This window comes from Haliotis rubra, unplaced genomic scaffold (assembly GCF_003918875.1).
Source record: "Haliotis rubra isolate DU_JTF1 unplaced genomic scaffold, ASM391887v1 Scf1986, whole genome shotgun sequence".
Taxonomy (NCBI): Eukaryota; Metazoa; Mollusca; class Gastropoda; order Lepetellida; family Haliotidae; genus Haliotis; species Haliotis rubra.
Genome location: NW_025765987.1, coordinates 1 through 72,089, shown reverse-complemented (window position 1 = coordinate 72,089; position 72,089 = coordinate 1). Strand labels below are relative to the sequence as shown.

Sequence of the window (72,089 nt, the reverse complement as noted above, 5' to 3'; positions counted from 1 at the left end):
GACAGGAACCTTTTAATTGGCTCATCCTCTACATTTATGACATTCACATTGAGAACACTGCAAGCTCCAGTGAAATTTGTGCCCCTGTCCGAACGGAATTCCTTCACTTTACCTCTGATGGATATGAAGCGCCTCAGCGCGTTGATAAAAGCCGAGGTACTCAGCTCATCTATCACCTCTATGTGGACGGCTCTGATGACAAGGCAAGTGAACAACAAAGCCCAACGCTTGCTATTTGCCTGTCCTCCCCTGGTGCGTCGTGTGGTGCCGGACCATGGGCCGAATGTGTCCACGCCTACATAAGTAAATGGAGGACATGGAGTTAGGCGATCCTTTGGCAAATCTGCCATCTTCTGTTCAGCGCCTCGGCCTCGCAGTTTGCGACACTTCACACACTTGAAAATCACAGAGTTTATTAGGCGCTTGCCGCTGGTGATCCACAGGCCCGCAGCTCTAACGGCTCCCTCCGTGAAGTGACGTCCTTGATGATTCACTTGCTCATGGTACATGAGAACTAGGAGTAGCGCTATGTGATGACGACCAGGTATGATCAGTGGATTTTTTAAGCCAACTTCTAATTCTGCTTTGTTGAGACGGCCACCTATCCTGAGCATTCCGTCTTCGTCAATGAGTGGATTCACTGAATAGAGTGGGCTGTCCTTCAATAAGGACATTTTAGAGCGGATGCGCTGTATGTCTTCAGCATAGTTTTCACACTGAACTTGACGAATGATGAAGTTTTCAGCTGTGATGTAAGCATCTGCACTTGAAAAGGCACTTGGAGAGATGTGATGTCTATCGCGTGCGATACTCTGGAGTCTCACTATAGCACGTACAAGTTTCTTCCAATCCGAAAATCTCTCAAAACGCTGAATGTGAAATTGTGGTTGTGACTTGTCAACCTTTCTGACACATGACCTTACTTCACTTTGTAATTCATAGTCTTGATCCATGTCAGGGCTCATCACTGTCTCTGTGGTGTCTGATTTCCTAGGGAGTTGAGATGGGCCATTTAGCCATTTGCTATCTCCTATTATGCTTGCCGGCATAAATCTTGTTCCACAGTCTGCTGGGTTTGTACCTGTCTCAACATAGTTCCACTGCTGTGGAGAAGAAAACTTTCTGATAGTTGCTACTCTGTTGGCTATGTACACTTGAAATCTTCTAATTTCATTAGAAATGTACCCAAGTACAATGCGACTGTCCGTGAAGTATTGAACAGATGAACATGGCGCTTCTAGACTCTCACATACTATGCTCCCAATTTCTACTGCCAATACAGATGCACATAACTCAAGACGAGGAATTGTATGTCCATGCGCTGGAGCAACTTTTGATTTTCCAAGGAGAAAACCCATTTCTGATCCTTTTTCATTTTGTCCAACAAGATATGCCACAGCTGAAATTGCTTTTCCTGAGGCATCTGCGTACACTTGTACTTGTTTCTCAATTTCTTCAAAGGTTTGTTGTAAAAATGCTCTAGGAATGTTCAGCTGTTCCAGTGCACTTAAAGAGTCTCTCCAGCTTTCCCATTCCTCCTGATATTCACTTGGTAGGGGATCATCCCAATCAACTTCCTGATTTATCAACTCCCTGAGGAGCACCTTTCCTTGAATGATAACTGGTGCAACAAATCCCATGGGATCATACACACTATTGATGGTTGAGAGGACACCCCGCTTTGTGTACGGCTTCTTCTCACCTGACCATCTGAATGTGAACGTGTCGGTCTTGACATCCCACAACATTCCGAGGCTCCTCTGTAGCGGAAGTTTGTCGCCGTCAAAGTTTAAGTCTTTCAAATCCTTGGCCAAGTCATCATTGGGGAAGGATTTCATCACTTCATGATTATTTGAAATGATCTTGTGCAGTCGAATGTTACCGAAGTTTTTCAAATCTTGCTGCGTTCTCTTCACGAGATCGACTACTTCACTTGCAGTGGGTTTTGACAGAAGTCCATTATCAACATAAAAGTCACTTTTGACATAGTTCACCACATCTTCCCCAAACATGTCTCTGGCTTCTTCTGCAGTTTTGTGTAGACCATAGGCTGCTATGGCTGGAGATGGGCTGTTACCGAAGACATGTACCCTCATTCGGTACTCAGTCAGCTCCTTGTTTGGGTTGTTATCTTCATACCAAAAAAATCGTAGATAATTTCTGTGATCCTCTCTGACTTGGAAGCAATAGAACATCTGCTGTATGTCTCCCATTACTCCCACCTGATGTTTTCGAAACCTGAGAAGAATTTCGAGAAGACTGTTTATCATGTCAGGCCCTTGTAACAAAACATTGTTCAATGATACACCTTTGTATGGAGCAGAAGAGTCGAATACCATACGGATCTGATTAGGTTTTCTGGGGTGGTAAACACCAAACAATGGCAAATACCAGCATTCTTCATTTTCTTTCAAGGGTGGGGCTTTTTCCGCATGGTTGTTGTCAAAAATCTTAGCCATGAAGTCCATAACATGCTGTCTCTTAACAGAGTCCTGTTTCATACTTCTATCTAGTGTCCTTGCTCGTTTCATCGCTTGACATCTGTTATTTGGGAGAAGGGGTCTGGTCGACTTGAATGGAACTGGTGCAATCCAGTTACCTTCACTCCCTTTGTACATTTCTTTGTCCATTATTTGAAGAAATTGCTGATCTTCAATAGACAATCCGGGTTTGTCATCATCTTTGCCTAGATGAAACACTGTGTCTCCAATAGAGTTTTCACATTGCTGCATACAACATGGTGCACACAGTTCTTTCACACTGAATAAGTTTGGACATGGTTTGAAGACTGTAGGTCTTCCGCTTGGTAGAAGATTTGTCTTACTGACATTCACAAAGTCTGGTTTGTGTACCTTGCCGATACAACTCTCACCAATAATTACCCAACCCAAAGGTAATTTTTGTGCATATGGTGTATTACCTGGCCCGATGCGGTGGTCATAAACATGGTGCGCTTGGATCATGTCCCGTCCGATGAGCAAAAGAATATCACATGAATTGTCTATTGGAGGAATGAAACTTGCAATATCGTTGAGATGCGAGTAGTGGCTCGCGACTTCAGGAGTGGGTATTTCATCCCTCTGATTGGGTTTAGAATTGCATTCGATAATTGCTGGAAGTTCAAGACTGCTACTACAATCAAGAGGCTCAACAATAAAACCTGATGCTTTCCTTCCAGAAGTCTCCATCACACCTGAGCATGAAGAAAGTGTATATGGTATTTCATCACATTTCACATTGAATGCGTCAAAGAACTCTGTTCGTGCCAAAGTTGAGTTACTCTGGTCATCGAGCAAAGCATACATCTTCACTGTAAAGTCTGGTTGCCCTTTGGGGTGTACATTTACAAGAACCGTCTTGGCACAAGACTTTCCACTGAACCCGTTCCTACATATCTGAGTGCACTTTATAGAAATGGAGTCATTTTGTGTACTTTTCCTGAAAGTCTGTTCATGCTCCCCGCCATTATCTCTTGGCGATGTGGGACTACGATTACCTTTTGGGTAGTTGACAACATGAAGCGCTGTAGCATGTGTACGACTATTGCACTCTCCACACTTCTCTGCTTGGTTGCACATTTTTGCTATGTGCTCAGTAGATGCACAGCATTTGTAGCAAATGCGATTTCTTCTCCAAAACTCTTTCCTTTCCTCATACTCCTTCATTCTGAAAGCCTTGCACTGATTCAGAGAATGTTTTGTTTTGTGTAGCGGACACAAAGTTTGGCTGTCTGCAGATTTGCTCTCTGCCACATCAGTCTTCCTCGAATTGACAGAGGGGCGCGCCTGTTTGAATGTAGATAGAGATTTGTCTTGTGTGTGCGGTACACTTGAGCCAGTTTCATATGCAAAGCTAGGGTCATTTCTCATTTTGCTTGTTCTTCGCAAGAACTCTACAAACACAGAGAATGGAGGGAATGAGACATTATGCTTATCTTTATAATTAGTGGCGTGGCTTGTCCACTTTTCTTGCAATGAATGAGGCAGTTTTTGAACAATAGGGATAACTCCTACTGATGAATCAAAATATGCAAGCAAAATGCTGTATCTCTCACAACTTTTCACCGACTCTATCTCATTTACTAAGTCTGACAGTTCATAAAGTTTCTTATTGTCTCTAATAGTCAACTTAGGAAAGCGTGCTAGCCGAGCTTTCAGAGATGCTTCAACCATTTCAGGAGCACCATATCGCTCATCCAGTCGCTGCCATAGCAGTTCGACAGCTACCTGAGGGTTGTGAGCATTCGCAGTCTTAATACTTAATGAATGTTTTCCTGATTCTGGACCTAACCACTTCACCATCAGGTCGAGCTCCTCACTTGGCGAAACACTCATGTCCTCCATTACGCTTAGGAATCCTGCCTTCCACGTGCGGTATGCCTCTGGCTGGTCGTTAAAGCTGTAGAGCCGTGAGAACAGTAGATCTTTCCTCAACAGGAAACGTGAAATGTCCATTGCTTGATGTGTGGGTGTGTAAACTTCAGCGTTTGGGTTAAGTTGATAAGATTTCACACCTGTGTTTTCATCGCGATCACTCATCTGTTCTGCAGTCTGATGATTGTATTGCTGTTTAGGGTAATTGTACTCTGTCTGACTTAAATTTTTGACATAAGCCTGTGTCCGCTTTCTTGGATCTTCCTCTGGAAGAGAAATTTGTTGTCCAACCGCCTGCAGGGCTTTTACTTCAGCTTCTGCTTCAGCTGCAGCTTTCTGTTGTTGTAGGAAATGGCGGTCTGCTTCAAGTTCAGCCAATCTTCGTTTTGCTCGGGCTGCGGCGACTTGATTTTCTTCATCAATAATAGCACTTTGTCTTAGTAGACTGGCTTCTTTTGCTGCATAATCTATAGCAGCCTTTGTTGCTTCCGCTTTGGCCAACTTCCTTGCCATGTAAGAACTGGCTTGTGAATTTTGTGAACCAGATGCATGTGAAGGCACAGACCTTTCCTTTACTGCATTGTCAATTTGTGTATCAATGTCACGAACAGCACTGTCCATTTGCATTGCAAAACTACTGAATTTATCCTTTAGCATGTCAAAGTCATGTGTACTTTCTTCCGTACCAGTTCTGTTTAGGAAAGCAACAAAATCAATGAAAATGTCTCTTTGTTTGTCAAAATTGCTTCTCAAGTCTTTCTCATATTTTCTTAATGTCTGTAGATCCAATTCACCCTTCCTGATGTTGTCTATTTGCACAGCAACAACATGCCAAGCTGAGTCAAGTTTATCATTAAAATCCTGTCTGTGTGATTCATATAAACTTTGACCTTTATCAGTTAATGTTCTTTTTCGCTTTTGAACGTCACCACTATCAAGAACTTCCTCACTATCAACAACTTGTGATGATGACTCATCCATATTTGAATCCGAAGGCTTACCCTCTGCCATATTCATGTGTCTGTATATCAACACAATTCTTTGTAGATATGTTCATGAATAATGTTCATATCACTATTTCATTTAATAATTTTGGGCCAGTGTGGCGTTCCATACTCAGAAATTGTCTTTCAAAATTATTGTCTGCTTCCAGTAATGGTCCTGTCCAATTACTGACAATTCCCAATGTCTTCAACTCCAGAAGAGGTCGTGGTCAATTTACTGTGCTGTAAGCTTTTTATTCCTCAATCGTGTGGTAAATTGCTACAATAAGAAAACAGATAATTACTTATATTGCCAAAACATATTACAATCTAAAGTTCTAAACACATGGGCCAAAATACACACGTTTTCCTAGCCAAAGTTAGCAGAAAGAGATTTTATGAATGCTTCATTCAGTTTAAAAGGCACATGGCATTAACTCTGAAAGAGTCTGATAGAAATTCGAACCAAATTTACATTAAATAATAGAAATATGGGTTACAATGTACTGCAAAACACTATCAAACATATTGAGTGTGTACTTACACCATGGGGAACTGGAGTTTGGCATGCAATGCCTTAAAACCAAATTACTAAAAAACATCGCGTGTGCGATCCATAACAAACTGAAACCTAAAACCAGGATCTTCCGGTGAGATGCGACACAGAAGATTGCGCAGTGCATACCACTAAAATAAATTGTGCAAAACATACTGCAAATACATAAGTGAGTGAATGAGTTTAGTTTTACGCCACACTCAGCAATATTCCAGCTATATGGCAGCGGTCTGAAAACAACAGTCTGGACCCGACAATCCAGTAATCAACAGCATAAGCATTGATCCATACAATTGGGAACCAATGACATGTGTCAACCCAGCCAGCGAGCCTGACCACCCGATCCCATCAGTCACCTCTACGACAAGCATGGGCCACCGAAAACCAAACCTAACCCTAACACGGGTTACTAAAATACAATACATACAAACTTGTCACATGTGACAGAACAGTCACCCTGCATCATATCACATAAACAGTTACCCTGCCTCATCTCACATAAACAGTTATCTCCTGCCTCATCTCACATAAACAGTTATCTCTTTGCCTCATATCACATAAACAGTTATCCTGCCTCATCTCACATAAACACTTATCCTGCCTCATCTCACATAAACACTTATCCTGCCTCATCTCACATAAACAGTTACCCTGCATCATATCACATAAACAGTTATCTCCTGCCTCATCTCACATAAACAGTTATCTCCTGCCTCATCTCACATAAACAGTTATCCTGCCTCATCTCACATAAACAGTTATCTCCTGCCTCATCTCACATAAACAGTTATCCTGCCTCATCTCACATAAACAGTTACCCTGCATCATATCACATAAACAGTCACCCTGCATCATATCACATAAACAGTTATGTCCTGCCTCATCTCACATAAACAGTTATCTCCTGCCTCATATCATATAAACAGTTATCCTGCCTCATCTCACATACACAGTTATTCTGCCTCATATCACATACACAGTCACCCTGCATCATATCACATAAACAGTCACCCTGCCTCATCTCACATAAACATTTATCCTGCCTCATGTCACATAGACATTTGTCCTGACTGATCTCACATACACAGTTACCCTTCCTCATCTCACATAAACCGATACCCTGCACCATATCACATAAACAGTTGTCCTGCCTCATTTCACATAAACAGTTGTCCTGCCTCAAACCACATACACAGTTACCCGGCCTCATATCACATACACAGTTATCACGCCTCATCTCACATAAACAGTTATCCTGCCTCATATCACATACACAGTTATCATGCATCTTATCACATAAACAGTTATCCTGCCTCATATCACATACATAGTCACCCTGCCTCATCTCACGTACACAGTTATCCTCCCTCATTTCACATACAGAGTTATCCTGCCTCATATCACATACACAGTCACCCTGCCTCATATCACATAAACAGTCACCCTGCCTCATCTCACATAAACATTTATCCTGCCTCATGTCACATAGACATTTGTCCTGCCTGATCTCACATACACAGTTACCCTTCCTCATATCACATAAACAGTTATCCTGCCTCATATCACATACACAGTTATCCTGCCTCATCTGACATACACAGTTATCCTGCCTCATCTGACATACACAGTTATCCTGCCTCATCTCACATACACAGTCAACCTGCCTCATTTCACATCAACAGTCACCCTGCCTCATATCACATAAACAGTTGTCCTGCCTCATCTCACATAAACAGTTACCCTGCATCATATCACATAAACAGTTATCCTTCTGCAACAGTTATCTGGCATCATCACATAAAACAGTTACTCCTTCCTCATTTCACATAAACAGTTATCCTGCATCATCTCACTTAAACAGTCACCCTCTCCTAACATAAACAGTTATCCTGCATCATATCCTGCCTCTTATCTAAACAGTTACTCTGCCTCTATATCCCACATAAACATTTGTCTCATCATAAACAGTTATCCTCATCTCATATACATAAACAGTTATCCTGTTATCCTGCCTCATCTCACATAAACACCTTATTCTGCATCCTATCTCATACATAGGTTATCCTGCCTCATATCACATATCACATACAGGTTATCCTGCCTCATTTCACATATAAACAGTCATCCCTACCTCATATCACATAAACAGTTATCCTGCCTCATATCACATAAACAGTTACTCTGCCTCATCTCACATAAACAGTTACCCTGCATCATATCACATAGATATTATCCTGCCTTATCATCACATAAACAGTTACCCTGCCTCATATCACATAAACAGTTTTCCTGCTCTCATCTCACATACACACAGTTATCCTGCCTCATCTCACATAAACAGTTATCCTGCCTCATATCACATATAAACAGTTATCCTGTCTCATATCACATACACAGTTATCCTGCCTCATCTCACATGACACAGTTATCCTGCCTCATTCCATCTCCACATAGTTATCCAGTTCATCCGGCCTTCACCTCATCTGGTCTGTGGTTATCCACATGATCTCCACAGTGTGCCTCATTTCCATCATGTCTCCTCCACTGGTTATCCATGCAGTTATCCTGCCTCATTGGATTCTGTCCATTCACCTTCAGTTCCTGTGTGGCCTGGTCCTGTTGTCCTCCACTGGTTATCCATATCCTTTTCCGTGGTTATCCACATGTTATCCTGCCTCCATGCCTCATTTCCTGGTCCGTGGTTATCCGGTCCGCCTGCATCCACTGGTCAGTTGTCCGTCGTGTCCTTGGTCCGCAGTTGGATCCGGTTGTCCATCCGCTGGTCCGCGTACGTTCGTCCCTCCATTTCCTTGTCCGCATGCAGTCCGCATATCCGCATTGTCCATATCCGGTTATCCATGTCCGTTGTCACCGTTATCCTTCCTCCGATTATCCTTGTCTCCGCGGGTTTCAGTTGTCTGTCCATATCGATTATCCTGCCTCGGCGTACGGTTATCCTGGGATACCGGGTTATCCTGACGGGTTATCCTGCCACGGTCCGCATTTCCTGTTATCTCGTTATCCTGGTTATCCATACCGGTTATCCATTCCTTCCGTATCCGCAGTTGTATTTCTCGTCGTTATCTTTGTGTGTCCATGTCCATACCGGTTATCCGCATTTCCACTGGTCGTTATCCATCCGTTATCGTATCCGGTTATCCTGTCCGCAGTCGTAGGCTGGTTGTCCGCATATCCGCCGTGATTATCCGCTGGTTATCGTATCCGTACGGGTTATCCAGTTGTCCGCCGTGGTTATCGTGTCTGGTTATCCGCCGTTATCATGTCCGTTATCGCCAGTTATCCTTCCGCGTTTTACCTCGTTCGTATCCACCGGTCCGCTGGTCCGCATGTTCCGGTTGTCATACGGGTTATCCAGTTATCCGCATATCGGTTATCCTGGTCCGGCTGGTCGTTATCGTATCCGTTATCCATGGTTACCGGTTATCGTGCGTGGTTATCGTGTTCGATCGTCGTCGGTCGTATCCATGGTTACCGGTTATCCATCCACCGCGTTCGGTCGTTATGCAGTTATCTCCACCGCATCTCCGTTTCTCCGCTGGTTATCCTGGTTATCGACCAGTTATCCGCATGGCCGTGGTTATTCCGCTGTTGGTTATCGTGGTCCTCGTGGTCTGGTCGTATCCAGTTGTCCGTATCCTGCGTTGTCCTGCCGTACGGTTGTCTTGTCCTGCCTCATATCACATAAACAGTTATCCTGCCTCATACGCACATAAACAGTTGTCCTGCCTCATATCACACGTACACAGTTATCCTTGCCTCATCTCACATAAACAGTTATCCTGCCTCATCTCACATAAACAGTTATCCTGCCTCATCTCACATAAACAGTTATCCTGCCTGATCTGACTCATATCCTGCTCCCTAAACAGTCAACCTCTTTCTGTGTCACCCCTCTCTATATCACATAAACAGTTATCCTGCCCTCATATCACATATCCACAGTTATCCTTCTCATTCATCTTACCATACACAGTTACATAAACTTCCTTTCATCTCATCACATAAACACTCAAATTGCATCATACTCATAAAATAGTTACCCTTCCTATGTCATACACATTATCCTTTGCCTCATCTCACATACAGTTATCCTGCCTACTATCTACATAAACAGTTTACCCTTCCTTTATATCATATAAACAGTTATCCTGCCTCCCCTCATCTCACATAAACAGTTATCCTGCCTTTCATCTCATCCATATCCAGTTACCCTGCCTCCATATCACATAAACAGTTATCCTAAAATTCATCTCACAAACAGTTATCCTGCATCTATCACATGTCAACCTCAATTCATTATCCACATAGCACGCTTTAAGCATTATCTCCATAAACGGTTCCTTCCATCATATCACATACACAGGTTAATTCCATGCACCTCATATCTGTATAAACAGTTACCCTGCCTCACCTCATATAAACAGTTGTCCTTTCTGCCTCCATACTCCACATACACAGCCTTTCCCTATGCACCTCCTTGATATCACATAAATCCTAGTTACCTCCTGCTTTCATATCATCACATACATACAGTTGTCCTGCATCATCTCACACATAAACATCTCCTCCTGCCTTTATATCACATAAACAGTCACCCTCTGCCTCATATCACATACACAGTTATCCTTATCCATCTCATATCACATACAGTTATCCTATTCCTCACATATAGTCACCCTAAACAGTCTATGTCCTCCACTCTATATCGTTATCCCTGCCACATCTTGCCTCATATCACATAAACAGTTGTCCTGCCTCCTATATCACATAAACAGTTATCCTGCCTCATATCACATAAACAGTTATCCTGCCTCATATCACATAAACCATGTTACCCTGCCTCATCTCACATACACAGTTATCCTGCCTCTATGGATATCACATAAACAGTCATCCCTGTTTCATATCACATATGCAGTTATCCTCCTGCCTCATCTCACATACACAGTTGTCCTGCCTCTATATCCTATAAACAGTTATCCTGCCTCCTATCTCACATAAACAGTTATCCTGCCTCCATCTCACTATACACAGTTATCTCTGCCTCATCTCTCACATAAACAGTTATCCTGGTTATCATATCACATAAACAGTTATCCTGCCTCATCTCCGCATACACGGTTATCCTGCCTCATATATCGCCACGGTTATCCTGCATAAACAGTTCATCTCCTGCCTCCTCATCTCACATAAACAGTTATCACTTGCCTCATCTCACATAAACAGTTACCCTGCATCATATCACATCCTCACAGTTATCCCTGCCAGTCATCATCCTGCATAAACAGTTATCTCCTACCCTGCATCATCACGCATAAACAGTTGTTCCCTGCCTCATATCACATAAACAGTTATCCTGCTCTCATCATATCACATAAATGGATTGTCCTGCATCATCCTCACATCCTTAGTTACCCTGCATCACACCTCACATAAACAGTTACCTCATCTCTCACATAAACCAGTTATCTCCTGCCTCCATCTCACATAAACAGTTATCTCCTGCCTCATCTCACACATAACAGTTATCCCTGCCTCATCTCACATAAACAGTTACCCTGCATCATATCACATAAACAGATTTATCCCTGCCTCATCTCTCCACATAAACAGGTTATCCTGCCTCATCTCCGGCTACGGTTATCTCCTGCCTCATCTCCATAACAGTTATCCTCCTGCCTCATATCACATAAAATACCCTTATCCGTCCTGCAGTCATCCCTGCACATACAGGTTATCTCCTGCCTCATCTCACATAAACTGGTTATCCTGCCTCATATCACATAAACAGTTATTATCCTGGTCTCATCTCACATAAACAGTTATCGTCCTGCCATCTCTCACATAAACAGTTATCCTGCCTCATCTCACATAAACAGTTATATCCTGCCTCATCTCATCACATTATCCACAGTTATCCTGCCTCATATCACATAAACAGTTATCCTGCCTCATATCACGCAATGCAGTTATCCTGCCTCATATCACATAAACAGTTATCCTGCCTCATCTCACGCCAAACACTTATCCGCACTCATATCACGTACACGGACACAGTTATCCTGCCTCATCTCACATACACATTTGTCCTGCCTTATATCAATTAAACAGATTTCTGTGCTGCCTCATCTCACATACACAGTTATCCTGCCTAATATCACATAAACAGTTGTCCTGCCTCATATCACATACACAGTTATCCTGCCTCATCTCACATAAACAGTTATCCTGCCTCATATCACATAAAAAGTTATCTTGCATCATCCCACATACACAGTCACCCTGCCTCATATCACATAAACAGTCACCCTGCCTCATCTCACATGCACAGTTATCCTGCCTAATATCACATAAACAGTTGTCCTGCATCATATCACGTACACAGTTATCCTGCATCATCTCACATACACAGTTGTCCTGCCTCATATCACATAAACAGTTATCCTGCCTCATATCACATAAACAGTTATCCTGACTCATCTCACATAAACAGTTATCCTGCCTCATATCACATAAACAGTTATCCTGCCTCATATCACATACAGTTATCCTGCCTCATATCACATACACAGTTATCCTGCCTAATCTCACATAAACAGTTATCCTGCATCATATCACATAAACAGTCGTCCTGCCTCATATCACATAAACAGTTATCCTGCCTAATCTCACATAAACAGTTATCCTGCCTCATATCACATAAAAAAGTTGTCTTGCATCATATCACATACACAGTTATCCTGCCTCATATATCATACACAGTCACCCTGCATCATATCATATAAACAGTTATCCTGCCTCATATCACATAAACAGTCACCCTGCCTCATATCACATAAACATTTATCCCGCCTCATATCACATACACAGTTATGCTGCCTCATCTCGCATAAACAGTTGTGCTACCTCATCTCACATAAACAGTGATCCTGTCTCATATCACATAAGCAGTTATCCTGCCTCATATCATATACACAGTTATCCTGCCTCATATCACATAAAGAGTTACCCTGCATCATATCACATACACAGTTGTCCTGCCTGATATCACACCAACAGTTATCCTGCCTCATATCACATAAACAGTCACCCTGCTTTCATATCACATATACAGTTCTCACCTCATATCACACCAACAGTTATCCTGCTTCATATCACATAAACAGTCACCCTGCTTTCATATCTCATATACAGTTGTCCTGCCTCATATCACATAAACAGTTCTCCTGCCTCATATTACATAAACAGTCACCCTGCCTCATATCACATATACAGTTATCCTGCCTCATCTCACATAAACAGTTATTCTGCCTCATCTCGCATACACAGTTATCCTGCCTCATATCACATAAACAGTTATTCTGCCTCATATCACATACACAGTCACCCTGCCTCATATCACAGAAGGAACCCACACCACTCTTCCTAATTTAGATCAGCCCTCTTGACACAATCTCACGTCAGCTTTCCATTGTCACACCAACCCATTTGCTACTTGCAACATCCTTTTCCTGTAAGTTCACTAAATATATCTGCTGTGCGACTAAACCGACGTCACCCGTATCTCATGACAAGCTAGCCGTCGTGTTGTTTTACTTCCTTGTTAATGTACTCACATTCAACCTTCTGTCCCTGAGCGAGTGGGAATATATCCTGAACCGTGAGACTACAACGTAAGTTGTTCCGTTCATCTACGCAAATGATGCTTTCTTCCACATAGAACAATTTGTTTTCGTAGCAGATCCTTTCATCTATGTAGGATCATTTCTTCTACGTAGATCGTTTTGTTTTTGTAGAAGATCCTTTCATGTACGTAGGAAATAATTTCATATATACAGAAGATAGGTTCTCATTCGCAGAAGAGAGGTGTGTTTTCGTGGAAGATCCTTTGATCTACATATGAGATATTTTCATTATTATGCAAAAGATAATTTCTCCTACAGAGAAGATAAATAGTTTTCGTAGAATATCCTTTCATCTAAGGAGGAGATATTTTCATATACGTAGAAGGTAGTTCTTCTCCATAGAAGACCATGTTCTTTTCGTAGAAGGTCATTTCATCTAGGTAGGAGATATTTTCATCTTTGTGTAGAAGATAATTCTTCTACACAGAAGTTCAAGTTATATTCGTAGAAGATCCTTTCATCTGCGTAGGAAATATTGTCATGTACGGAGAAGATAATTCTTTTCCATTGACGATCATGTCAGCTACGTGGAGATGTTTTCATCTACTCAGTTTATACTTACATTTACGATATGATATTATAATTGACTTCAGGGAAGATATTATTGTCTGCAATCGAATTTTCGACTATACATGAACCGAGACCATGTTGTCGCCAACAGTTCCAGGTCTGTTCTGTGTAACTGACTGACTGACTGACTGAGTTTGGTTTTACGCCGCTTGTAGTAATATTCCAGCAACATCACGGCGGGGAACACCAGAAATGGGTTTCACACATTGTACCCATGTTGGGATTCGAACCCGGGTCTTCAGCGTGACGAGCCAACGCTTTTAACCACTAGGCTACCCCACCGCCCCGTTCTGTGTAACCTTTGGATTCATTTGTTTGACTTTGAAACATAATATGTGTTTATATAGGTATCATCCGAAAAATACCGAGTGTTTTTTAATTATATTGTGTTCAGATTTGAATTTTCAGACCACGCTGATAGTTTAACAATTTAGAATGAATTTAGTAAGTGGTGAAAATGCAGAATAAGATATTTCCTTGCGACTCTACAACAGAAGATGTATGACCATGCGTAACGGATACGACATGACGACCAATAGTTGAAAGACGTTTCAATCAAATCAGATTGAACTGAAAATAGGTCTTCTTCTCCTATTCTACTTACACGTCAATATTCCTGAATGCAATGGCTGTGTTCCTTGAATATAAAGCAGATGTTAAGTTGTATCAAATGATTCTAATCTCCGCCCTATATTTGAACATTAGCGGTATCAATCGGCAACTTTTGGAAAAAAAGGTCTGAAGTACGTACAGTGTTTGCATCTGATGAAAGTCAAACAACGTTGTCTGTTAGCTTTGCATGAAACATTCAGTCAAAAACTCGGAGAAATGTATTTATGATATCATCTTATTATGTTAATGACATTTTAATGACATTCCACTAGGAGATGCGAGTATGTGGTCTAGACTACCAGTATTCTGAAACTTGTGGAAAGCTTGGTGGATGAAGGTTATATCGCAGGCTGTCTATCTCGGAGTGTGGATGGGACTCAAAACAAAATTAGAATGTGAGAAAGTATGGACTCCTGGAAGGGACATCGTCGCGTTGTCGCGATGTCGCGTGTTGCGTTTTGGTTTATTTTGCCTCATTTTACTTGTTTTTGTGAGGGCGACAATGCGACAATGCGACAATGTCCCTTCTCGGATTCCATAAGCAAGCGTTTTCCCAAATGTAATAATTGTTTCATTTGACCACAGTGGTTATCTATGACATGAGGTTTTGTTACGTATTCAGACACATTCAATTTACTTTCAGACCTGCCTGTGACCGTACCAAACTATACCTAGGCTACGACTTACTGCCTTACAGGAAACACACTAAGTCAGATCCCATTATGGAGCTGAGAGAAGGTAAGCCACTCAGCTAAGAAACCATGATCAATGTTCAAAACCTGTCTATCAGTGAAGATACGGGTTAGAACTGATCAGTAACACATGCATGTCGTAAAAGGCGACTAACGGGATCGGGTCGTCAGGCTCGCTGACTTGGTTGACACATGTCATCGTATACCAGTTTCGTAGATCGCTGCTCATGCTGTTGATCACTGGATTGTCTGGTCCAGACTCGATTATTTACAGACCGCCGCCATATAGCTGGAATGTTGTTGAGTGCGGCGTAAAACTAAACTCCCTCACTCACTCAAACACCTGTCACTAGAATAGCAATAATGCATGTCACACTGAAGACAAACATGGTGGTGACACAAAATTCAGGGAGGTCAGGTTACTTGGTTCATTACGTGTCCTCGTACACCTTCGGGTAGGATCGGTACTCTTCATATCAATCACGGGATTGTCTGGTCTAAAATTGATGAGCGGGGCGTTAAAAGGCAAGGCAACATCAACATCGGTATGTGTATCACGATTTATCGAAGCACTTATACTTAACAGTTATCACAATTTATCGAAGCACTTATACATAGCAGTTATCACGATTTATCGAAGCACTAGTACCCAGCAGTTATCACGATTTATCGAAGAACTTATACATAGCAGTTATCACGATTTATCGAATCATATATACCTAGCAGTTATCACGATTTATCGAAGCACTAGTACCTAGCAGTTATCACGATTTATAGAAGCACTTATACATAGTAGTTATCACAATTTATCGAAGCACTTATACATAGCAGTTATCACGATTTATCGAAGCAAATACACCTAGCAGTTATGACGATTTTTCGAAGCACTTATACTTAACAGTTATCACGATTTATCGAAGCACTTATACTTAACAGTTATCACAATTTATCGAAGCACTTATACATAGCAGTTATCACGATTTATCGAAGCACTAGTACCCAGCAGTTATCACGATTTATCGAAGAACTTATACATAGCAGTTATCACGATTTATCGAATCATATATACCTAGCAGTTATCACGATTTATCGAAGCACTAGTACCTAGCAGTTATCACGATTTATAGAAGCACTTATACATAGTAGTTATCACAATTTATCGAAGCACTTATACATAGCAGTTATCACGATTTATCGAAGCAAATACACCTAGCAGTTATGACGATTTTTCGAAGCACTTATACTTAACAGTTATCACGATTTTTTGAAGCACTTAATACAAAGCAGTTATCACGATTTATCGAAGCGATTATACATAGCCGTTATCACGATTTATCGAAGCGATTATACATAGCCGTTATCACGATTTATCGAAGCACTTATACCTAGCAGTTATCACGATTTATCGAAGCACTAGTACCTAGCAGTTATCACGATTTATAGAAGCACTTATACATAGTAGTTATCACAATTTATCGAAGCACTTATATATAGCAGTTATCACGATTTATCGAAGCAAATACACCTAGCAGTTATGACGATTTTTCGAAGCACTTATACTTAACAGTTATCACGATTTAACGAAGCAAATACACCTAGCAGTTATCACGATTTTTCGAAGCACTAGTACCTAGCAGTTATCACGTTTTATAGAAGCACTTATACATAGCCGTTATCACGATTTATCGAAGCGATTATACATAGCAGTTATCACGATTATCGAAGCACTTACACACAGCAGTTATCACGATTTTTCGAAGCACTTATACTTAACAGTTTTCACGATTTATCGAAGCACTTAATACATAGCAGTTATCACGATTTATCGAAGCGATTATACATAGCCGTTATTACGATTTATCGAAGCACTTATACATGTACTTAGCAGTTATCACGATTATCGAAGCACTAACACAAAGCGGTTATCACGATTTATCGAAGCGATTATACGTGTCAGCTCAATATGGAAGGATAACCCCAAGTGATCAGGCAAGTGAGCAAAGGGGTGGTGCTAACAATACCTAAAAACAAAATCAGTGCAAACCGGGATTCGAACTCAGGACATTAAGTTTGGGGCGTGCGCAGTTGAGGGACTAAACTCAGCACAGCGAACTGCGGCGCCTTAGACAAATGAGCCTAACGAGCCTCCTCAATAGAGAAGAGACTAATATGCCAAACAATAGTACTGCAGGAAAATGTGTAGGCACTGTAGCTGAAACAATTACCACTTATCATGGACTAATTGTCTATAAAGATGACATCGCAGTGTCGCTCTGGCATACTTCACCTCTATCCATGACAAGTGGTTTTGGAGGTCCTATAATAACGCCAATCTCGATGGTTTATTGTCACATACAGAAATAGGGATCTATTGTAATGTGGAGTTCACTATTTAAGTGCCAGATATAAGGAGTGACAAGTCTTTATTTTTATTGTATTCTTACGTAAATGAATGCTGATAAATAGACCAGTATCGTCTACACTAGTGAATAAAAGTGTTGTAATTGTATGCAGGAAAGCCATAGAAACGTCGGTAAATGAAAGGTTAAATTCAAACGCTGGCCGTTACAATACCTCATTTTAGAAGGTGACGCCAACATGGGGGATTCATGAGTGAAAATGACCTCAGATCGTAGGTTTAGGAACCTCTTAAGTGACTAATTGAGTATCGTTATACGCAGCTTATAGCAATTTTCCAGCAATTTCAGAGAGGGAGAGACCAGAAATGAGTTTCACACTTTGTACCTATGTGGGGAATCGAACCCGGGTCTTCGGCGTGACGAGCCAACACTTTGACACGAGTCAAAGCTTTAACAACTAGGCTACCCCACCGCCTAAAACATAACACACTGAACCGAAGTGTACAAGGGAAGTAAACATCGGTACTGGAAGATGGCTTCCATGGTAAACTGTCTGTCTTTTCCTTAGGAAGACACTGGATGCCGTGATAAGTAATTCACTCACTCACCGTCTCAGAAATTGCTAAGAAAATTGCAGTTAACAACTTACAAAGGTTCCTATTCCTAATTTCAAAATAATATCAATTCTCTACCTGCCATTCGAAGCTGACTGCTTCATATCATGATATCACTTAGTCTGTTAATAGCCACGTCAAATTCAAAGATTTTTTCTAAGATGGATGATTCACTGACTTTCAGAAAATACATACACATTCAGGGTCGTATTCCGTGAAGGTCCACAAGGCGCACCCATGACCATAAAACAAGAAGTCTACAATCTGATAATCGGCAAGTACGAACTCAGTCTGCGGAACGTCACGTCAAATGAGATAATTGTAGAGTGGCCATACCATTGCATCAGGAGGTACGGCGAGTCACCAAACTACTTCTCAGTGGAATTGGGCAGAGGGAGCAAGGCTGGGGAAGGGATATTCGTGATGGAGACAACTAAAGGAAAAAATATCGTGCGCAAGATCAACGAGATGGTAAAACTAAACACTGATAAAAGTGATCCGAAGACAAAAACAACCCCAACAGGTAAACTATTTTATTGTTGCCTTCCATGATCAAATGACCCCATTTCATGTTTTTCCCCTGGCTCTATCATTATGATACCAACGATCCGTGTTAGCAGCCCTTGTTTGTCACATGAGGGATCGGGTGGTCAGGTCCTAAAACGAAGATCCGGGTTAGAATTGGTCTTCAGCAACTCATACTTGTCGTAAGAGGCAACTAACGGGATCGGGAGGTCAAGCTCCCTGACTTGGTTGACACATGTTTTCGTATCCCAGTTGCCAAGATCGATGGACTTGATGTCAATCACCGGGTTGTCTGGTCCCGATTCGATTATATAGCTGGAAAGTTGCAGCGTTTATTAACTAATAAATAAAGAGCTCAATCATGCCGATACTTTGGCCTGACATTTGACATTCACTTTACCCATGAGTATTTACATCCACTTGAAGCGTTGCTGCACAGCCAGCGCCAAAGTGTCTATAGGTCGTAATAGAACCTAAGAGATTTAAAATCACCGCGTGGTCTACTTCGGGGATGTAACAAACATGGAGATGTACTTTGACAAAGTTTTAAAGAACCCCCTGTTTGGTCAAAAGGCTGATAAGTTGATCGGAGTAATTGTGGCTGAATGCAAAATCGTTGGGCAGTGGTGTATAAATAAGGTCACATATTGGATATTTACATGAAACTAGAATATTGCTTTCTCTGGTTTCTGAATTAACGTGTAAGATGTTGTTTTGGAGGCATATCGCTATACTGCCCTTTTGTCTACGTTAACTTTGTGGCGGTGGGGTAACCTAGTGGCTACAGTGGTCGCTCGTCACGCCGAAGACCCGGGTTCGATTCCCCACATGGGTACAATGTGTGAAGCCTATTTCTGGTGGTATTGCTGGAATATTGTTAAAAGCGGCGTAAAACCCAACTCACACACTCATGTTAACTTTAATATGGTAACAGCAGTGTGTAAGTTCCATGGCATTTATCCTCAACAGTGGCATTACTGATAATCGTCAATTTTGATGTTTATGTATACAGAGAAACCTCATCCAAGGACCATGGACATGGGCTGTCCGTAGCTTCGATGTTAGACCATTATTTGTCAGTTATCTTTACTTACGTTTGAATTCATTGAGTTCTGTTTTTTCTCCAGGAAACGTTTATACTGAACATTGGCCACACACACGGAAAGATGAAACATGGGGAAGAGGAATTTTAGAATTGAAAAGTAAACTTTGCCACCCTCCTGGTGAAAAGACAACAACACCTGGTCCAAAAACTGCTGATGGACCAGCAATAGGGAACATCGGATCGGGATCAGAATTTACGTTCCGAGCCAGATCAGAACCCGGAGCCCCACCTGGATTAGAAATTCCAAGTAGATCTGACACGGGAATCTATCTGTCGCCAACGTTTACAGACACAACCAATGAATACGTCTACGACGACGGGGAAGCGTTGACTACACCAGGATTAGGAGCAAGTGATGTGTTGGGTGAAGAGAAACGCGGGGAATCGACTCGAATCGGTCATGAGGATGTATCGCTTGAAAACAGTACAGAACATCTCAGAGGTCAGGCAAGCGCAAGACAGGTTCCTGGTGGGGTTACTGTGATTGATTTGCCAAAGAAGGAACGCCGAATGCAGTCTCGTCGAGATTACGAGAATGTGAAGTTTTTGCGCAAATGAAACGTGCATGCGTTTCTGGAAATCGTCATTGATAATGTCTTTGTGAAATGAAAGGAAAGGAAAGGACATAGAAGAAGGCATCCGCTCGGTGGGGATTTGTTTTTTTTACACAGAACTCGGATTTTCTGCATGGATTGACAACATTACATCACTTCAAGTACTTCGAGGATTTCATATCGGTCAAAAAGGGGAGTTGCCTATTCTGTTTAACTGATTATTCCACTTCAGCTTATATGCAGTGAACCGTCTTATCTCGTTGATATTTACATCTGTGGACAGAGATACAGTGACACGTAACTATCCAGGACTGTATGACAAGACTTCAATTTTCCTAAAATCCACTTTCCCTTCATGTACGAGCGGTGGGGTGGCCTAGTGGTTAAAGTGTTCGCTCGTCCAACGAAGATCCGGGTTCAATAATCTCCCTACATGGATACAATGTATGAGGCCCATTTCGATTCTAATGCTTTGTGCCATTTTGTGTGCTGCCGATAAGGTCCCTGACTCTGAGGGTGTGGGTTCGAATCCCGTTTGGGACTCAACCCAACAAAAGTACTTGAATCTGTGCTTTACCGAGGTACTGTAATCCCAAATATAACATAAGTTTGAAATGATTTGCTCTGGACATTACATAGTGTTGGTAGACTCAATTGCAAACAGACCCGTGAAGGTCCGGGTTAGAATTGATCTTTAGTAACCCATGCTTGTCGTAAAAGGCGACTATCGGGATCGGTTGGCCTGCTCGCTGACTGGGTTGCCACATGTCATCGTATCCCAATTGCGCAGATGAACGTTCATGCTGTTGATCCCGGGAGTGTTTGGTCCAGATTATTTACAGACCGCCACCATATAGCTGGAATATTGTGAGTGCGGCGTAAAAATAAACTCACTCTCTCAGTTGCAAACATCTTTGTGATGTCCGATCTATGCTGACTTACTCTTGTCGATCATTTCTGTGTTTTTTGTCCACCATACATCAATCCATATACTGAGTTGGGTTGGACATGGCAGGTCTTCAAATTGTTGCATGCAATATGTTTAAGCTGTAAGCTGTGTTCACGTAGTAATGAATTGTAGCATCCGAATATTACACTATAGCTGTTATCCTGAACAATAGCAGTAAAGTAACGTCGGAAGCATTCACAAATGCAGTTTAACGGTTGATGACCATATTGGTTATATTATACAAAATAAGAAAGGACCCAAAATTTGCCCAAAATGCTCATTGTTGAGATCATAATCCTTAGCCTGGACGGGAACAAGGAACACAAATGCAACCATGCACGTGCATCACATGGTCCCAATGAAGCATTTGCATGGATTGGTATAAGAAGTTGGACACTTTGCAACAGTGTCATTGATGATTTTGTCAGTGCGCAATGTGACAACCGTTGAGTGAATTTGATCGAGCAAGGGCGATTGGGTGGCTTCAGGATGGCGTTTCGATTCGTGAGGTTGCTCGACGTCTTCAGAAATCCCCATCTGTGATTCATTGACGTTTGAAAGGGTTCAGATGACAGGGAGGTGCAGGACCGGCCACGTTTAGGAAGGCCCCGTTCCACGTCGCATGCTGATGACCATTATGTCATTATGTCTGCGGCAGAGATTCGTCACAGCAAATTCTCATCGCCTGCAGTTAAGGAATGCCACGAATGTCAACATCAGTGCCCAGACCATTCGTAACCGTTTACGTACCGCTGGCATCCATAACAGACGTCCAGCTGTCAGACAACCGTTACGTCCTAGTCACAGAACAGCACGGGAAGCATGGTGTCGGGCTCATTTGCAATGGAATCGTCAACAGTGGTCATGGGTGTTGTTTTCCGATGACTCCCGATACAATTTGCGGTTTCATGATGGTTGCGCACGGGTGTTCAGAAGTCGAGGAGAACGCTTTCACTATTTTAACGTTAGTGAACGTGACCGGTTTGGTGGACGGTCCGTCATGGTGTGGGGTGCCTTCAGTCTTCATCACAGGCAACCTGACTGATGTACGGTACAGAGATGAGGTTCGTGGTCCACTTGTCATTCCGTCACTTCCGTCATTGGACCGCAAGCGGCGTTCCAGGACGACAACGCCAGGCCACATCGGGCATGTTTGGTTGCAGGCTTCCTCAATCAATTGGTGTTGTGAGGATGCAGTGGCCAGCATATTCTGTAGACCTTGCTTCCACAGAGTATGTCTGGGACATCCTTGGTAGGCGTATCCGTCAGAATCATCCTCCGCCAGTGAACGCTGACCAACTGTTCAGATTTCTGGACCAGGAGTGGCAGGCAATACCACAGGCATCACTGAGGACATTAGTGAGGTCGATGAGGGCTGGATGTGCAGTGTGTCAGAAACAGAGGTGGACACACGCACTACTGACCTGCAATTGACTCTGTGACTTTGCAAACTGACCCTTCTTCATTCGGTTGAAAAGACCAAAGCGCGTTTATGATGCCGACAACATATCTATATGTACTTGGAATGTGTGTGGTTTGTTGTCTAAAATACAATGGCCTGACTTTATAACATTTTGTTCAATGTACGATATTTTCTGTTTTCTTAAAATCATGTGCACTGAAAGTTCAACTGCACTAGAGGGCGCATTTAACGGGTTTTCATTTCACTATTGTAACGCAAAGCGACAGTACACTAGAGGTAGACCGTCTGGTGGTATATGTGTGATGATTCGACGAGGCATTGAAAATACTCTAGAAAGAGTATATGCACACTGGGATAATATCATTGTATGTATACGTTAGCACCCTCCTCAAGGGTGATATGGATTTCAACGCTCGAGCCGTCAGGCGAGAGCGTTGAATCCATATCACCCGCAGAGGGCGGGTGCTAACCTGCTTATACCACGTGGGCGCCGAATGGACTCGTACATTGCTTGTTGCTCGTGCGTTTCCTGCACCGCCCAGGTCGTTATCCACATATCAACCTCTGCCCGTGCAGACAGAAGGTTGATACGCAGAAAATCAACCTGCCGGAACAATGGACATAACACACCTCAGTGGTATAATGAAGGTAGTTAACCACCAGGTTTCCCAGACTGTTGAAAACGTATTTCTTGTGTTAACATACATTCATCCTGAAAAGTCTCCTGAGTACGACAAATCTGAAGACAATGGTATTGAACGTCTACAAAACAAACTGTTACATATTAAGTATGACTATGGGGATTCCATTAACTTTGTTTTATGCGGCGACCTTAATGCGAGAACTGGGTCAGATCCTGACTTCATTAGTGACGATAATCCTGAATACCTTCCAGTTGGTGACACATATAACACGGACATTTTTGACCAACCTCGAAACTCAGAAGATGATGTTACAAATAAATATGGCAGATGGTTGCTCGAACTGTGTAAATCGTTTGGTATACACATTGTAAATGGTCGTTGTAACCCAACTGCATCTCGTTTGTATACATACATTTCCAATATGGGTACAAGTGTTGTGGACTATTGTATTGTGTCAAGTGAGATGTTCGCCTACTTTCAAGACTTCCAAATACCAGAGCGTACAGAATCGGACCATATGCCAATTGTTGTCGTTTTATGTAGTCTATTTTTAGGTCTAGGTTCTGATGTTTCTGCGTGTACAGATTCTCCTGTTTTACCCCGTGTACCTAGATACAGACTCCCTGATGCCTTAGTCGCAGAATATAACAACTGTCTTACCCATACCATCGAGTCAAGCATATTTGAAGATTTCGTTACATTACTAGATATCGATGTTAACTTGGCTGCTAGAAAACTGGGCGATTTTCTGATAAATTGTTCACCAACAAGGTTACTGTTTAACCCAAGCTCAAATAGACGAAGGGAACAACCGCCGTGGTTTGATCAAGATTGTCGTATCCTGAAAAGCGCTAAGCAAAAAGCATTATCTACCTATCGTAAATTTAAGTGTCAGTCAAATTTAAAAAAATACCTATCAGTAAAGTGTGATTTTAAAAGGTGCTGCCAACTTAAAAAAGATTATTACGATAAGAAATTTGCAGATGACATAAGCATTGCAGCAAGGTATGGGGATTGTAAATCCTTCTGGAAGACTTTGAATTCCCTGATATGTGGTAAGAATGTACAAAGTGGTATTTCTCCAGATATCTGGTTGTCATATTTTACATCACTACTCAGCCCTGAACCAGGCAGTGAAAAGACTGTTTTTGATGAAACCGTATCCGAATTCGTACATTCTCATTCCTGTGAACATTGTAACACTTTGCCTTTTAGTGATGAACTCTTATCAGGTCAAATCACAGAAAAAGAAATTATAGATAGTATTGGTATGCTGAAACGAAACAAGGCTCCGGGCGAAGATGGCATTCCACCAGAATTTCTTAAGTTAGCTGACACTATACTGACTGACTGAGTTTGGTTTTACGCCGCTTTTAGCAATATTCCAGCAACATCACGGCGGGGGACACCAGAAATGGGCTTCACACATTGTACCCATGTGGGGATTCGAACCCGGGTTTTCGGCGTGACGAGCCAACGCTTTAACCACTAGGCTACCCCACCGCCCAGCTGACACTATAACTGTTGTTAAATACTTACAATTATTGTATAATGAGATATCAGATACAGGTCACTTTCCCGAAGTGTGGAACATTGGAATGATTGTCCCTTTGTTTAAGTCTGGGAACAGATCAAATCCGAATAATTACAGAGGAATATCGTTGTTAAATGTTATTGGTAAAGTGTTTACGTCTGTTTTAGAAAAACGAATAAGAATTTGGTTGGATGTTAATAATTTGATTTCGGAGTCTCAAGCAGGTTTCCGTCCGGATTATTCTACGGTAGACAATATTTTTATCCTACAGTCGTTGTGCAGCAAATATCTATGTAAGAAGGGGGGTAGATTTTACATGGCATTCGTCGATTTTAAGAAAGCTTTTGATTACATTAATAGGAAAAAATGCTATATATGTTAGCTACAAAAGGTTGTCATTGCAAAATGTATACAATATTGAAGAGTATGTATTCATCAGTTAAAGCTTGTATAAAATCTGAAGAGGGCATCACACAACACTTTGAAACTTCATGTGGTGTTCGCCAAGGTTGTGTCTTAAGCCCTGTGCTATTCATATTCTTTATAAATGAACTTGTAACTGATATGTATAACAAATGTGATCATGGAATATTTATAAGCCAAACTATTGAAGACATAATGATGCTATTGTTTGCAGATGATGTTACAATGTTTTCATTTACAGTAGTAGGTTTGCAAAGACAACTGAATGTACTAGAAGGTTTGTGTAGAAAATGGAGTCTTGAGGTGAATACAGAAAAGACAAATATAATAGTTTTTAGAAACGGTGGTATACTGCGAAGAAATGAGAAATGGTACTTTGGTGATAAACAGCTAAAAAGTGTTACTTACTATAAGTACTTAGGGTTAATATTCTCCTCAAGGCTCTTATGGTCAAACGCTTGTAAGACTCTTGCTGCACAGGCAACTAAAGCAATGTTCTCTGTATTCCATTTATTTAGGAAGAATAGCTTTATCTTTATCGCCTGCCAAATATTTGATACGAAAATTGCTCCTGTTTTATTATACGCAAGTGAAATTTGGGGCAATAATTATCATCATGAAATAGAGCAAGTGCAAACTACATATTTTAAACGATATTTAAGGGTGGGAAAGTTTGCATCCAATAAGGCCATACTTGGTGAAACTGGTAGGTATGACATGTTTATATTAACTCAAATACGATGTATTAAGTATTGGATTAAGTTGTTGCAAATGAATGTAAATCGTTACCCATATCAATGTTATGTATTACTTAAAAATTTAGATGAAAATGGAAAATGTAATTGGGTGTCCAACATAAGAACAATCCTGTTTAGAACAGGTTTCTCATTTGTGTGGATATTACAAAATGTTGGTGATGCAAATGTGTCTATAGTGAAGTTTAGAGAAAGATTGATTGACATATACAAACAAACTTGACATGATTCTATTTGTAACTCGCACTATTTAACGAACTACTGTAAGCTGAAAGCAGTTCTGGAGCCTGAATGTTATATTTTACAACTGAATGATAAGTCTCTTCTAAGAGCAGTTTGTAAATTTAGAATATCCCTACATAATTTTAGAATTGTTACTTACAGGAGAAATAAAGACAGTGGGAAAAGTAGTTGTATCTGTAAAAATTGTAATCTTGGAGCGATTGAAGATGAATACCATGTTTTTATGCAATGTACAAAATATAATGAAATTCGGAAAAAGTACTTGCCACAGCTGAATGCCATGCCTCAATGTGAACAAAGCATGATAAATGTATTACACTCCAAAGATTCTAATATTATTAAATCAGTTGCTCTGTTTTTTAAACATCTGTTTAAACATTATATATGAAACTATCACGTGGCATTGTAAAATATTGTAAGTTTCAATTGTATTATAGGCCGTTAGGCCCACATTACTGAATAAATATGTCTGTCTGTCTGTCTGTCTGTCTGAATTTTGTTGTGCTATACATCTCATGATGTTCTCAAAATACTGTCATATTCATGAAATAAAAGATAAAGTATCGTCGAACAATAGTTGTTCTTTGATTTCAATAGGCTTTATTAACTTATCAAAAAGTAAATTACAGCGACCAGGATGGCAGGGCCAGCCTTCAATCCTCATTTGTGCTAGGTGTTGATCAGCAAGTAGTTAACCGGAAATCAGTCCGGAAAACATCATGATGTGAAACCCACCAACAATCAATGTGTTCTAACAATATGAAATGGTTAACATTCATATTCTAAAATGAACGAACTTTACAAATTAATACAAATCACCACAAAGACATTACCATGGTTCATACAGATTTTCAGTCACCAAATGTAAGGCCTTTTCAAGTCTATTTCACAAAGATTTTAGGCCCGAATAATGAAAAATGCAATATACTTTGTTTAATGGCCAAAACGAGAACAGACCACTGCAATGCGTGCTATTAAAACGGACCATGAATGCCCGATATTATTGATTTCAAAATGTGAGGAGAAATACAAATACTTAGTACATAGATATGCAGTTCCACTTTCTCCGGATGCTATCACATGCTATGTCTGGAAAAATCATCTGGAACTCTATGTTTGAGTTTTCATTTGATCTGAAAGAGCAGTGATTAATAACATTTTGAATGGCGAAATTACCTCAGCTCTCAATGCCGAATTCCCGGCAGTGTAAGTTAAGCTCAGAAGGCTTTTCAATGTCTGATGTATGAGTTTCCGCTCCTGTACTAGGGGGTGGAACAAATAAATGATCAAGTTTCATATCAGTTTCAGTTTTAACCGAAACAGAATAGTACGTAGGTATTCCAGTATTTACAGTTAGTACTTGTGGTGCTCAAGAGCAGATTTAAGGCTCTCCAGAGATTCACATGTCACAACAGAGTCCGGTAGTGGTTCCAGTCGGACACAGTTCTTACAAAGAATGATTCCCTCAACGTTGGTGTGTTACACGATGGTAGGTGGAAACCTGGATTTGGGGCTCTTGCTGATGTTTCTTCTTAGGAAACCTAAGGTGGAGTGGGCTTACTTGATGATGTTGTTTATGTGTGGTCCCCATTTCACATCTTCTGATATTTCCACTCCGAGGTATGTGTTTTGAGGCATTTGCTTTAGGATGGTTATATTCCGCTTGTAGTAGAAATGGTCGTTCTTGCCTTCTATGCGGATGACATAGCATTTAGTGGCGTTGAATCTCATACCCCGTTTGTCTGCCCAACTCTCTAGTTCATGGAGGTCGTTCTGGAGGATGTGGTGGTCTTCTGATTCTACACGGACTGTTGTGATGTCTCCCCTTCTAGGACTACTTGCGTGGATGTTCATGTTAAGAATTCCTTGCGCCTCCCTCTATCCCGTATGATTCCAGTTTCAGGAGTAATATGCTGTGTGGCACAGTGCCAAATGCTTTGGAGAAGTCAAGTATGCACAGTCAATTTGGATTTTCGGGTCATAAGCTTGCAAGAAGTCATGGACGGTTATGGGTGAGTGAGTGAGTGAGTGAGTTACTATTTGACGTCACATCGGCAATATCTCAGCCATATCGTGACGAAAACAATTTATACAATAAAAAGTGAAAACATTTTGAAGATTAAAATCTGTCGCCGATGGACAGTAAAAATACTAGAGAATCACAGATATGAATATAAAACTAGCGAGCAAAGCTAAAACATTCCAATTAAAGAAGACAGTACAGTATAAAACACGGGCTATAGATTGCCAACTACTGAAGGTAGATCACTATACTAGGAACCATGGGGACTTACATTACTTTTGCTACCTGCATGGACCCTAGCTGGATTTACACCATCCCTTCAGCCGCTGGCGATTGTAGGAAACTTTAGCCGGCAGTTAAAAGAACAAAGATACTACGTTTAAAATATGGTAAATTTACACCCCTTTACGTTAACCCCCTTTGAGGGTACAGCCACTAACAATCTAAGTTACTAATCTAAATTACCAATATTTAAAACATATCTTTTTACAAAACACATTAATCAGAATTCATCAAATAAATCAATTTCTTTAAAAAAAAATCAATAACTAAATGAAAATTAACATTTGTTAAAAAGATCCTTCACTCTTCTTAAATTGAAATATTTACCCCCTAATGATGGAGGACGGTTATGGAGAGCTGCGTATCACACGAGTATCCACTCCCAAAGCCATTTCCATATGTCGTCAATGGTGTATTCTGCTTCATTGTTTGTCATTGCGGTGATGTCGTAGAGATGGTGTTGCAGTAACCTTTCAACCCAGTTAGCTTGTGAGAACTTGTATAAGTCTGTCACAACCCATTCGATCGATATGGATGGTTTCACCGATGATGGGCTAGATAAAAATACGAGGAGATTATCTTCACGTGTTGGACTGTCGTGAACTTGAGTAAGACAGGTTGAGGTGACGCCAATCAGGGCTTGTTGTACTTTTCTCTCTGGCGCACACGGGTTGACTGTTAAGCTGTTCCAGTTGATATGGTCTGCTAGTATGGTCTGTTTGGGTATGCTGTGTCGTTTAGTTTCTCAAGGGATTTCTCTAGTTCTTGGATGTCTTTCGGGTTTCTATGGGTAGTTGTATATTTCTGCAGAGGTCTATCTTTACCCATTCTGTCTCACAGTTGCCAATGAGGTGGTAAGTCGTATTTTGATGACTTGCTTCTTGACTTATATTCATTTAGTCATAACAGTTACGCTGAAAACCGAAATAAAGGATTTTTAAAAAGGTTAAACATAATGCATTTTTATTACATAATGCCATTCAAACATGAATATATATCACATCTGCACCATCCATTTATGAAAAAAATTGTAAACATTATAAATATACGTCAAAACTAAAACCACTTTAGCCCCGCCCACTCGTATGCATATTTTTACTTTTAGCGGTTGTCCGTATGTGAGTGTGACGTCATACCAGAGAGTCCGCTCAGTGTGTTGACATTTCTATTGTGTACGCCATCGAGTAAAAGTGATACGAAGCGCAATATTTTGACTGGGCCTTTTGTTGTTGTCATTACGTATTGGAAACTGACAACTGCACTTCGAATTTTGAAGATTATCCTATTGCGTAAACAACACGGATGTACACTTCCTGATAAATTCCATTTGACAAGAAGAAAGACATGAATTGTTTACTGTCGTCGTGCGGACATGATTGTGAACCCGTCCACGCACGGTAATTTGTGTTCGTTACACTTTTCGAAGAAGTGCTAAAAGAGATCTGGAACCCTTGGCCAAATATGGATATGAAGAGGCAAAACTTAAACTTTATAAGGATGTTATTTATCGGGCATTCCTTTCGACATTCCAAACAAAAACAGTGGCCGAAATGTCAACTTGGGACTGAAAACGCTAGAGTTGTATTCCGGTTGCGGGTGAGTTTTAATATGTAGTTGTTTTGGAGCAACATAAACACTTCATTAGCTTGCTTTATAAAGCAATAGTTGATGTAAAAAATATGTCATCATTTGCGCTCTTGTCCTATTTTCGATCAGAGATATATTTACACAGCCACTGTTACTGTTGCTCAGTAGGGCCAAGTCATCTATTTTCCTAGACGGGTGTGTTGTGCTGTGTGTGTGTGTGTGTGTGTGTGTGTGAGGGATTGGGAGGGGGTGGGCATGGACAAATGTGGTGAGAGTGAGCACATAATTATTAAAAATTAATTTAAAAAATTAGTCATAATAGATAAGTATCCAGGGACTGGTCCCCTACCATGTTAAAATGGTATGTGAAATGGGGGTGGGATGCCATATTGACATCGTTTATGTTACTTACCTAGCTTATATAGTTACATATGTATCCGTGAGAAGGAAATGTGACACATCTGATACAAATCTAGGTAACTTTTCTCATTTCAACAACAACGGTTGTGTACTTCCGCCTGAGAAGGAAATGTGACAAATCTATATAGTTAACTCAAACTCAAACTCTTTTCTCATTTCAATAACAAAGTATTCATGTCTTCTCCTTCGTTAATTAGAGTAGAGCGGATTAGCTAAGTATTTAATTTTGATCATTTTAGAGCTATTGAAACAAGAATACCTTCTTAAAACAATTGCCCACTAGAAAGTGTAGAAAAACAGCTATAAAGTTAAATTTTTCCCTTAGACGCAATGCATTTTTCAAAGTAAATGTCTTCCTGTACCTATAACTAATCAATAAACCTTAAATACTTTTATAGTTCCTGATAGAAAGCAGTTATTAGAATGTATTTTGTGAAAAAAGCAAAAACTAATTTTCCCATATTTTTCCCACCCTGACCCCCTTTTGGGGGTCACTGCGGGAAAAATCCCCCGCACCCAGCCTGCAAACACCTGGAATTTGAATGTACATATGATAAGCTTTCAAAAAAATATAGTCTTCAAAATTCCTCCGGGGGTGGTGGTGGTGTTGGGGTTTGGGGAAGGTCACCTATATCAGCCCATGGACTATTAGAACGTAATTTGTGAAACATTGTTACCAAAAACAAAAACAATGCTCTTTGGCGTCAGACTGCTGCTGGGTTATCAGGTGTGCCAAGAGCTCCTCTAAGTGTTCTGTCGTCTTTATGCGCATTGACATTGGGTAAGCCAAGTGCGGTGGAGAGTTATTGTGCTAACCATGGACTGCGGCGGCACACTTTATAGCAAGCGGCAGTCTAAACCACTTTCATTCTAAATATATTCTAGATTTCAGTTTCAACGTAACTTTCAAGACTAAATGAATTATAAATGGGAACTACTACTCACATATAATTTTTATATAGTGTAATTTGTAATTCAGTAATTTGCATCGTTACACAGATATGTTTATTAGTATATTTTATTTTTCGAAGAGGTAGGAATGCATGACACTGGACACGTTTACAAGCCATTTTCCTGCCGCTTCATGTACTTATTGTATTATGACTATTTCGAGGGGGTTAGGATTTAGGGTTAGGGTTCTTTTAAGGGACCTAATCCAGTAAAGTAGGTATATGTCCGGTGTAATGCATGTGTACCATTTGTTGTTTTTCCTTTCGCATTTTTAATGCTTCTTTTTCAGACAAAAACGTCGAAATTACACGATGAAATGGTTTAATGTACAAATTCTGGTCAAATGGAAACTGGCCTGGAACTTGCCCTAAGCCACGTTCACATACTAGATTTGTTCAGAAATGATTCGAAGTCTAAGTCATCCTCGTGCCGTCAGATGCTCATGTCTCCCTCATTCCTGAGTGCGATCTACATTATCATTACAGTGTTCCCTACAACACTTTTCTGTCACAAAATCACCCGATGATTTTATCAAAGTACGTCACTCATGCGCCGCGATTTCGACGTCTGACGTCAACAACCGTTGTCAGTTCGCGCCATATCGGCTCATTCCACGCCACACGGTATCTTGTTGATTACGGAATGGGACGAGTGTGCCAAATGATCACTATTATGGTGATCTACCTTCGGCTACTGGCGATCTATAGCCCGTTTTTCATATTATATTGTCTCAATTTGAAATCCAGTTTTAGGGATAGATACTAGTTTTATTTCTTGTGTCTGTGATATTCTAGATGGTTTTACTGTCCTTCGTTGACAGACTTTTAGTGATTTACATGTATTTATGATGAAGTTAAAAACTTGTTTTAGTCACGATATGGCTGAAATATTGCCCATGTGACTTTAATTTTTAACTCACTCACTCACTCTTATAGGCTACCCAGTTCAGCTGCAAATGGGAAGTGTGGCAGATTTCCTTTGACATCTTTTTACTGTATAAAACGCATTAAATGTTGGTTGCGTCTTTACTGTATGTCAAGACATAGTTATCCATACTTTCGTGACCAAATGATGAAAACATTAAAGATTCCCTCGCATATCCAATGTCTGTTATGTCTACATTTGGAAGTGGTTTAGTATAGATATGACATGAAGGTGAGCAACAATCGTTTCTCATTATTTTTAAGAGTGAGTGAGTGAGTTTAATTTTACGCGGCACTCAGCAGTATTCCAGTTATATGGCGGCGGTCTGTAAATAAACGAGTCTGGACCAGACAATCCAGTGATCAACAGCATGAGCATCGATCTACGCAATTGGGAACCGATGACATGTGTCAACCAAGACAGGATTGGCATACTTAAAGTTGCTATTTTCAAATTATTGTTACATTATGAAAAATATATCAATTGTATCACAATAGCTTAATTTAGGGGTCACTGTTTAATTTTTGAAGTCGTTTGGAATTCAAAATTGAAGAATAGGAAAATGTCAAATATATGATAACGAATCAAAATGAGTGTTCAAGATAGACACAGCGAGAAAAAATATAAGTGACGCACCCATGAAATATCATCTTCATCTGCTCCCACATTCGTGTATTGTTCAATTTAAGTCCCCATGGTCCCTGGTATGGTGATCTACCTTCAGTTGTTGGCGATCTATAGCCCATTTTTATACTGTATTGTCCTAATTTAAAATCCAATTTTAGAGAGAGAGGCTACTTTTATTTCTTGATACTGTGATATTCTAGTCGGTTTCACTGTCCTTCGATGACAGGTTTTTATAATTTACATGTATTTATGATGAATTTTAAACTTGTTTTAGTCACGATATGGCTGAAATATTGCCGATGTGACTTTAAATTTTAACTCACTCATTCACTCATGTATTGATCTGTGCGCATCATTTAATTGTATTTTGTTGCTCTACTACTTTTTACCTATTTCATATTTTTTTCCTTTTTTTTACCTTAGTTGTGCGTGCGACGCTAAATAAAGCAAATAACTAACTAAGGGTTGAGAACAAACGATGGTCTTCAGAGAGTAGAATACGTGAAGTCACAGAAGGGTACTCCTCAGGTATTCCTTCAAGGCCACATATACACCAAGAAGAGGGGAGTCAGGGGAGAGTTTGTTCACTGGCGATGTGGAAGAGGAAGAGGGTCTACATGGAAACTGAGAACAGGCTGATGCGTCTTCAAGAGAGACTGTTTAATTTGATTGTAAAGGAAGAAAATATGAAATAGGTAAAGAGTAATAGTGATTTGGAATTTAATATATATGTAGTGTAATATATGGTAAAATGGTAAAAAGTGGAATTATTGTATTATTGTTTTTGTTCCTAGATTGTTTGGTATAATTTTGTATGAATAAGATATTTAGTGAGTGGTTTCATTAATTTGGGGTTTGTTAGAATGTGCTTGAGATCAGAAGAGTTAGCATTATTGAATTTGGCAAGTGATACATTTGACGTTTGAACATTGTGAAAAGCCTTTTTGAGAACCCAGTGATTGAGAAAGCCAGTCAACATTACCATTCTGATCAAATTATTTCTGTACAAATGTGAAAACCATCTCGTTAGTGTATGGAACAGGTTCATTATATCAGTGGGTAAGACTTGGTTGTAATCACAATCGCGCCTGATTGATTTGTGTGACAACTGGGACGTCTGACTTTTGGGACGTCTAACTTTTGGGAGTAAACGATGCGCGTGGGAGGACACCTTTATAACAATTGCAACATTGGTCTAACGGCCTATAATTACCTGATACACGGTTTATCTGTCCTTTATCTAAGTCTGTTTTGTGCTGAAGCACTTTAAGCTTGCCTGATATAGTAGTATAAAAAGTCATACCGTAACGTTGTATCATAATGTAATTACTTAAGCTGTCATCAGTAAAGTGCCGTGTATATGTACTGTTTCTAAGAAAACTTGGGCGATGGGGGTAGCCAAATGGTTAAAGCGTCCACTCGTTATGCTGAAGGCCCGGGTTTGATTCCCCACCTGGCTGTACAACGTGTGAAGCCAATTTTTGCCCGTCTTGATATTGCTGGAATACTGCTTAAAGCGCGTAAAACTCACTCACTCACTCACTCAGAAAACTAAAACACCTTGGTTAGTCTTGGAGACGAAAGAGAGTGAGTGAGTGAGTTGATATTTAACGTCACATCGGCAATATCTCAGACATGTTTGACATTGAAATGTAATATGTGTATATTATATAAACCTGTCGTCAAAGGACAGTAAAACAACTAGAATATCACAATTAGGGTTGGATATTGCGAAATTGTCGTATTGCGATATATTGTGATATGTGTTGGCGTATTACAATATGTACTGCAATATATTGTGAAAGTGTAACACATGGTTTAAGGTAATGAAATTTCCTTTGTTTTGAAACAATGCCACTGGCCAATGTCAGGACTTAGATGTGATTGTACAAGAGATCAATTGAAAAGGTTTTCAAAGTAAAGACTTCGGTTTGGAACTATAGAAAAAGCGTCTGTAGGGGCGTCTGCCATTTTGGTTTGTTCACCCCCACAACGAGTGCCGGTACCAATTCTATTTGGTTTTATTCATATGGTTCATAAGTCAGGCAAATTAAATTATACGACCAATAAACATTCTCAAAACTATTAATGTATAATAATACACAGGAGGTACAAATGTTATTAGCATTTTTCACTACATCACGAAAATTACCGATCATGGTCACGTAAATTGCCGATCGTATCGGATGAATCGGTCGCAAAAAGTGTACCGCAATATATCGTACTGTGAAGTTAGAATTGCAATATACCGGTTATCCGGTACTATCGCCCATCCCTAATCACAGTTAGAATTAAAACTAGTGTGGAAAGCTAAAATTAATAGCACTATATGGACAATACAACATAAACACAGGCTATAGATCGCCAACAACTGAAGGCAGATCACCATACAAGGGTCCATCGGAAAATAACAAAAATACTACGCTTTAAAATGGAGACGAAAGACTCAGGGCGGCAGGGCAGTGGTAATGTAAGAACAAAAACTCGAAACGTTTCATTATACAGCAACATAGTCGGTCGCACGGTGTAGTGCTTTAGATCTCGCACAAACAGACCGATCAATACAGCATGGCATAAAGCATTGTCACCTCCAAGATTTTATCATGACAGTAACATATGTTGAATTGGTTTGACACCGTGATTTGAGAATCGGATACGTGTGTGAATCAGTTTGATGCAACATTTGTGTGTGTGTGTGTGCGCGCGCGCGCGTGTGTGTGTGTGTGTGTTTGTTTGTCCTCCGTGTTGTTGCATCATGCAAATGAAAAATCACACTTGGAGTGAAGAATTATATTGAAAATGGGTATTTCTAGGTAGTTAATATCGGCAAATACCATTATGACGCATCCGCCCATTTCAACTGGGGTGAACAACGTGGGGTGCATGCAGCACGCTTTTATGACCACAACCCCGTGCCTGACCACAAACCCGTCTGCAGAATTTGCTTGAGATTAGAATTAAACACGTTACCAATCCTTGAGAGATAAACAATTATCCCTAAACAAATGTTGAACATGAACGTGCAATTTTCATAAGCGAAGCTGGCCAGCCTATCGTGACTGTTGCACATGCCATGAGATGCACAAATGCGAACAATTCAGAACCCAGTGACAGGCGTGCATCAAACGGGTACGACATCTGATCGAACACGTCATTTGTATACGAGGTACTGAACAAGCTACAATACATGCCAATGCTGACTGTGAATTGCGCACGTTAATGCCTTATCCTCTTTTAGTGTACCCTCATTCATTCCCAAACGAGATTTTTCCACTAACAACTCATTTTGTTCTGTATGGGTATGTTTGGGAAGTAAATTAACACATTTGAAGTTTCTTTTTTTTGTTTAGTATACTTTGTTGTTTCGGTTTCCAAATTGAAACAACGTATATATATAAATCCTTAGGATTTAAGATTACAACTTACGACGCATAAGAATTCACTGTAAAACAACAAAGAAATATACCAAAACGAACTGCATTCTACAATTAACGATCTTTACAATTCAATTGCGAGAGACAATAGACTCGCGATTAGGTGCCCTGATGGGGCACTACCTCAAGGGGTACTAGAATCTGTACTTTACTAGTAAAATTATGTCCAAATATCCGCGTGCACACCTATTGGGTTTCATCATTAAGTTTCTCTCTATATCAACAGTAGACATTCACACTGATTGACAATTTTCCTAACTTGAGGTATCATTATGATTAACATTTGTCATTTTACGCGTTATACTGATATGTTATCATAATGAGGACTTGTTCACGAAAGAAATATCCATGGTTGTATTATTCAATAATATATATATTTTCTGTATACTTTTGTTTGCGGCATCGCAATACAGCATGTTCTGGCTCAGATCTTTTCTACTTCACTTCAAATTATAGACCCATTTCACTAACCAGCTGTGTTTGCGAAACCATGGGGAGTGAGTGAGTTAACATTTTACATCACAAGAGCAATATCACACAGCAGCTTTGGCTAGATGAGCGAGAGATCAACGACAACAAGCCATTGGACGTCTAGGCGCTGGCCAATGTGCTCGAGTAATTGATAATGACTTCAATTGCAGCGTACGAACGATAGAACGCCTTAGTCAGCTACGCAACGCCACCAACAGCACTGATGACCGTCCACGTAGTGGTCGACCCCGTGTAACAACACGTCGACAGAACCGCCATATTGTCCATCATCAGCTCTCGTTAACCTAGCCATAGCCGCTTTATTCAGAAAACAAGTGAACGATTGCCATTCGGTATCTTCCCATAAGACAAACCTCCCAAAAGACAGATTGCTTAAAACAACACATTTTATGGTTGGTTGAATAAGGCTTAATTAAGCTGTACCCTTGATAATAATGGTATGTGCCTGGATAAAAAAAGACAACATTAGGTATTAACTATAGTTTTATCAATTGATGTAATGAAATATGATTTTTTAAAATTGAGATATATTGCATTTACACATTTAATTACTTGTGAATATTATCAAAAACAATAATTTATATACATGTACCTATCAAGCATATGAGACCAGGCACCATATTATTTTACATCATATGTTTGTCAGTTCACAGTTAACACTTATTAGAAAGTCACTTCAACATCATCAGTGGCACTGGTGGGGAACTTGGTTACAGTGAGAGTGTAATCTTTGTGATTTTTGCGACAGAAACTTTATGATTTGTGACACAGTCTTTGTGATTTGTCACAGAGTCTTTGCAATGATATATGTTATGATAAGATAAATGGTAATTATAGCTTTAGTTTGTGGTATTAAAGACTATAATATTCACAATGTATTCATTTGTAAACTAGGAGAAATAGGAATGTGTTGTTAGTGACTCTGGGTGAGCTCATTAATTACATAGGGGTGGATATCATGGCTCAGCTAATTAGTGTACTCATTGAGTCTGTCTTATGTGAGGTCTGTCTTTTGGGAGTGAATCTGCCATTCAAGCCGGCAATTTATGCCTGAATGCATGCATGATGCACGTGCATCTCGATTTCAATGTTGTGTTTTTGCGAACCCTTCCCTTTCCACAAAGAAACACATTTCTAACCTCAATCTCAAACAATACTTTATTTGGCAAAACAGGCTATCCGACCACGATTCATGTTTACTTCAAACTTGACTTCCGGTATATATTTAAAAAAGAAGAAGTTCAAATACTCCATTGATACTTCAATGTCATTTCCAATATTACGACGTTTCCTTTGCCTTTCAGTATAATGTAACCACCAATATTCTGTGTATTCACACACACACACACACACACACACACACACAGAGCAGAGAGAGAGAGAGAGAGAGAGAGAGAGAGAGAGAGAGAGAGAGAGAGAGAGAGAGAGAGAGAGAGAGAGAGAGAGAGAGACACAGAGAGAGACACACACACACACATACATACATAGCGCCAATATCTGTAAACCGCTCAATGGCGCTGTACAGCCACCTCGAGTGACCTGTCACCATATGTGACACTGGTCATTTGATCGGAGGGAACTTGCAGGAGTATATCGGTGGAACAGATCACGGGGGTACTGAGGAGCTAGACCGTGGATACTTTTGAAAACAAGGAGTAGAGTTTTATATACACTTCAAAAACAAGAAAGAAACTTGACATGTTGTTTTGGAGTTTACTAACTGAGTGCATATAACTGATTCAAACATGACATCATTGCTCAGTTACAGTAAAATCATCACTTTACAAATTTCCAAAACACGATTATCCAGAAAGTGGTTGGTAAAACCCCAGAGGGCTATTAAAGCCAATTGGTCAGAGTAAAATGTCAGTATCTGGTGTGACCACCATGAGCATCGATAACAGCTTGGCAGCGGTGACTCATAGAAGAAAGGAGATGCCGAATGCTGTCTTGAGGAATGTTTTGATACACTTGCTGAAGTGCTGCGTGCAGTTCTTGTAGTGTCTTAGGTGGCGGATTACGTTGGCGCAAGCGTCGATCAAGAGTATCCCATAGATGTTCAATGGGGGACAAATCCGGTGATCGAGAAGGCCAAGGTAACAACTGAACATTCCTTTGCTTGGAGGAAGACCCGTCGTACACTCGAGTATTGTCATGCTCCAAAGATCACGTTGATGTAGGGAACGACGTGGTGTTGAACTGATGTTCTTGCAAAAAGTCTGGCTTCCCATGGCCAATTGCGCACTGTCTGGACGGAGATTCGGCGCAGACCAGGGATTTAGAATGTTGTGGATGATGCGGCCGTGGTGTTTGAACGAAAATGCCTCAACCGGATGTAGCGATCCTGGGCGGGGTGGTAACTTCAGGTTGACCTGACCTGGATCTGTCATTAACACTCACAGTATTTTTGTATCGGGTCGATAGGTTTGAGATGGTCTGTCTGGACACGCTGAAGTGCCTTGCCCCATCATGCTGCCATGTTCGTCCTTGTAAATGATGACATTGTGTCGTTGAGCTTCTGTCGGTCTTTTCATTCTCTTGTCATCTATAGTGGCTTAAAGCAATGCATGTGGAGTACCGTTGGTGTGACTTTTTATAGCCTACATTCATAGGCTTCAGCTCAGGGTGATACACGTGATGCTTGTGCATTTAATTTAGGGTGCGTTTTAGCGATTCACTACAGACGTGAGTGTAACGTTACGGTTTTGTTAAACGTTTCTTTTTTCAAACGTTTTGTCGTCGGCAACCATTCCCCCAAATGCTGGGATTCAGCATGGATTGGTTTGTGTCAAATGTTTTCCTAAAATTCAAATTTGACCTATGTCAAGTTTCTTTTTTTGAAGAGTATATTTTTCCAGTAGTGGACGGGAAGCCAATAAAGTGAGTGAAGAACGGAGTAAAGTGATCCCATTTCTTTGACTGAGAGATCATACTGGCTGCAGTCTGCACCTTCTGAAGCTTGTGTATTTGGGAGACCCACAAGGAGCGCATTACAGCAGTCGAGACGAGATGTTACATATGCCTGAATTGAGATATTGCAGTCTGGACGTCCAGGTGTCGTCGCATCATGCCAATGTTGCGAATGTGGTAGTATGCCTTTCTACAGATGTTATTGATGTGTGGCTCCATGGACAGTGAGGAATCAAAAATGACTCCCAAGTTACGCACCTCAGGCTTTGGCTGAATCTCACACTGACCGATGCTGAATTTAGGCAGAGAGATACTACTACTACTAATAATAATTGATTTATAGAGCACCTATTTCCAAAAGATATTGCTCAATGGCGCTATGAAGAGAAAAGATTGTAGACAATGTCTATGGAAAAGAGAGTTTGAACAGATGAGTTTTGAGGGCAGTTTTGAAAGCATCAGCAGATTCTATTTCTTTTAGGGTGAGTGGCAGAATGTTCCAGAGATAGGGGGCTGCAGCAGAGAACGCTCTTGATCCCATGGCTGTTTTGACGTGATGCTGTGTAAGCAGTAGGGAGTTTGACGAGCGGAGCAATCGGCTTGGAACATGGAGATGAATGAGGCTTTTAAGATATTGAGAAAACATGTTTTCATAGATGCAGCTGTGTGTAAGAAGAAGAAGTTTGTATTGAATTCTGCTTGATACAGGAAGCCAGTGAAGAGTTTGGAGGATAGGTGTCACAGTTTCGTAGCGTGGTGCACGGGCAACAACACGGGCGGCTGAATTCTGAATCCGTTGGAGTTGTGAAAGGAGCTGTTGAGGAATGTTGTAATAGAGGGAGTTGCAGTAATCAAGTTTAGAGAGAACAAGGCTGGTCGTTAGAAGCTGGGCGGTGTTGAAGTCTAAGAGGGTTCGGATCTTGTTAATATTGAAGATATGGTAGAAGCATCCTTTGCTGAGTGATTTGATTTGCTTTTCTAATGACATTGTTGATTGAAAGATGACACCAAGATTTTTTGCAGAGTCGGACTGCATGATAACATCTTGTCAAATTTCAAGAGATAAACTGTCAGGCACTTTGGAAAGTTGATGCCTGGATCCGATGGTTAAGAACTCAGTCTTTGTGTCATTCAATTTCAGAAAGTTCAAGGTCATCCAGTCTCTTATTTCAGCAATACATTGTTGAATCTTCAGTGCACAACCTTGAGCAAGGTTAGGCTCCGCTGACAGATATAACTGATTGTCATCAGCATAAAGATGAAATTTCAGTGAGAAATGGTTTGGAGACGCTTAGGGTGGAAAACTATACGTTGTGTTTTATCATCATTCAGTTTCAGGTGAGGTGAAATTGGGTTTAACGTCGTGCTTGAGAATATTTCGCTCATATGACGACGTGCATGCGTGTGTATGTGTATGTGCGGCTGCTTGTACTAGCCCAGACTTTAGCTGGTTTTATAGTGCTAGCCCACTGAGATACCATGCCGCAGTGAAGCATGAATACCCCACTCAGACACATTATACTGACTCCGAGCCGACCAGTCCTTGTTGTACCCATTAATGCCGAGCGCCAGGCAGGGACCAACAAGTACCATATTTTAACGTTTTGGGGGATGACGCGGTCGGGGATCGAACCCGCAACCTTCCTCTCTCCGGGCGGACGCTCTAACCACTACACCACGGAGGCGGTCTCAGTTTCAGGTAGTGTGACGACATTCAGTTTTTGATGCAGCTGACACACTCTTCAATGGTGAGAAATGAAGACTCGGCTAATGAAGAAAGTAAGGGTTTGCAAATCTGAGTGTCGTCAGCATATAAATGCAGTCGCAAGTTGAAAGATCTGACGATATCACCTAGAGGAGATGTGTAATGGTGAAAAGCAGAGGTCCAAGAACCGATCCTTGAGACATTTGTTAAAATGCTGTCATAATAAGCAACATGCAGTGTTAATCGTTTTCGATTTAGTAAAGGAATAAAACACTGTCTTCAGGTCATAAAGAATATTTCTTGTTAACATCCACTTTTACTTCAAATCACAGAATTATGTAATCATCTCGCTATTAGCCAATACGACGTCGTCTGTGTTGTCATTATCATTATTATGATCACAAGGATTAGTTGACTGACTACAAATGTTGGTTTCAATTTGCATGACGTATAAACGTATAACTGACTGACTGACTGACTGAGTTTGGTTTTACGCCGCTTTTAGCAATATTCCAGCAACATCACGGTGGGGGACACCAGAAATGGGCTTCACACATTGTACCCATGTGGGGATTCGAACCCGGGTCTTCGGCGTGACGAGCCAACGCTTTAACCACTAGGCTACCCCACCGCCCCTATAAACGTATAACAAAAAGTGTCAATCTGTCAATAGAAATAACACAAGAGTCGTAATATATACATATATTGTTGCAATGACTGAACACATGTCGCAGAAGTGTTACCCTTGTCCCGGACATGATGCCTACTGGCAAGGTGTCAAATCCGTATTCACACATACTTTTCATTAGAGCTCACAATATCATACAGTTATCTGTTACAACATGAAGGTGTGGAACGCTCTTCTGCTGCTGGTCATAGTGTGGATATTCCCAAATGAAGGTAAATAAAATATAACAAAACGTTTTAGAAATCGTAATAACGAATTGAGGTTAGGATAAACCTTTCATTATGAACTTTATTAACAATATTTGACATACCAAACATGTATGTATCCTTGCGTATACGGCCACTCGTATATTGTAGATAGAACAGGCATCCTAATTGCTGTTTATTTGCGATTGGAACCCAAGGAACACTGGTTCAATCACTAAGCTCAGAAGTTCGATCATGGTAACAACATTCAAGCCCTCGGTAGAGCTTTCAAAACGTTTTATGGTAGACGTGTGGAGGACATTTCCATATTTGATTCCTCGGTGAGAAGAATTATGTCCGCTCCAGTTCTGTTAATTTGACTTTCCCGAAAATGTTCAGGGGAACAACTGACTAGACTTTGCATATGTTTATGATTGGTCCATCGGTGGGGAAAATGCGTTTGCCTTATCGCGAGCACCAGGGCCATTTTTCTCGAAACGTTCGTAGCCCTAAGAATTCTTAACTTTGATCTTAGCCAATGTGTTAATAATTTGATTCCTCGGTAGGTGGGAAGGGTATGTCCGCTCCAGACATTCGTAGGGCTACGAACATTTCGAGAATAGCCTGCCTGGTATCATCACCAGTCAAAATAGGGAATTGCATCGGACAACATTTTGTCACTGATGCATTTTGAAATTTCCTCCACATATCAACTATAAAACTTATTGAAAGCTTTACTGAGGCCCTGAATGTTGTAACCTTGATCAAACAAGAGTCGCATGACGCTCTGTGAAATTGGTTTGTATTACAAGGCGGTATGCACATTAAATGAAACACCGAACATCGATGTACCGGAAACCTCTTGGCCAACTAACCTTGATTTTGCCAACCCAAACAGAAATTCTGATTCATATACATACAGAAACAGATCCGCAAGGAGGGGAGCACAATTGGTGCACATGCCCTACCATCAATCACTGGATTGTCTGGTCCAGACGCAACTTTTAGAAACAACATCGTACAGCTATAATCCTGCCAGAACAAATACATACTCAAGATATAATAGAGTGAGTGAGTGAGTGAGTTAGTTAGTTTTACGCCGCCTTTAGCAATATTCCAGCAATATCACGGCGGAGGACACCAGATATGAGCTTCACACATTGTACCCATGTGGGGAATCGAAGCGGGGTCTTTGGTGTGACGAGCGAACGCTTTAACCATTAGGCTACCCCACCGCCCCAGATACAGTAGATTTCTTAGGAATGTGGAAAGAGTGTTGTGGCTTCTAAAACATTAAGTAGGCAATGTGTTGTTCCTCTGATCTTTGTTTGACTTACACTATTTATCTTACAGCATTAAGGTGTCCTTTGGGCTTTATACGCCACAAGCATTCCTGTTACTGGTTCTCAAGTATGAAAGGATCCTTTGGAGAGGCAAATGTAAGCATGTTTATAAAATACGTGATTGGTAAATACATGAATGACTTTTCTTCAGGATTTCTTGGAATGCGATTGAAAGTTTCCAGATATACTAGGTCTTGCAAACTGACATTAAATGTCAATGATAAGCAAAATAATATAAATATTACTTTAAAAAGATGTGACAGATGGGATGCTGCCTGAAATTTGAGGGACACCCTGATCTTGATTGAAATAATCAGACAGGGTGAAGCCCTGTCGTACTTAAAACTGTCAATTGTTTATAAACTGAGATAAACTGCCCTTCACGCAAATATCTGAATATGCCACGTTTCCACGTTGTAGTCGAAACATGGTCACGAAGTGGTCAATGGTTATTCTGTTTGTTTTTATCGGATACCACATCGGATGTTGCCAATGATGTTACCGGTATCCAAATTCCAGACTGATCGGTAGTTTACCGTGTGACCCATGGTTTTACAAAGTGTTAGTGAGTGAGTTTAGTTTTACGCCGCTTTTAGCAATATTTCAGCAACATCACGGTGGGTGACACCAGAAATGGCCTTCACACATTGTACCCATATGGGGAATCGAACCTGGATCTTCGGCGTAAAGAGCGGACGCTTAACCACTAGACTACCCCACTGCCCCGGTTTTACACAGACTTATATACTTAAAGATTAGTTATGTAAACTAGTGCTCAAAACAAAGTATACAGTTTGTTTGACCAACCTTGAAAAGAAAAACAAAAGCGTATATAAAAGGGCATCTGTTACGTTTCAATCGAATATTCAAATCTACAGCAAATGTACACAATTTCATTTCATACAAAGTCGAAAGTACCATTTAACTGACACCGAAAGACACGTGGTATCATAGGGCGGTTTTGTCTGCAATATGTCATCAAATGTTGAATCAATAGTGAGTGTGACCACCCCTGGCTTCAATACACGCCAACACACGTTGACACATTGATGACGTAAGACGATAAAGTAGTTAGGCGTGATCCGTGATTCCAGTAGATAACATTGTTTCAGTTGTTGAGCGGTGGCGCTGGTAGTCTTCTGATTTGACAATCCAGGTAGTCCCATAAGTGTTCTATCAGGTTCATGTCGGGATATAAGGCTGGCCACGGCAAAACAACGATGTCAGCGCTATGCAGAAAGTCGTTTGTCAGTCTTGCTGTATGAGTGAGTGAGTGAGTGAGTTTAGTTTTACGGCTCTTTTTTAGCAATATTCCAGCAATGTCACGGCGGGAGACACAAGAAATGGGCTTCACACATTGTACCCATGTGGGGAATCGAACCCAGGTCTTTAGCGTGACAAGCGAACGCTTTAACCACTAGGCTACCCCACCGCCCCCTTGCTGTATGAGGCCTCGTATTATTGTGTATTGTGTAGGAGGTATAATTAAGTATGTACAAACAATGCAGTGAGATCAAAGAGCAGAATACAATGAAAGGATATGTTTTACAATAAGGGCAAGGGTGTGTTTACATAGCAGAGTGGTTAAAGCAGATTCGGTTTGAGTGTCTATGATTTCTGGGTGATGGACCAGTGCCTGAGATCAACAGAGATCAAGGGGGTTTACCTCCCCAGCGCCTGGTCCATCACCCAGAAATCATAGTGCAGTCTAATTCACAGCAGAATTCAACTGTCGGCGTGCACCACGGTGAGCAGGGGTTCAAGTGATATTAACACAGGGTCGTCTCGCACGTAAACCATTCCCATACAGTGTCTTTAGACTGTGTTAAAATGTTTACACTGTGGGAAGTGAGGAGGTCAGATCTCAAATGTGAAGCATTTCTGTTATTGTATCCGAGGGTTCGAAATCTCTCCACAGAAAGCATATGGCGACACACATGCCAACTGCACGTAACTGCCATGCTGTCGGGGATAATCCCACCTTAACACACGAGATGTTGGAGTTAGCTCACCTGTGTACTCTCGTTCGAGCCAGTTTTCACGAATAGCATACGCATGGTTTGAAACCATGACTCGTACGATATCATTGGAGAAACTAATGATATATTTGCTGCAGGCTGTTTGTCGTTACCTGAAGAGTCACCTGGCAGAGATAAATAATCGAGATGAAGATGAATTCGTCAGAGGGCACATCATGCGCCATGCGAAGTGTAAGTAGCAACTGTTTGCAATAACTAGTGCCAGAAACACATCATCATGGATTCTAATCCCGATTTCTGTGATAAATAGCACAATCGCCAACGGTTGAAGTGATTGTGTAAATCCCTATGGTCCTTGCTGATCTACCTCAGTAGTTCAGACGATCTGTTTATTGTGGTGTTCATAGTATTACTTGTTTGAGTCACTAAAATACTGCCAATGTGGCTAAAAATCTTAACTCACCTCACTCCGCCAACAAGCTGACATGAGGTATAACTGAAAAGCTGTTCAAATCACTCAGTCACGCACACACGACAAGTTTGGGCTGGTAAACGTATCACTGTGAGCCCTCATTAACAATGTAAATTTGGCATTTATTTGCAGCACCTTATTACCTCCTGGGTGGTAGCGACCTGCGGTTGGAGGGCCGGTTTACGTGGCAGGGTCAAGTAACTCCGATGGTCTACCAGAACTGGAACCCTGGTCAGCCATCCAACTATGGTGGCCAAGAGAATTGTATGGGCATAGACAAAACTATGGGCTACAGATGGAATGATTGGCCGTGTCAGGATCAACACAACTTTGTCTGTGAAATATAGGTTGGGCTATATTTACGCGGTCAAATGAAGGATACATGCCGAAAATATTCATTGCTTGGTTTTAAGTATTGTATTTAACAATTTATAAAAAACATGATCAGCATCAAAGATTTGGTTTGGTGCTCAATCCCGTGCACATGCAATGTGATTTGACGTTGCTTTGTTTGGTTATTTTATGCTAAAATAGCCAGTGAAGATGGCGACTGACTTATAGTCTGTATGTCGTTCCTCTTCAACCCTCACGTTAAAGTCTATCAAAATTCAAAATACATTACGTACAAATACACTTCCCAGTTTCGAATACTGCGGGGAATTTCCTGTTTCTTGATACCATCCACAATTATCAAAGCTACTGTGCTGACAATGACCTTTCAAAATTGGCTACATCGTAAATGTTGCCATTTTTGACACATTACGAAATCACGATTCACAGCGTTATTTGGTGTATGTTTTGAAATGTAAAACTCTGATATTTACTTAGAGTACTGAATTTCAAAAATACCATATTAATGATCACTGATATGAGTTTTTCATCAAATGATAATTCTGCACCAATGATAATTCTGAAATGTAGCCTAAAACTGTCTAAGGCTTGTGATCCAGCGAACTTGAGGTGCCAGGATCGAGCCCTCTTGTGACCGTGTGCAAAAACCTTTGAGTCAACTTTGTGTGCAGACTCTTTCACTGTTGTCACAACCCCTAGTGTGCAGTACACAACCCTGTGCACTTAAAAGAACCCACAAATCCATTGGTAAATGACCAGATGGTGGCCACTTGAACACGTGCAAACACCAAGTTGCGGGAACAGCACAGTACGTTAAACTTGGACAAAGTACTGTGACTATGTGTCCCAGTCCACCCAGCTGCGAATGGGTACCTCGTAAGGATGGAGAGGCCAGATTCACTTGGTGCGCCTTGTGGCTGCAATAGTTTGTATGATTTCAGGGAGTTGAGATTGTTAATACAATGTGCCGTTGAGATTGACATCCAATGATCGAGGGAAAAACCAGCGCCTTGAACATGTACTAGTCACGTGATTATATATATATATATATATATAGATATTACATAGATAAATAAAAACAATATATATGTAATGACGTCATACTGTAACCGCTACAATCTTCCTGAAGAGTAAAGAACGAAACATGTTTGAGAAAAAGGCATTCTGTTTTTATTTATCTATGTAATATTTATGACTGAACACCTGTACTATTTTGGACATTTTGTGCGTATATATATATCATATATATATATATATATATATATATATATATATATATATATATATATATATATATCATCAACGTGACTAGTACATGTTCAAGGCGCTGGTTTTTCCCTCGATCATTGGATGTCAATCTCAACGGCACATATATCTTATAACAATAATTAGAACTGGGACTGGTCCAAATTTTCTTCTCGGGTACCCCACCCCTATTACCCAACCCTGATAGCCGTTATGTGAATTCCTTACATTAAATTTGTAAGAAATGGCAATATATTCTTCAGCTTGGAGGCTAAAATTTCGAGTTCTACATTCGCATCTTAACCATGCATTATATTCAAAATAGGTGACTGTATTATGTCTAAACCTTCAAAGACCTTTTAATCATTAAAGAATAACATATTACATTGTTTAATCTATTAGTCACATGATCATAACGGGTCCGGATATTGAGACGGGTACCCGGGTCCAACTCATTACCCATGGCCACCCGTCCCTGATATCCGGGTTCCGGTCCCAGCCCTAGTGTTGTATGATGAACAAGATACATTTTCTGTAATCATCTGCCCTCCATTGTCACACTAGTAAGTGAGTGAGTGAGTGAGTTTAGTTTTACGCCGCACTCAGCAATATTCCAGCTATATGGCGGTCTGTAAATAATCGAGTCTGGACCAGACAATCCAGTGATCAACAGCATGAGCATCGATCTGCGCAATTGGTAACCGATGACATGTGTCAACCAAGTCAGCGAGCCTGACCACCCGATCCCGTTATAGTCGCCTTTTACGACAAGCATAGTCGCCTTTTATGACAAGAATGGGTTGCTGAAGACCTATTGTACCCCGGATCTTCACGTGTCCACACTTGTAAGAGTTAATTATTACTGCTGGTGTTCTAGTCACTGTTGCTGTCACTATGCGCATGCATGTTTGTTCCAATGTGACTATTTGTGCGCATGATCAAGATACTGTTCTGTCCATAAGATGAAGGCTGCATATTTCCCAAAGCGACATTGAAAGAACTGGCTTGACATCGGGTGTAACGGTTCATGGGATGTCGCATTAGCAAGATTTTGAAAGGTGTCATGTGGCCGTGAAAATATGGTCATGGTCTCCCGGAAATGACTGGTGTCTGCGTAATCATCCAATGTAGGCTGTCGACATAACGTTTACGAGATATCGCGTTAACAAAGGTTTGAAAAGTGGTCAAGGTGTCATGGTGAAATTGAAGATAAGGTCAAGGTCACCCAAATTGACTGATGTCTGCGTCATTCCCCAATGTAGACTGTACCTAATTACGACATTGGGTACAACAGTGCATGATATATCGCGTTAACAAAGTTTGAAAAGTGGTCAAATGTCGTGGTGACCTTGGAAATAAGGTCAAGGTCACCCAAAATCGACTGGTATCTGCGTAATCCCCTAATGTAGGCCGTCACCAAATTTGAAGACATTTAGTCCAGTCATCCTGGTTAGATTTTGACCTTACCAACCACAAATTGCAACAGAAATGATTTCAACTGTTTAAGACCCTGAAGCATTCCTATATAACATATAAAAAGTCTACGAAAATATCAGTGGTGGAACAAGGTCAAATTCGACTCTCAAGGTCATAGGGGTCATCTTCGCTTTCGAAATCTTAGATGAAAATGCAAACTTTTTTGTAATCTACTCAATTGTGTCATGTTATATATCAAATTAAAGCTCAGAATACAGGCCTTTCAGAAATATATGGTTTAATAGGGATGAGTCTCATCATATGTGTTCTTTTTAAAAAAAACACATTCCGAAACATATGAAAATCGTATCCCGACATCCACATGTATATGTATGCTACGATTACGCCAAACATTTCATTTTTCAATTGTGTGACAATTTTTAACATGAAGAAATATTGTGATGGATATGTATCACCCAATAGTCATTCAAAATAATAATGAAATAGAATGAACGATCAATGTTTTATATCAACACATTTTCATCAGGTACAATGATGAAAAACAAATCATTTTGTTGATTGAAAGTTATGTAAGAGAGTTGTGTATTACTCAACTTCATAAATGGTATTTCATTATGAATTACTAACATTCATTAGCTAATCTTGTTTGACAGAATTGCAATGTCCTTTTCCAAAATATTTTACAACAGTTCTCTGATTGCATCATTCATCACTGAGGTCAAGCCTTTGAGCACTCAGACATGCACAACCACGGCACACACTGCACAAGTGAGTGCATCTCAATCTATGTCTCTTACATGTGCATCTTTACATATCCATCACAATATTTCTTCATGTTAAAAATTGTCACACAATTAAAAAATGAAATGTTTGGCATAATCGTAGCATACATATACATGTGGATGTCCGGGTACGATTTTCATATTTTTCGGAATGTTCTTTTAAAAAAATAGAACAGTATGATGAGAAAAGCCTGTAATCTGAGCTTTAATTTGATATGTAACATGACACAATTGAGTAGATTACAAAAAAGCTTGCATTTCCGTCTAAGATTTCGAAAGCGAAGATGACCCCTATGACCTTGAGGGTCGAATTTGACCTTGTTCCACCACTGATATTTTCGTAGACTTTTTCTATGTTATATAGGAATGCTTCAGGGTCTGCTGAATACAGCATTGCGGCGGGGGATATATAGACTTGTAATTGTTAATAGTGATTTTGTACAGATAATGCATTGACTACGCATAGAGAACAGACACTGCATGACTCTTCAAACTGTACTCGTCAAGAACAGCTGTTCATACTCGCCTCAGGGTGAAGTAGGTGTTTCCCAACTTTAGTAAGTTCTTGAATTGGCACAGGAACCTAGAATAAACCTTCATTGACACCCTTGCTGTGACCCATATGTTTGTAGAAATATTCTGTTTCAGTGGTAGGAACTTCTCAGTTAGGCACATATTGTAACTTATTCTGTGCCTTTGTTTTGATGATGTAGACAACTCGGGATGCTTCACACCAGCTGCATCACACATGCTCCTAATGGCATCCCTACCAAGAACATGAAAAGCTGACTTTTGTGTGTCAGGAAACATACAGATTTCCGTCCAGAATCCCGTCTTTTTCTCCCGTTTTTGTCATTGAGAATGAACAAGGTTTGATAAGCTGCAGTCATTTAGCTATTTATCATACGTGTCCAACTGTTCAGACAAGGGACGGTAGGGTAGACTGGCGGCTTAGCGTTTCTGGTGTCCTCAGCCGTGATATAGCGGGAATGAATATTCAGCCGATCACCACCACGTCGAACAGTATACAGAGTGATTCCACGGCATACAGCATCAACGAGTTTGACATAGTCAATTTCATACTCTAACATCAATCTCTTTAATTCTCTAATTCAGATCCACAAAATGAATGAACGCCCCAACTTCACTTGCCTTGCCATCTTCATCATCACCAAATTTCGCAACATTAGAAAGCAGATTAAAGAGTTTTTTCAAGCCATATTTAAAACGCTGTTCAGTTGTTGTGGCCTTCTCTGTTGCTTGTTCTAAAATAATGAAATTTCGTCGACGAAACATGTCTTCAGCTGTCATGCATTAGTGTGATTTGTCCCTGAATTCGAAAGGTAAATTACCTCTTGATAACACCCACATTCTTGGCAGATTTTCTTGTTTTCATGGTTTTTTCGAATGTTCTTAAATTCTGCTGCCTATAGCTACTGTTGTAGTCTCAGTTGTCATCTGATGGAAATGAAGCAACACGGACCCTGCTCAGTAGTAGTTTTCTCTTCAAATTCTAACTGCAATGCATCAGTTGGTACTGAACTAGGGACAAATGATGATGATGATGGGATATTTATATAGCGCACACATCCACACAACTAGTACGTACATGCTCAAATACGCTGTCCTTTATACCTGTGGTGCAAGCGGCAACTATATAACCTCTTTCTTTACTTTAGGGCTCAAACACTGGCTTGTTTTCTTGTGCCACATCTTAAATTGTTTCACAATAGTTCAGAGGTCGTTTATAGTAATTATGTAAATAAATGGAAGCATGAAGTATCGCAAGCAGGCAGTAACACTGGAAGTAGTTGAAACAAACTGAGAACCTATTCTACTTTTACATGTGAATTTGGTTTTGAATTTTAAAGGTAAATAGTCTCGTCCATATAAAAGGACACTTAGCGTTGAGAGTTGGTTGAAATCTCAAATTTGATGACTGGTTCATTACCACCGTTCATTCATTTTCCTATTCAGGTTTTTATTGCAGATAAAAACAAAGAAAAACATGTGGTTCCGTTTCCTTGTTTTTATTTAAGAACTGCGCAAAATGCACTTTCAAATTTCACACATAGCAATAGGCCCTCTGACATTATTACTCATTTAAAATTTCAAACTCTGAGTTTGTCCATGTTAAGCATTTTGATAACATTCCAGGGCCTGTTCTACTCTTTGCATTATATTTTAATGTCATATATATGTCATGTGATATGGTAAAATAATCTTTCTTATCTGAATATGTAACGGTTTTCAGTTTAGTGATATTACTCTTATCTAACTGCAAGCTGTAACATGCTATATATTTTAATGATTCGTATTAATAAAAGGTGTAATATATTAAATTTAATCGATTTTGTGATCGTTTTGTCGTGAAATGGAATGTGTAGTCACCGGTACATTTTCTCTGAGACTCCAAATTGCTTTCAACGTTCCAAATTGGAATATTTATCACTCTCACTGACTTTTCACATTGATAACCACAATGCCACTGTAGTACTGCCTATTGTAACGGCAGGTGCACGTCTCGTGGCACACACCTAGTTAGTACTGAATATTGTAACGGCAGGTGCACGTCTCGTGGCAAACACCTAGTTAGTATTGAATATTGTAACGGCAGGTCATGTCTCGTGGCACACACCTAGTTAGTACTGACTATTAACGGCAGGTGCACGTCTCGCGGCAAACACCTAGTTAGTACTGACTATTGTAACGGCTGGTGCACGTCTCGTGGCAAACACCTAGTTAGTACTGTCTATTGTAACGGCTGGTGCACGTCTCGTGGCAAACATCTAGTTAGTACTGACTATTAACGGCAGGTGCACGTCTCGTGGCAAACACCTAGTTAGTACTGACTATTGTAACAGCAGGTGCACGTCTCGTGGCAAATACCTAGTGAGTACTGCCTATTGTAACGGCAGGTGCACGTCTCGTGGCAAATACCTAGTTAGTACTGACTATTGTAACGGCAGGTGCACGTCTCGTGGCAAACACCTAGTTAGTACTGACTATTGTAACGGCAGGTGCACGTCTCGTGGCAAACACCTAGTTAGTACTGACTATTGTAACGGCAGGTGCACGTCTCGTGGCAAACACCTAGTTAGTACTGAATATTGTAACGGCAGGTGCACGTCCTCGTGGCAAACACCTAGTTAGTACTGAAAATTGTAACGGCAGGTGCACGTCTCATGGCAAACACCTAGTTAGTACTGACTATTGTAACGGCAGGTGCACGTCTCGTGGCAAATACCTAGTTAGTACTGACTATTGTAACGGCTGGTGCACGTCTCGTGGCAAACACCTAGTTAGTACTGACTATTGTAACGGCAGGTGCACGTCTCGTGGCAAACACCTAGTTAGTACTGACTATTGTAACGGCAGGTACACGTCTCGTGGCAAACACCTAGTTAGTACTGACTATTAACGGCAGGTGCACGTCTCGTTTCAAACACCTAGTTAGTACTGACTATTGTAACGGCAGGTGCACGTCTCGTGGCAAATACCTAGTGAGTACTGCCTATTGTAACGGCAGGTGCACGTCTCGTGGCAAATACCTAGTTAGTACTGACTATTGTAACGGCAGGTGCACGTCTCGTGGCAAACACCTAGTTAGTACTGCCTATTGTAACGGCAGGTACACGTCTCGTGGCAAACACCTAGTTAGTACTGACTATTAACGGTAGGTGCACGTCTCGTGGCAAACACCTAGTTAGTACTGACTATTGTAACGGCAGGTGCACGTCTCGTGGCAAACACCTAGTTAGTACTGACTATTGTAACGGCAGGTACACGTCTCGTGGCAAACACCTAGTTAGTACTGACTATTAACGGCAGGTGCACGTCTCGTGGCAAACACCTAGTTAATACTGACTATTGTAACGGCAGGTACACGTCTCGTGGCAAACACCTAGTTAGTACTGCCTATTGTAACGGCAGGTGCACGTCTGGTGGCACACACCTAGTTAGTACTAACTATTGTAACGGCAGGTGCACGTCTCGTGGCAAACACCTAGTTAGTACTGACTATTGTAACGGCAGGTGCACGTCTCGTGGCAAACACCTAGTTAGTACTGAACTATTGTAACGGCAGGTGCACGTCTCGTGGCAAACACCTAGTTAGTACTGACTATTGTAACGGCAGGTGCACGTCCCGTGGCAAACACCTAGTTAGTAATGACTATTAACGGCAGGTGCACGTCCTCGTGGCAAACACCCTAGTTAGTACTGACTATTGTAACGGCAGGTGCACGTCCCGTGGCAAACACACCTAGTTAGTACTGACTATTGTAACGGCAGGTGCACGTCTCGTGGCAAACACCCAGTTAGTACTATATTGTAACGGCAGGTGCACGTCCGTGGCAAACACCTAGTTAGTACTGACTATTGTAACGGCAGGTGCACGTCTCGTGGCAAACACCTAGTTAGTACTGACTATTGTAACGGCAGGTGCACGTCTCGTGGCAAACACCCAGTTAGTACTTGACTATTGTAACGGCAGGTGCACGTCTCGTGGCAAACACCTAGTTAGTACTGACTATTAACGGCAGGTGCACGTCCCGTGGCAAAACACCCAGTTAGTACTGACTATTGTAACGGCAGGTGCACGTCCTCGTGGCAAACACCTAGTTAGTACTGACTATTGTAACGGCAGGTGCACGTCTCGTGGCAAACACCCAGTTAGTACTTGACTATTGTAACGGCAGGTGCACGTCCTCGTGGCAAACACCTAGTTAGTACTGACTATTGTAACGGCAGGTGCACGTCTCGTGGCAAACACCTAGTTAGTACTGACTATTGTAACGGCAGGTGCACGTCTCGTGGCAAACACCTAGTTAGTACTGACTATTGTAACGGCAGGTGCACGTCTCGTGGCAAACACCTAGTTAGTACTGACTATTGTAACGGCAGGTGCACGTCTCGTGGCAAACACCTAGTTAGTACTGACTATTGTAACGGCAGGTGCACGTCTCGTGGCAAACACCCAGTTAGTACTGACTATTGTAACGGCAGGTGCACGTCTCGTGGCAAACACCTAGTTAGTACTGACTATTGTAACGGTAGGTGCACGTCCGTGGCAAACACGTAGTTAGTACTGACTATTGTAACGGCAGGTGCACGTCCGTGGCAAACACCTAGTTAGTACCGACTATTGTAACGGCAGGTGCACGTCTCGTGGCAAACACCTAGTTAGTACTGACTATTGTAACGGCAGGTGCACGTCCTCGTGGCAAACACCTAGTTAGTACTGACTCATTGTAACGGCAGGTGCACGTCCTGTGGCAAACACCCAGTTAGTACCTCGACTATTGTAACGGCAGGTGCACGTCTCGTGGCAAACACCCAGTTAGTACTGACTATTGTAACGGCAGGTGCACGTCTCGTGGCAAACACCCAGTTAGTACTGACTATTGTAACGGCAGGTGCACGTCTCGTGGCAAAACACCTAGTTAGTACTCGACTATTGTAACGGCAGGTGCACGTCCCCGTGGCAAACACCTAGTTAGTACCGACTATTGTAACGGCAGGTACACGTCCCCGTGGCAAACACCCAGTTAGTACTGACTATTAACGGCAGGTGCACGTCCTCGTGGCAAACACCTAGTTAGTACTGACTATTGTAACGGCAGGTGCACGTCCTCGTGGCAAACACCCAGTTAGTACTGACTATTGTAACGGCAGGTGCACGTCCCGTGGCAAACACCTAGTTAGTACCGACTATTGTAACGGCTGCAGGTGCACGTCTCGTGGCAAACACCTAGTTAGTACTGACTATTGTAACGGCAGGTGCACGTCTGGTGGCAAACACCCAGTTAGTAATGACTATGTAACGGCAGGTGCACGTCTCGTGGCAAACACCTAGTTAGTAACTGACTATTGTAACGGCAGGTACACGTCTCGTGGCAAAACACCTAGTTAGTACTGACTATTAACGGCAGGTGCACGTCCTGTGGCAAACACCCAGTTAGTACCGACCATTGTAACGGCAGGTGCACGTCTCGTGGCAAACACCTAGTTAGTACTGACTATTGTAACGGCAGGTGCACGTCCGTGGCAAACACCTAGTTAGTACTGACTATTGTAACGGCAGGTGCACGTCTCGTGGCAAACACCTAGTTAGTACTGACTATTGTAACGGCAGGTGCACGTCTCGTGGCAAACACCCAGTTAGTACTGACTATTAACGGCAGGTGCACGTCTCGTGGCAAACACCCAGTTAGTACTCGACTATTGTAACGGCAGGTGCACGTCCGTGGCAAACACCTAGTTAGTAATTGACTATTGTAACGGCAGGTGCACGTCCCGTGGCAAACACCCAGTTAGTACTGACTATTGTAACGGCAGGTGCACGTCTCGTGGCAAACACCCAGTTAGTACGTCCGTGGCGACTATTGTAACGGCAGGTGCACGTCCGTGGCAAAACACCTAGTTAGTACCGACTATTGTAACGGCAGGTGCACGTCTCGTGGCAAACACCCAGTTAGTACTGACTATTGTAACGGCAGGTGCACGTCCCGTGGCAAACACCCAGTTAGTACTGACTATTGTAACGGCAGGTGCACGTCTCGTGGCAAACACCTAGTTAGTACTGACTATTGTAACGGCAGGTGCACGTCTCGTGGCAAAACACCCAGTTAGTACCGACTATTGTAACGGCAGGTGCACGTCTCGTGGCAAACACCCAGTTAGTACTGACTATTAACGGTAGGTGCACGTCCCGTGGCAAACACCCAGTTAGTACTGACTATTGTAACGGCAGGTGCACGTCTCGTGGCAAACACCTAGTTAGTACCTGACTATTGTAACGGCAGGTGCACGTCTCGTGGCAAACACCTAGTTAGTACCTGACTATTGTAACGGCAGGTGCACGTCTCGTGGCAAACACCCAGTTAGTACTTGACTATTGTAACGGCAGGTGCACGTCTCGTGGCAAACACCCAGTTAGTACTGACTATTGTAACGGCAGGTGCACGTCCGTGGCAAACACCCAGTTAGTACTCGACTATTGTAACGGCAGGTGCACGTCTCGTGGCAAACACCTAGTTAGTAATTGACTATTGTAACGGCAGGTGCACGTCTCGTGGCAAACACCTAGTTAGTACTGACTATTGTAACGGCAGGTGCACGTCTCGTGGCAAACACCTAGTTAGTACTGACTATTGTAACGGCAGGTGCACGTCCGTGGCAAACACCTAGTTAGTACTGACTATTGTAACGGCAGGTGCACGTCTCGTGGCAAACACCCAGTTAGTACTGACCATTGTAACGGCAGGTGCACGTCCCGTGGCAAAACACCTAGTTAGTACTGACTATTGTAACGGCAGGTGCACGTCCCGTGGCAAACACCTAGTTAGTACTGACTATTGTAACGGCAGGTGCACGTCTCGTGGCAAACACCTAGTTAGTACTGACTATTGTAACGGCAGGTGCACGTCTCGTGGCAACACCTAGTTAGTACTTGACTATTGTAACGGCAGTGCACGTCTCGTGGCAAACACCCAGTTAGTACTGACTATTGTAACGGCAGGTGCACGTCTCGTGGCTAACACCTAGTTAGTACTGACTATTGTAACGGCAGGTACACGTCTCGTGGCAAATACCTAGTTAGTACTGACTATTAACGGCAGGTGCACGTCCCGTGGCAAACACCCAGTTAGTACTGACTATTGTAACGGCAGGTGGACTTCTCGTGGCAAACACCTAGTTAGTACTGACTATTGTAACGGCAGGTGCACGTCTCGTGGCAAACACCTAGTTAGTATACTTGACTATTGTAACGGCAGGTGCACGTCTCGTGGTTAACACCTAGTTCCCGTACTGACTATCGTAAGGGCATCGTGGCATCGTTGATGAAGCAGTACAACCTGCTCTCGAACAACCCGCCAGATGCACTGAGACCCCGTATACTGATTGTGAGCCTGTTATGAGGCAATATTTTAAATACAGCTGGCAATCGAAATGGGATACACAAAACCACAAACAAACTACATGATATACAGCCGATCATGAGTGATAACAGTCTTTGATATCGATTGGCTTTCAATTAGTAATTGAGACAAGCTGGTTCTCGGCGCGAATAGCTTGAAAGTTGCTGATGCAGCATAAAGCAATATTCATTCATTCATTCATTCATTTACACAAAGGCTTGAAATATATAAGACAAATTTGATCTAACGATATCATGAAAAGGTTAATTGATATGGCAAAACTCACCTTCAGATGTCACGAAGCATATGACAATGTCTTGTCTGTTCACCATGAAACGTGTGGATACAACATTGATAAGACAATCATATTTTAATGTTTCAACTTTAACAGCTTTTCACACTGGTTCATAACCACAAGATTTGATCATTTTTCAAATATATTGATCTTTATCACAAGATATAACTTTAGACTAATTGTTAGTTTTTAACATTACTTGTATTTTTCCATCACAAGGGATAAGTATTTCATTGGCAGAACAATGAAGGATCTTTCTAGTGTGAATTATCATTTAATCATTGCATTTTAAAAAGAAATGGAGTTATTAGATTTTTTATTAAAGTTGTGTAAATGGAAAAATGATTTATGATTAGTAGTTTGAATTAAGAACTGAGATTGTTGGTGGCTGTATCCTCGAAGGGGGTTAACGTATTGTAAAATTATTGACCTCCTGAGAAGGTACGTAAGTCCCAAAACTTTCAAAGTAAATTCAAACTTACTACTATTTTAACTGCAGTATATATGCCATTTTAAGTTATGGCTAGAAAGTAAAAAATTGCTAACATCTGAAGGGATGGTGTAAATCCAGCTGGGGTCCATGCGGGAAGAACGGTCCCGGGGTTTTAAATTTCTCTCTGCTATAACCTAGTTGTTTTAATGCCCTTCGGTGACAGGTGTTTATAATTTACTTTTAATTATGATATATATATAACTTGACTTAGTCACGATATGGCTGAAGTATTGCCTACGTGACTGAAAAAAATCCTAACTCACTCACTCACTGTTCAATTACTTGTGACATATGACTAATATTTTTTACAGTCTTTGATATCGATTGGCTTTCAATTAGTAATTGAGACAAGCTGGTTCTCGGCGCGAATAGCTTGAAATTTGCTGATGCAGCATAAAGCAATATTCATTCATTCATTCATTCATTTACACAAAGGCTTGAAATATATAAGACAAATTTGATCTAACGATATCATGAAAGGTTAATTGATATGGCAAAACTCACCTTCAGATGTCACAAGCATATGACAATGTCTTGTTAATCTCACAGAGTAATATGTCCCACGGTAGATCCTTACACCGTTGTCAAGCTGAATGTGACTACAACAAGGTTATGAGAAGTATGTAGTGACAAGCAGCAGATGAACACTACATGTAATTTTTACATAAAAGAGGTCCGGATGTATCTTATTCAAGTCTCTCTCTCTGTCTCTCTCTCTCTGTCTCTCTGTGCATGTATGTATGTGGAGGTGTCTGTAGGGGAGGTGGGGGTAGTGTCAGTAGGGGAGAGGGGTGGCAGGCTGGTGTGATGGCAGTTGAGCGATTGGGGTGGGTGGGGTGATCTTGAATGTGAAATAATGTAAGAAATTGCTCATATTAGGGTTTTAGTCAGTGTGGGATGCTAATTTGTGATCAGGCATAGACTGAGCTGGGACAAATGTGTAGCGCAAATCGTTACTGTTAACGTTTTGGTCGAGATACTGACAACGTTATCAAGATGTTAGTAGCTACACCGAAACGTCTTGTGCAAATCTATAGATATCATGTCATGAAGTGTTGAAGCATAACATACAGCAGTGAAACACCCTATGCTTCCCATATTACCCAACTATTTCCAAAAAATAATTATCGTATTTCCTAGTTTCATGGGCATCTGATCATGTGATTCCATAGATATAGGATTTGTGTTCGTGCAATACGCAACTTAACACCCCTTTTCGTAAATGGACCTCCCTATTGCTATACCTCTATATATGGGAAGTTCAACTGTGATGAATGAGTAAGGCGTTGGCTCCACATTAACGTACAGCGATGGAACGTCCTACGCTTGCCATTTTAGCAGTTATGCTTGTGTTGGGCCTTGCAAGATGCAAAGACTACTCTCGTTTCCTTTGTCGACATCGTTGAACCAACAGGTGTGGCTGATGTTAAGACCACCATGGCCACTGTTAACAGCATCTTGCAAGAAACAGCCGGTGTTGATTTCATCTTCAAGGTTAGATCCACTTTCATACAGTTGCTCAAAATGTACTGTCTGGATTCATGAGTATTCAAATAATTAATTGGCTGACACATTATCAAATGAAGTATAACGGAAAACAAACAATGATTAAGAGGTACACTGTGTAAATTGATGTGCATTTGTGTCTTTTTGCAGGTATTTGGTGAACCAAGAGTATTAGCAAGTAAGTATGCACTAGACAGTCTACCTTTATAATTGCTTCTGTTGATTTGTCGCGGGTCCAATCCATAGTTGCAGCAGAGTTCCTTTTGGATATAAGAGGGTGATAATGACTGTTACCACATAGAGTGTTTTATAGATCCTGAAACACATTTCGAATTCATTGATTGTCACACAGGCAAACAATGGTAAATATTGAATGAATATATGAGTGACATAGTAGGTTCAGAAAACCCAAAGGGCAGAAAACCCTCGCATGAGCTAGGACAATGCACCTAGTTTGCAATCAGCATTTAGTTTCTTTCAGTTGACACACTTAGTGTTCATGCTTTGTTTTCATTTTGTTTTTTTTTTTAATTTGTTTAACGCTACAAATATTGTTCATAACAGGAAAAGAAATTTAAAAATAGATTACATTTTTAATATGTCTGCAGGTAATTGGTGTAATAAAATGACCTTCGCTTGCTACACTAAGGTCGACCACTTACATGTAGGTTGACAGTCCCATGGCCAGGAAAGTACATATTTTGAATCGCCGTATATATACAGGAAACTTGGGATATCGGACAACCGCATATGATTCAATAGGTGCTTTTTCTGTCAGTACTGAAGGTCAGTATACGGAAGCATTGTACAAAGTACAATATTTTATCAATACCTTTGAAAGCTGTTTATATTGACGTTCATGGTTGTATCAACACAACGATTTGTGGACACGTGCAAATTATTCTTTGTGAAATTACACAAATGCGTAGTAAATGAAGTAATTGGTTCCTGTTGGAGAGATACAAAAGAAAGTTCATGATCCCATAGTTTCTCTTTTGCTATTGAAGGCTGACCCAAGACTTACCATATTATAGTTACATGACTAGGGACTCTCTAATCTGACTTCACTGTGAAATCTCTTTTCCTGGTGAAAACTTGCAGCTGATCTGGGGTGAACAAAACCCTTATTGTAAGTGCCCTGCCTCCAGCGAACCTAACTGGAGACCACATTTACTTATGGGATGTAATTTACAGAATGGAAGGTAAAACTATTTTGAGTTTCTTCGCCATATAAGTTCTAAAGGAATAATGATGTCATGATGTATGCGAAAACAACACTTCACTCTAAAGTAATTATACAACCAATATTACTTGTGTCATCGTATGTACTTGTGCATATCAGATCTAACCAGTGAAGAATACAAAGAGGAAATACGAGACAATCTGGAGGAAAGCTTCAAGTACAGACTAGACAATCACCACAGTCTCATTTACAGAGTTCTCGGAGGGCTTCCTATTCAGGTATATTGTGGACTCGATAAATGTCTGTTTTAAACAGAAGATAATCTAAAGCAACACTCATGGGTTTATTCTGCAGTTAACTATCTTCGATATATTGAAAACATCTTATGTGTCCAGTATTTAATTAGTGTCATTTTAATGAACGCATTAATAATGACATAATGATTTTTGTCCACACTGACGCAAACATATTTAAACCATCTGATCGTGTTTATAAAATGAACGAAAAACTCAACATGGTTGTTTTTATGTCTGTAGATGATGTGTTTTGTACCAATGGAACCAGAGGAAGCTGAACTGGTTGTCTGGCACTTCAACCGCCGGAAGCTGATTTACACAGGAAAGGTGGTGCTGGTTCAGAACCTAGACGTCTATCTTAAAGGCTGTCAGTAATAATCAGTACTTTTAACTATAAAGAAGTCAATATATGAAAGTTTTAGTTTGGCATTGAATAAAACTTATATCAATTGAATGGTTGAACGACTCCAGCTAACATTGTATGTGTTGCAGTTGTGAATAAAGACAGAAAGGTACCCCTTGAGTATAAATTTTGTCAACATCTTTGTTGTTTTCATTCGTGTGCTTAATATTTATACATACGGATTCAAGTCAACAGGTGATCTACATTCCATCATGCATGAATGCCGCATGAGATGAGAACCTGTATATAAACGAATCTTGACCACACAATCAAGTGAGTGATAATGTGAGCTTTCCAAATACTTGCGGATACCTTGAGGACATGGATGTGTCCGAAATACATCCATTCATGTCGCTTACCAAAATTGTGTTGGGTAGATCCAAAAATTAATCTTCCCAAAAGATAGGTTATTCCAAAAATATTGAACTGTGCCATTGTATAAAACTAATTACTAATTTCAATGACTTACAGTTTTGGTCAGGATTTTACACCCTCAGCATTCTGTGTGTTGGAAACATTTAAATCCGTTGTGGTGGGACTTCCCTTGAACGTTGCTGTTATATTTTGATCTCTATATATTCCGAGTGTGGCGTAAAACTAAACTCACTCACTCTATTACCAACCGAAGAAACCCTGTATTGTTATGGTGGATTTTAAATGGCCATAACCTACTCCCTGTGGTGATACTACTACAAACACTGAGGGTAAATTGCTGGAATCCTTCATCACCAAGAAGAAATATGTACAAACCTGAACGTTTTATTGATGTTCCTGTCTTCTACAATTCCTCACATATTAATAGCATGGTTCAACGATCCATGAGCTCCATACTGGTCTTGGACTAGCTCCCGTTAATATACATTATCAACCCTTGAAGCACTTACGAAAATCCTGTTTAGAGATCCTTTAAACATTTTTGAAGACATTTGGACGTCGGGGAAATCCCCCTCTTCATGTTGTGATGCAAAACTGTCCCAGTACCTAAATCTGAACTTCACCAATACTGGTACTTCAAATAATCAACTCAATCCATCACTACGGCCTAAGGCTTTGCCTTGAGCCTTCAAAAACCTCACGATTTCATCGTTTATATGTAGCGGCTGATGAGCCATTGCTAAAACAACGCAGTTTTAAATCTTCTTTACAGTATATTTCTAAAAATACGTCCCTATTAAGTCCAACCCTGCATATGACTGTGTTTTAATCCTCTTATTAACCCTACAAGGCACCCGTGAAGAGCCACTTCTATCGTGGTGGGTGCTGGGTAACACTAAGAGCTCTTTTAACCCCCGTGTGGACCTGGGGCATATTTGGTTCACCAACCTGTTTGCCGTGGGTTGCGCCCCTGTGTCGGTGGAGGACGGGAGCCTGGTGGTTGAGGGCACTGGGAGCCTGGAACCGTGTTCCTTTGCCCAACACACCACTTCTGCCCCTTTACTTCACCTACACGGGTGGTAGAACTGGCCCGGTGCTATCAATTGGTTGGTCACGCCATGCCCTGAGCATGGACATGTTCATGTTGACATTATTTTGCTTACATTGCATGTTGACACTGAATATTGTGCCTATTCTATTGTCAGTATAATAATTGCCTGGAGTCCTATGCCAGAAGGCGGTGGCTCATGGGCCAATCTGGTGATATTGACCCCTGAATTCTCTGTTTCTTGAGAAATGTGTCAAGGGCCGAATCAGCCTGGCACATGTTGTTTTGGATATCATAGCTATTCATGTCTTTATTTACTGGAGTATGACATCTCTATAGCCCGGGTGTTACAGCCTGGCTTCCGCTGTAACGTCTTTGAGTGAGTGAGTGAATGAGTGAGTGAGTGAGTATGGCTTTACGCAATATTCCAGCGATACCACGGCAGGGGACACCAGAAATGGGTTTCACATATAGTAGTTCCACACATGGGGCTAGGGGACCAGGTCCCCCCAAAGGGCTGAATTTAAAATTGAGCCCTTTGGGAAGTCCATAATCCCATAGCCCCATTGCATATACTACTACTGAGGTGGATGCAAAATTTGATGAAAATCGGTCAAATAGTTTCTGGAAATATTGACTCTTAAGTGAGCATAGGGTCGGTCGGAAAAAGGCAAAATGTCCAACTTTTAAGTCTTAATTAATCTAATGAAGTCATCGAGAGTGTTCCCAATGCCGTTTTGCTATAGGGTTATAAGAATCTCATTTTCGCTAGGGCTACCCATTTTTCAGCAACCATTTTTCGACGCCACCAAGGTTGCTCGAACTTCCAATTAGACATATGGAGTTGCTACAGCATACAGGATACACTCCGACAACAACAACTTTGGGAAAACAAATCTCAGCAACTTAACAAAAAATGGGTATTCGGTGCAGCAAATCGATCACACACCACCTCCTACTGGAAAACACACACGACAACAACCTCGTGTCCTATATCTCGACGAAATCTATGGGAAACCCATCTCCAACCACTCTCTGGTCTTCCAGCCTTTGTCAACGACCTCTTCGTGTTTGTCTATCTATCTCGCAAATACATCATGCAGCACAAGGAAAGCGTCCAGTGTACGGGAGAACACGGCCACGCGAAAAAAATCGTCGGACTACTCCACTTGATACTATGCACCACCTACAAAGAGCGAACCGAAGCAACCAAAATGTATGCGACACTTCTCCACACGGTGCAAAAGACGAGTGCAGGAGCTATTGCCAGCACGATCCAAAAGATCGAAAGCACACCATCCTGGACAACACCCACTCGGTCGGCAACCATGTTAGAACGTGGGTAGAGACAACAAAGTCCAGCAAAACGATGCACACCAAGCTGTACAACAAGTCGTTTGCAACTTCGAAGCTGGAGAAATCCGAGAACCGATTGGCGGCCATCTTGCTGACTACGTGGATTGTCCAAACGAGCATTTCCGCAAAACCTTTCTCCACCCAGACGTACAAACAACGAGGTTGCACTCACATAGAAGTGTCCCTGTACTCCTGCCAAGACACCGACATGTCCACCAACAGAGCAGAAAACGTTTTGCAAGATGTGTTGGAGCGGGTTTTGCCAGCAGGTGACGGTCTATTCGTAGTACAACCAGCAGTAGCGCAGTGGTTTCTGCCTCGCAGAAAAGATAGACCGCTGTTTGGTCCTAGCCGACTGTCCACAGCATACGATCTTCATCGCGTGGTATGCACATTCGAAAATGGGTCACGTCCGGAGTACACATTCGTCCAACCAACACAGATTCCTGGGAAAAACATCGACTGGGCCATAGGAGACTTCTGGCTTTGAAGGGTTCCAATATTCCACGTGGACATCCTATCGGTAGAAGGAGATACGGTGGAACAGGCCCACTTCTGATGCTATGCCAAAGGCGAAGACACCAAGACGGTGCTAGCTGCCAGCAAGAAGCCAACAGCTCTACATCAATCCGGCATGGATCCAGACATATTTCTCCTGACAACTCCACACATCGAATGGCAATGGAGACAGAAAAAATGACAAAAGCTGGGCAGAGAAAGATCCGACCAACCTTTTCAAGAAATGCCGAACATAGATGCCTATCGCAAAATTTCTACTCTGTCTACACAAACACGAGGAAGGAAATAGCTGGAGATACTGGAGTCCGAGAAGGCAGAAAATTGGCAAAGAAGAGCCGAAAAGTCACTACAAAAGGAAATACAAATCCGGGAAGAACGAGCAGAACTACGCAAAAAGGAGATCGAAGCTCTGCAAGGCAGTTTCGCAGAAGTCACAGCATACATCCAAAAACGAAGACAATCCCAACTGCTTGTGGAAAATGCTCTCCGCAATATGGATACAAACAAAGTAGGGTCAATAGCCAGCCGATACGGCATTCTCGGCTTCTGAACCGCCAACCATTCCACACGCATCGTCCTCCAATCGCCAACAGGCGAAATGAGCACTGTTTGAACTATGGCGGGGCTAGAAAGAGTACTACAACAACACGACTCCTACTTCGAGAGAACGAAGACAGACTGTTTCTGAGGACAAATGTATTGGTTGGTAGAAAAGGATTTCTCTCGAGATGAAGTGTACGAACACACCTTGCAAATCGAGATCGAATCCTCCGAAAGATCGTTCTTCGACAAAACCGGCAATGAGATTCGTTGGAAGAAAATACAGGTAGTGGCATCTCCTATGGGAAAGGAGTATCTTGACGAGCACAGGAAGATAGAGGAAATAGAGAACATGTCGGAATATGAAGAAAACTACAAAACGCTACGAAATCCATCGCCCAGGTATCGCCGCCAAAAACGCCTGCCATCCAGAAATGTGTAGACTTTCCGGAAGGGATCTATGCCATCCACAGGTTTGCAAAACAGATGTATCATGGGACCAAGCGAGTTATCTGACAGACAGAATCTATAGCTTGATAAACGGTTACAGGCCGGGAGAGCCACATTTTCGAAACAGATAGCCTTACTTGATGTGGATCTCCCGGCAATAGTTACGGTTGCATGAACATGAAATGTGCCTCCCGGCTATGCTGTCAAACAGGCTTAGTGATTCAAACACGTTACCGTATTTAACAAAACAAGACATGTTTTCTCATAATTATATTTAGATCACAACAGGTTTTGTTTCTATTATTAGCACAATATAATATACTAATAGGTATATTACATATAATAATAATATCATATATTGATAATATATATGAATCTGTAAAACAAACCGGATGTATTTGTAAACCCCTTTCATTATACTCAATCCTGGATCATATCAAAATCTGAATCAATCCTGAAAAACCAGTTTTACAATCGTGGACCAGTGAAATGAATAATTCATCTAAAGGACAATATTATAAAAAAATTATAAACTCACCTTCACTCGACAAATTGAATACTGCTATCTGAAAATAAATTGCCAATAGAAAGTAGGAGATGGACGAATCTCGCAAGAAAAGAAGAGTATGTAACCCTTGTTACTCGCAGTTAACTGGGGATGAATTCCATTATATCTGTAGATGTTCACATTTTAGCCAACAACGCAACCACTCACCTATGAATATAGCTCTTGTTCCTTCCCTAATCTCTCTACACATATAAAAAAATTGATGTCAAGTACTAAAATTTCAACAATCAAACACCTATCTAAATTCATCAAATGTATATGTTCTAGTTTTCAGTAATCATTGCGTATATTCCCTGTTACCTTCTTGCATACTTTGTATATTCTGCATTCTATTTTATGTACTCATGTACTCACCGGAGGTGGTTCCATTTTGAGTAATAAACTCTGAGTGAAGAAGCTAAACACCGCGCTTGTGAGTAGGAAAGATTACCAGTTTCTTGTGAAAACAATATTATACAATGTGGTTTAGAATCATAAATAGGGACAATCTTTTACCGGTATTGCTAAACACCACGCTTGTGAGTAAGAAAGATTATTCGTTTCTTGTGAAAACAATATTATACATGGGAACACTCTTTTACCGGTTACGGTAATCCATTAATTAATTAATCTATTTGAAAAAGACATTTTTGAAATGTGGCTTTCCCCGGCCCGTCACCTGATTAACTCTTCATTGGCTCCAAATATTTAAAAGCAAATGGCCGAAAGAACTGATACAATAACTTACCATTGTGAAAAAGAATCTACCCCTACTGTCATGAAATATTGTGGAAAATGTGCAATATTTTGATATGGCTGAAATGAATAAAATAATCGGCTGATGGCAAGTAATCTCCTTTGATCTCTGTTCGTATGAGGCAATTAAGGTATATGCAATAAATAAGAAGTTGTCTCCCATAAAGTCGTAGGCTTCATTATTTACTCACCAACAATGCCGATCCAACGATATAGTTTACATAAATCATTTTATTATATCAAATAATACATCTTTTGGTGCAAAAAAAAAAAATGTACGACATTGTATATCACAAAGTGTGACATTTATATTCGCTTTTGTCAGTCAGTTCAATCATGTTGGTTAATATACAGCTCAGTATGTGCAAATCTATTGTAGAAGGTGAACTGTTTGTTTCTAAATGTACAGTGTTTTTTAGGGGAACCGTATCGATAAAATGAATGCGTGAGTGAGCGAGTTTAGGTTTGCGCCGCTTTTAGCAATATTACAGCAATATCAGGGCGGGGACACCAGAAATGGGCTTCACACATTGTACCCATATGGGGAATCGAACCAGGGTCTTTGGTGTGATGAGCGAACGCTTTAACCAGCACCCCGCGATAAAATGAAGCAATAGTGACCACATACTGTTACTGATGGTGTGGTTGGTTGTGATGTAGTTTCAGGACGACTTGGACCAGAAGTAGGGTATATTTGCGCTCTGCACCTTAATTGAAGTTGAACCATCACAAGTATAAGTGAGTGCGTGAATTTAGTTTTACGCAACTATATAGCGACAGTCTGTAAATAAACGAGTCTGGACAATCCAGTGATCAACAGCATGAGCATCGATCTGGGATACGATGATATGTGTCAACCAAGTCAGTGAGAATAGCATCCCGAGCATCCTGATCTCGTTAGTTGCCTCACGTTAAGGTGAGCACAATAGTTGAGCTTGTTTTCCATGTATTTGTGAATCATTTTGAGACGTTTGTAGGCACAGAAGCTGTCATGTTGCACGTTGAATGCCTCGTGAACTCCCTTCACTGATCCACAACTATCGTGCATGTTTTTGAAGAGCATGCATATGTTTAAGTTCTTTTGACCAGTCTGGTCCAAACTCGATTATGTACAGACTGCCACCATATAACTGGAATATTGCTGAGTGCGGCGTAAAACTAAACTCACTCACTCTTTGACCAATATGGTTTAGTGTGGGATTGAGGCTGGAAGGTTAGCATCACTTGCATTGCTGATACTCTCAACGATATGATATTTCGCATTAACATGAGAAGGGCTGTCTGTACTGGTGGTTACTTCCAAGGTTGAGAGGGGCGGTGGGTTAGCCTAGTGGTTAAAGCGTTGGCTCGTCACGCCGAAGACCTGGGTTCGATTCCCCACATGGGCACAATGTGTTAAGCCCATTTCTGGTGTCCCCACCGTGATATTGCTGGAGTATTGCTAAAAGTGGCGTAAAACTAAACTGAGTCAGTCAGTCATGGTTGAGTTTCTAGAGGCAGTGGTTTCATGCCTGGAAGATATTATCGTCACAGTTTTTCCAAGAAACTAGAGGTGTTATGGGTGTGATGTCAGTTGAACCATGACGAAGATTCAGAAACACAGAGAGCGGCAGATGGTCGGACACACAGTTGAAGTCGTCGTCTGGCTGTGAAGTCTGTGATGTAACACCTCCATGTTCCTGGATACTAAATTGTGATCAGGCATAGACTGAGCTGGGACAAATGTGTAGCGCAAATCGTTACTGTTAACGTTTTGTCGAGATAATTGACACCGTTATCAAGCATCACATAGAGCAGTGGATACATACCACGCTTGTCATATTACCCAACTATTTCCAAATAATAAATATCGTATTTCCTAGTTTCATGGGCGTCTGATCATGTGATTCAATAGATATAGGATTTGTGTTCGTGCAATACGCAACTTAACACCCCTTCGTAAATGGACCTCCTATTGCTATACCTCTATATATGGGAAGTTCAACTGTGATGAATGAGTAAGGCGTTGGCTCCATTATTAACGTACAGCGATGGAACTTCCTACGCTGACCATTTTGAAGCAGTTATGCTTGTGTTGGGCCTTGCAAGATGCAAAGACTACTCTCGTTTCCTTGTCGACATCGCTGAAACCAACAGGAGTCGCTGATGTGGAAGACCACCATGGCCACTGTTAACAGCATCTTGCAAGAAACAGCCGGTGTTGATTTCACCTTCAAGGTTAGGATCCACTTACATAGTTGCTCAAAATGTATTGTGTGGATTCATGAGTATTCAAATACATGTAATGAATTGGCTGATACATTATCAAAATGAAGTATAACGGAAAAACAATGATTAAGAGGTACACTGTGTAAATTGATGTGCATTTGTGTCTTTTGCAGGTGTTTGGTGAACTAAGAGTATTAGCAAGCAAGTATGCACTAGACAGTTTAATTCTTATAATTGCTTCTGTTGATTTGTCGCGGGTCCCATCCATAGTTGCAGCAGAGTTCCTTTAGGATATAAGAGGCTGATAATGACTGTTACCACATAGAGAGTTTTATAGATCCTGAAACACATTTCGAAGTAATTGATTCAATATTGTCACACAGGCAAACAATGGTAAATATTGAATGAATATATGAGTGACATAGTAGGTTCAGAAAACCTCGCATGAGCCAGCAAAGGCACCTAGTTTGCAAATCAGCATTTAGTTTCTTTTTCAGTTGACACACTTAGTGTTCATGCTCTGTCTTTTTGTTTTGTTTTTTTAATTTGTTTAACGCCGCAAATATTGTTCATATAAACAGAAAAAAGAAATTTAAAATAGATTACATTTTTAATATGTCTGTAGGTAATTGGTGTAAATAAAATGTGATCTTGGCCAAGCTACACTAAGGTCGAATCACTCTTACATGTAGGTTGACAGTCCCATGTATTATGAAAGTAAGACATTTTGTATTGCTGAATAATATACAGGAAAGTTGGGATAATTTGACAAACCGCGACATGATTCAATAGGTGCTTTCTAGTTCGTACTCGAAGGCTCGTGTATACGGCCGTATCATCCTAAAGTACAATATTTTATCAATACCTTTGAAAACTGTTTATATTGACGTTCATGGCTGTATCAAACAAATCTGATTTGGTAGGATACGTGCAAATTATGCTTTGTGAGTTCATACAAATGCGTAGTAAATGAAGTAATTGGTTCCTGTTGAGAGGATACAAAAGAAAGTCTTCATGATGCCACAGTTTCTTTTTTGCCATTGAAGGCTGACCTAAGACTTACCATATGAGAAGGTATTGACGATCTCTAACGCATGACTTCTGGCATAACTTTACTTCTAGTTCTGTATATACTCCAGCCCAGCATATGCGCCCTCCTGTCAAGATGATAAGCTAGCGCTAATCTGGTCTTCACTGTGAAATCTTTCCGGGTGAAAACTTTGTGCCGATCTGGGGTGAATAAAACCCCTATTGCGGAAGTGCCCTGCCTCCAGCGAACTGTAACTGGAGACCACATTTACTTATATTATAATTTTATGAATGGAAGGTAAAAACCTATTTTGAGTTTCGGGCCAGGGATTCATAGACAAAATCGTGTTCTAAAGGAAATAAATGATGTCGCTGATGTAAGTAGCACATACAATGGGGCTCTGGACCAGTTCCAACAAAGTTTCTGCAAAGCCTTTATTTCAGCCAGTCAAGGCTTTGGTCGACCTCCTTAGCCTTGCCACTAATATTACCTGCTAATACTATAAAAGTTTGAGGACGCTTAGTTTTGGTACTGGAACTCCATTATCGTATACCCTACTAACCCGCTAGCCGGCTAACCGACACCGGAGCTACCGACTTCATTGGAAGCATGTTGGTTTAATCTGGTCTATCCCTGATTGCATCATCGCGGTCATGCGTTTAAGTGTTGATCGGAGGTAACACTCCGTGCCGTGACGGCACGAC

General features: G+C 41.0%; 3 protein-coding genes and 1 long non-coding RNA gene across 4 annotated transcripts in view; 2 read left to right on the top strand and 2 right to left on the bottom strand.

Annotated features, from left to right (window-relative positions):
- The window catches only part of LOC124275116, a 6,018-nt gene extending 634 nt beyond the window's left edge, over nucleotides 1-5,384 (bottom strand). The window contains exon 1 of the mRNA XM_046710599.1: nucleotides 1-5,384. This exon is cut by the window's left edge and continues 634 nt beyond it. Within this exon, the coding sequence (XP_046566555.1) occupies nucleotides 1-5,384 (5,384 nt within the window).
- An 8,153-nt stretch (nucleotides 5,385-13,537) lies between these two features.
- Nucleotides 13,538-21,362, top strand: LOC124275113 (docking protein 3-like). The gene is made up of 4 exons (XM_046710597.1): nucleotides 13,538-13,606; nucleotides 15,444-15,538; nucleotides 18,651-18,989; nucleotides 20,119-21,362. The coding sequence occupies exons 2-4, from the start codon at nucleotides 15,523-15,525 to the stop codon at nucleotides 20,652-20,654; spliced, it is 891 nt and encodes a 296-aa protein (XP_046566553.1). The 5' UTR covers nucleotides 13,538-13,606; nucleotides 15,444-15,522; the 3' UTR covers nucleotides 20,655-21,362.
- A 21,383-nt stretch (nucleotides 21,363-42,745) lies between these two features.
- On the top strand, nucleotides 42,746-47,098 carry LOC124275115 (perlucin-like). Its single transcript, XM_046710598.1, has 4 exons — nucleotides 42,746-42,876; nucleotides 44,203-44,288; nucleotides 46,309-46,402; nucleotides 46,776-47,098. Exons 1-4 carry the CDS (start codon nucleotides 42,819-42,821, stop codon nucleotides 46,988-46,990), a joined length of 453 nt encoding a protein of 150 aa, XP_046566554.1. The 5' UTR covers nucleotides 42,746-42,818; the 3' UTR covers nucleotides 46,991-47,098.
- Nucleotides 47,099-50,695: 3,597 nt separating this feature from the next.
- Nucleotides 50,696-69,784, bottom strand: LOC124275112. The gene is made up of 3 exons (XR_006898210.1): nucleotides 69,773-69,784; nucleotides 58,435-58,437; nucleotides 50,696-50,839 (listed from the first exon to the last, which is right to left on the bottom strand). It is a non-coding gene; the product is annotated as an uncharacterized LOC124275112 (long non-coding RNA).
- Nucleotides 69,785-72,089: the final 2,305 nt, after the last annotated feature.

Coding starts and splice junctions, on each gene's coding strand:
- LOC124275113 (XM_046710597.1), top strand. Junction 18,990..20,118: donor GACAAAAACAACCCCAACAG/GTAAACTATTTT, acceptor TTTTTTCTCCAG/GAAACGTTTATACTGAACAT.
- LOC124275115 (XM_046710598.1), top strand. CDS start 42,819: ATGAAGGTGTGGAACGCTCTTCTGCTGCTGGTCATAGTGTGGATATTC. Junction 42,877..44,202: donor GTGGATATTCCCAAATGAAG/GTAAATAAAATA, acceptor TTTATCTTACAG/CATTAAGGTGTCCTTTGGGC. Junction 44,289..46,308: donor GATCCTTTGGAGAGGCAAAT/GTAAGCATGTTT, acceptor TATTTGCTGCAG/GCTGTTTGTCGTTACCTGAA.